Source organism: Castanea sativa, chromosome 2 (genome assembly GCF_040712315.1).
Source record: "Castanea sativa cultivar Marrone di Chiusa Pesio chromosome 2, ASM4071231v1".
Taxonomy (NCBI): Eukaryota; Viridiplantae; Streptophyta; class Magnoliopsida; order Fagales; family Fagaceae; genus Castanea; species Castanea sativa.
Genome location: NC_134014.1, coordinates 14,684,401 through 14,747,084, shown reverse-complemented (window position 1 = coordinate 14,747,084; position 62,684 = coordinate 14,684,401). Strand labels below are relative to the sequence as shown.

The 62,684-nt window shown below is 36.4% G+C and overlaps 4 protein-coding genes across 9 annotated transcripts; 3 read left to right on the top strand and 1 right to left on the bottom strand.

The window, feature by feature from the left end:
- Positions 1-4,459: 4,459 nt before the first annotated feature.
- On the bottom strand, positions 4,460-8,837 carry LOC142624136 (uncharacterized). Of its 2 annotated transcripts, none has more exons than XM_075797648.1 (6): positions 8,524-8,837; positions 6,677-7,058; positions 5,913-6,109; positions 5,678-5,819; positions 5,361-5,520; positions 4,460-4,913 (listed from the first exon to the last, which is right to left on the bottom strand). In XM_075797648.1, the coding sequence occupies exons 1-6, from the start codon at positions 8,592-8,594 to the stop codon at positions 4,891-4,893; spliced, it is 975 nt and encodes a 324-aa protein (XP_075653763.1). In that variant the 5' UTR covers positions 8,595-8,837; the 3' UTR covers positions 4,460-4,890. The 2 variants fall into 2 exon arrangements, with proteins under 2 accessions (XP_075653763.1, XP_075653765.1); XM_075797650.1 differs by having other exon boundaries at positions 5,429-5,520.
- Positions 8,838-11,704: 2,867 nt separating this feature from the next.
- LOC142623917 (DEAD-box ATP-dependent RNA helicase 40) lies at positions 11,705-18,821 on the top strand. The gene is made up of 8 exons (XM_075797398.1): positions 11,705-11,971; positions 12,555-13,848; positions 14,453-14,674; positions 15,001-15,069; positions 15,609-15,878; positions 15,987-16,337; positions 16,864-17,141; positions 17,312-18,821. Exons 2-8 carry the CDS (start codon positions 12,568-12,570, stop codon positions 18,360-18,362), a joined length of 3,522 nt encoding a protein of 1,173 aa, XP_075653513.1. The 5' UTR covers positions 11,705-11,971; positions 12,555-12,567; the 3' UTR covers positions 18,363-18,821.
- A 6,178-nt stretch (positions 18,822-24,999) lies between these two features.
- LOC142624750 (YTH domain-containing protein ECT2) lies at positions 25,000-31,016 on the top strand. Of its 3 annotated transcripts, none has more exons than XM_075798487.1 (8): positions 25,000-25,112; positions 26,699-26,761; positions 26,905-27,049; positions 27,137-27,210; positions 27,335-27,811; positions 28,208-28,753; positions 28,843-29,055; positions 30,079-31,016. In XM_075798487.1, the coding sequence occupies exons 2-8, from the start codon at positions 26,714-26,716 to the stop codon at positions 30,691-30,693; spliced, it is 2,118 nt and encodes a 705-aa protein (XP_075654602.1). In that variant the 5' UTR covers positions 25,000-25,112; positions 26,699-26,713; the 3' UTR covers positions 30,694-31,016. The 3 variants fall into 3 exon arrangements, with proteins under 3 accessions (XP_075654602.1, XP_075654601.1, XP_075654604.1); XM_075798486.1 differs by lacking the exon at positions 25,000-25,112 and adding an exon at positions 25,162-25,427; XM_075798489.1 differs by lacking the exons at positions 25,000-25,112; positions 26,699-26,761 and adding an exon at positions 25,286-25,427.
- A 7,950-nt stretch (positions 31,017-38,966) lies between these two features.
- On the top strand, positions 38,967-48,640 carry LOC142624681 (putative inactive DNA (cytosine-5)-methyltransferase DRM3). 3 transcript variants are annotated; one of them, XM_075798365.1, is made up of 12 exons: positions 38,968-39,104; positions 40,422-40,511; positions 40,593-40,691; positions 40,983-41,079; positions 41,353-41,399; positions 41,929-42,039; positions 42,333-42,432; positions 43,400-43,527; positions 44,431-44,533; positions 46,484-46,563; positions 47,086-47,153; positions 47,184-48,640. In XM_075798365.1, exons 2-12 carry the CDS (start codon positions 40,509-40,511, stop codon positions 48,556-48,558), a joined length of 2,211 nt encoding a protein of 736 aa, XP_075654480.1. In that variant the 5' UTR covers positions 38,968-39,104; positions 40,422-40,508; the 3' UTR covers positions 48,559-48,640. The 3 variants fall into 3 exon arrangements, with proteins under 3 accessions (XP_075654479.1, XP_075654480.1, XP_075654478.1); XM_075798364.1 differs by having other exon boundaries at positions 38,967-39,104; positions 40,394-40,511; positions 47,086-48,640; XM_075798363.1 differs by having other exon boundaries at positions 47,086-48,640.
- The last annotated feature ends 14,044 nt before the right edge of the window (positions 48,641-62,684 follow it).

Below are 62,684 nucleotides of genomic sequence, written 5' to 3'. Positions count from 1 at the left end.
TCTATATTGAATAAAGTATGGCTTACATTTTATGATAGTTGTTCTAAATTCTATTTCAGTCAAGTTACCTGAATTCTTCCATGCAAAACAATTGCAAGCATCTAATTTATTCTGCACGGCAGTTGGGCAGTTGTAACTCATGAAATTCATAGTAATTTTTACTATATTAGGGACCATAAAGGCATTTTAGCAAATCAATGCAGACATTTTTTTATATTAAGAAATTTTATTCATACAACACAATGAAGCAACAAATATTCCAAAACAAGCAGCACTAGCTGCAGACTTGCCTTATCAAGCAACAAACTGCTTCTATTTGAATACTTAGGCCCTGTTTGGTTTTTTTTTTTTCATCACTCATCACTCATCACTCAATTTTCTTCACTCATCACTCATCACTCATCACTCAAAATACCTCAATTTCTTTTAAAGGCATGTTTGGCACTTGTTTCTTCCTTCTAATAACTCAAAAACTTTACATTTTTTGTGGGGCCCACTGACTGAGCACCTTGTCTGCTAGTTTGCCTACCCGCATATACTTTCGCCCTATACCCAATTTCATCTCATTTATTCCCTTCAGCCCATATCTTCTCCCAAAACCCACACTGAACCCAGCCTTCCTCCATCGTCCTTGCCTGCGGCGCCAATCTCTACCTTCACCTAGCAGGCGTACCTCGTGCCCATCGTGACCCAGCTTGCAAGATCTCCTCCAACATGCAGCAATGGCGCCGATCAAAACTGCAAGAAAGGAGTAGCAACCTGGCACCGACTTGGGTATGAATATTTCTTCTTCTTTTTAAAAAAATTAGGCAAAAAACTTGATACTCCAACTTAGGTATGTCATGTATAGATCACATATTTGTTGTACTTCTTTATGTTGCTCCATTGTTTACAAAAATGAGAAATGGATAAAGTTATGAATTGGGTTTTTTTTTTTTTTTTCCAGATGTGGTGTTGGTAACAAATTTGAAGTATTTGGTTGCGATTTTAAAGTCGAGCTGAGTCTCATACTCGATGTAAGCTAGGTAGTCCTGCTTGGCTATGAATGGAGGAAAATGGAAATGGAGGAACATGGAAAAAATGAAAAATATCAAAATAAAACCCAGCATCTGAATTTGGGTCTCACCGGAAAGCGGAATTGGTGAACGGAGCTAACCTGCTGGAGCTCAGCGTTGGGCTGATCGGCATTTTCTGGAGCTGACCTGCTTTGCGGTACTGTGGGTTTGGGAGAAGGAAAGGGGAGAGTGAGATGGGTAGTTGGGAAAGATATGAGAAAATACTACCCGTTGGAGCATTTGTTGCTGCAGTGATAGAACAACACTCTGCTCCGTGGGACCCAATTGTGCTGTAAATTACGAAAAATGCCATTGAGTGAACAAACCCATAATTTGAAAACAAGCCTGGGCTGTTTCCGAAATTGATAACTCACATCTGCTAAAACTCAGTTTTGTTAACTGAGTTAACTGACCCAATTTCCAGCCAAACAATGTTTGTATATGTGGGGCCCACAATTTTTGGGTTATGAGTTAACAAAACTCAGTTTTGTTAACTGAGTTTGGCAAAATCCAAACAATGCCTTAGCACTTCAAACATAGTCACGTCTACTCCCTAAGAACCTAATATCTGAATAATGTTCTTTTTGTTTCCTACAATATTTCATCCACCAAAACCTTAATTTTATTAAAAAGTATAAAGAATATAAAAATTAAAAAGCTAACTCAATACTATTCTATGATTGCCCATATGAAGTTAATAAATTGAGTAAACATTTTTCTTTACAGATTGGTATAACTAATTTATATATATATATATATATATATATATATATATATATATATATATATATATATATTGCGATGCAATCATATCACACCTCAACTAGATGAATTTAAAATTATACTAGGAAGTGTTAAATGTTGTTTTATGAATAAGAATTAGAGGGGATAATAATTAACAAGACCTCAAAAAATTGATACCATCCTTGCAACATGTGTACACAGCTGAAATTTACATCTCAATAAGCACAATTAACCAAAATTACTTATATAATATGCGTGTAATGAAAGAAAAGCATCTATGCATTAACATAAGAGCCTTGAATGGTGACTGCAAAAGTTCTTTACTAATATTTCCATCTTATAAAGCACGTGAAAGTAGAAAATCCTTAACTTTCATTAAAAAGCCATTAGAAAACAACTATTTAGAGCTCTCAAAAGACTAGACCTTTACCTTTCTTAGCATACCATACCAATAAACTTCCCAATATCCATTTTCACCTCAAATCAAATGAATGCAACACCAAAACATACAAAGCCCCCACATACACAAACAATTTTAATTCATCAAAAACAAAATTAGAACATGAAAAAAATGAGTGCACCTAGATGAAAATTCTTGTAGAAATTGAACTCACATAGGAACACCCAAGTGGGCTTTATGAGCTAAAAACTGAAATCCTGAACACCCAAATGGAGATCCCAAACTTTGATTTCAGTGAGAAAGAAAGGAGACAACTGCACCTGATGTTCAACCACCTAGACGGACATACAACATGGGCTATTCCAAAAATCCTAATTCCTATGCAATCTATTTGGATCTTTATGAGACTGATTTTGGGTGGGAGAGACCCAAAAAGATTGAGGAGATTTCAATTGACACTACCATAGCCATTTCATTGACTGAGAGTAGAGATTGGAGGTGGTTTTTGCATTATTGGTTGATTTATAATAATAATAATAATAATAACTTGTATTGCATTTACAAGGTGTTGCCTTTGTTTAATTTGAAGTCCTTGTAGGTGAATTATATTGACTACTAGATGTTTTATATTATTTTTAGTTTTTATTTTTCCCTACCCTTCTTCTATTTTAGTTCAAGATGACATTTTTACTTCATATAAAACTGTAAGAGGTGGAAGTAATTAAATTTGAAACAAATGAAGCTCCTATGGGGATTCCCCTTGGTCTTGTTCCATTATGCCTGATTGGTACTAATCTCTCTTTAAAAGGTTTTCACATGTTTAGAAAGCTATGATCAAACAGTTATCAAATCTTGAAGCTGATATTCTCTAATACTTTATTGAATAACTATAGCTATGTAAATGAAATGCAATAAAAATTGACTAATTATCCAATTATTTTACTTTCATGAACAACATATTGAAGGGTGTCATTTGTTAATTTACAGCTTCTAACTATAGTTGTTCTTTAAAAAGAGGACCCCACGAAGACATATTCCAAACAAAGTTTCAAGAATATGAAAATTAAAAAGCTAACTCAATACTATACCCTCAGAAACTCTAATACCCAACTCAAAATCATTTCTTTCCAACATTTTTTCCATCAATCAAACACACCAATTAACAACAGCCAAACAAAAAAGGGTACAAACCAAATAAAATCCATTAGAAGAACGAATAAATTGGGTCCAACTATAAATGAACATAGAAATGAAAAAAACATACCTTAAGGAGGATTTTGACTGAGGGTCCTCGGGCCGCCGATGAGAGGAACGTCTCCACTAGAGTGAGTGAGCATCCCCGGTGTTTGGGTGTCTGAATGTGTGGGTGCCGGTGTCTGAAGGAGGAGACTGTTTGAAGGAAGAGATTGTTTGAGGGTGAGAGTGAGTGATTTGGGTAGGTTTCGGTGTCTGAAGAGGAGAGTGTTTGACAATTAGAGTGTTTGATTTGGCTGTCTGAGAGTGAGTGTGAGAGTGTGGGTGTCTTAGAGTGAGTGTGAGAGTGAGGAAGTGTTTAAAAGTTTGAGAGTGATGAGTGAGGTTTGAAAGCTTGATTTTAATTGGTCAAAAAATGAGTTTCTGTAACTCGAGTTTAAAAGCGAGTTTTATAACCTTGATTTCCACGTGGAAAACTTTGTCCACGTCATTGTATGAAAAATCCCTAACTCAAGTATTAGTAGCTAGAGTTCTGCATTGATCTCGAGTTTTAAAAACTCCAGATGCTAGTTTTCCAGATTGTTTTGAAACGGGACAACTAACGAAATTGTTAGCAATTGAAGCTTAATTGGCAAAAAAATTCATAATAGTTGAATAAGATAAACAAACGCTATAAATTGAAACTCTCTCTCAAAAAAAAAAAAATTCATATATATATATGGTCTAATATTTTGGCTTATAAAACATTTTCGTTTCCTAACCAAATTGAAATGGTCATTGGTACAATATTGACAACTTAGATCTCAACCATCAACACACCAACACATAGCAGCCGAAAGCTACAAACCTCCATCGAAATACAGATACTTGCAATACTAAACATGAAAGATTAAAAAAAAAATTGTTTTTTCACTTCATTTTTTCTTAGATTTTGAATTTATACTTTATAGTCTATTTTTCCATTTGAGGCTCCAAATGGCCCAATAAATTAGATACAACTTCCCATTTTGGATAAGTTTTTGTGAATGAAAGGTTAAATTCATATAATTATTTGGAATTATCAAGAAATATTAATATTTCATATATTATTTAGAATTACGAGAAATATTAATGTTTCGCAGTACAACCGGTCTTCCAAAATCCTGTCAAATACCTGGATCACAGGATGCCGTTGTTATGCAGTTTCTATGAATTGCAGTCCAACGACATCATGACAGGGAAGAATAAGCAATTGAAATTCAATGGCGTAAAACATTAACAAATTTCGGGAAAACATACCACCTTCTAATCAAAACTATAGAGAAGGGAAGTGAATTGAAAATCCTCTCTCTAAGAATGGCTAGATTCCAACTATTCCTACGTTGTGTCATCCAAAACTTTAGGGCTGTCTCCACATTCTCAGTCTCTGAAATTTGAACTTGCCAGAATCAATTTCCTTGCAGTTCAAATAACTTCAGTTTTGCACAAGCCAACTTTGCTCTCAAGCTCAATATCTCATTATTGCCTCACAGATAACCTCTCTGATAAAACAAGTGAGGAAGAAAACACAAATTAGTTGAAATCAAATGGAATTTCTAGTCATAGCTAGTACAACAACCAACCAGAATCAAGATAAGATACAATGCACGCATGCAAAATAACAATCACAGATTTTTTTCTTTTTTTATAAATTTCTATTCAAGGAAAAAAAAAAGGAACACGGAACATTGCAGCCATTTTTTTTTTCAAGTAATAAGAATATCCACAATGTTCTTTATATTTTAAAATTGGACACCAATTTCTGTTCTAGGCAATACCAAAATTCCAAAACAATATGGGGGGGAAAATGCTAGAATTGAGGGACATATTGTGTAGATAGCTGATGCAATTAAAAGCATGTGCACCAGATTTCCTAACAAAGCAAAAAGCTGCATATATACTTCAGATACAACCATTTTCAAAATGAGACAACTAAAGGGCCAACATACTTATAAGTTCATAGGTAACAATCATTGTTGTTCCATAGAGTGACATATTTAAGAATCGAGGTCCAAACCCTCTATAGAAGCCCTGCCATCCATCTTCCTTAAGGAGCGTCCTCACCGTCTTGAGTACTGTTGGTCTTCCAGCACCAAAATTATCCATGACCTTCAATGTAAGTGAGCCAAATTCGAAATAGTTTATATTAGAGTTATTCCATGTATGACATATCCAACAGGTTGCACCAAACATGATACATAAAAGGGTAAGTTCTTTATCCTTTGGAGCTGGAAATGGAATCAGAGGATCACACACATTACTTTACCTGCAGTCGTGTCTTCACAGTGTCAATGGGAGTAGTGATAACAGATGAACAAGCACCAGCAACCATTCCTGCTGTTGCCTGAACCGTCACCATCTCTATATGAGATGGTTTTTTGTCCATGTCATCTCTGTAGCCCAAGCTCCTAAAGTGATAAGAAATGTTAAAGAGGAGAACACATTGGTCCACATTTTAACTGTGAAGGAATAAGATAGATCACTGGAACATTAAGATGAACCTCCAAATGATGTGTTGGGCAGCTCCATAGGCACCCCACCAAAGTGCAGATGCTGGGGACTGCGTCAGGGCTGTCAATCCAAAGCCTCTATACATACCACGGAACCCTTCAGCCTTAATCACTTTACACACAACATCATATGGTCCATTGCAGACTGTAGTCCCAGGAAGCCCTTGTACCATTAGTCTCTGGCAGATCTGAGAATGCATCGCTTACAATTATAAGTCATTGTCATGGGTTCCTTTGGTGCTTAACTCTCAAAAAACCAAAATGCTTTATTTTTATAGGTAAATGGTATAAACATAAAAAACTATGCATAATACAAGACATTTACCCAAAATGTTTCATTCCAAACACTGGCCTCTAGCTACCAAGCTCACAAGAGACACATTGTTTTTATAATCCAATCTAAACTGAATAAGTTTTAATGCATTTGAGCCCAATAATAAAAGAAGAAAAAGTTCCACAAGTTTTGGACCTTTGGATCTAAGCAACAGTGCATAAAATAGTATAACACATAACATATTGGCACAAAATATTAGCAAATAGTTTATTTAGCTCACTTGTATGCACAATGGGATCAAAACAACTCAAAAAGTTTATGAGCTGTGACATTAGAATTGTAGCGACCATCAAGTAATAACAAAATATACATTATGGGCATGCCTAGCCATTTTTCTCCTTCCAAGTATCTTTCCCATATTTCTAGATTAAAAAAATGACACAAAAGGAGTGTATATAATGGAAAGAATAAGTTCACCTACCACCTCCAAAGGCACATAGTAGGCACAAGAAACCAAACTTGACATCATTCCTGCCACTCCATTTGCAATCCCAACACGCGATGATTCAGCTATATCTAAACCTTCAATATATTTTAACATCATATCTTTTGATATTTCAAGTGATGTCAAAGCCAGGACTCTACCAGGCAATGATCCAACAGCAGAAGTGCCAAAACCTCTATAGAGGCCAGGTATACCATCAGTCTTCAATATATGTTTAAATACTGAAATTCCTCGCATGCGAGAAAGACCAGAACCAGCTACTTGCATTCTAGTCTTTACAACTGCTGTAGGATGTAACAAGGCTGACTGAGCAGTAAAGAGGATAGCTCCAATGATATGAAACTTTGTCTTGTCCAACCTAAAGTGAGGCCAAAAAGATTATAAAAAAGAATTATTTCTAGACCAAATTTGAGCACATCAAATGACTTCCCACATATAAAAGACATGCAATGTAAAATCAGTATCAAGAAGAAACTCTAACTGAACTGCAAAAGAAATGGTGTTGGTGGCTGAGTTTTCGTTCAATTTTTCCTCTTTTTTTTGGGGGGGGTGGGGTCACAGACTAGTTGTACAATGGCAAATCACAACAATCGTAGAATTCAAAGTGGAGAGAAAAGTATTTAGTTACAAAGCACAAAATCAAGCATTCATCCTTCCCAACTGCATTCTTGAATTGTTTCACTAACCAAAATTGACAAACCATATATAGACCTAAAAATTACTCCATACAATTACTAATTTCACGAAGCTGCACACATCACAAAACTTCATGATCAAGGTGCCTCCTGATAAATTACCACTTATTCCAAAAAAAATGATCAAATAAGTGTCAGGCTGGTCCTCAGTCGATTACCACTTATTCACTTCATGAGGTCTGGTCCTCAGTTGATTATGCAACCATTGAGGTTACTTATTAAGTCACAATTCAATGTGACAGGCTGGCATAAGCAACTACTCTTGATTAGAGGCAAAAATATGACCCTTAAGCGTGGTTCACGGAAAGTACAAATCAAACTAAAAAAATTGCTTCTTAATATCTAACATAATAACACACATATGCCAAGAGCATTGTAGGTCAACTAATAAAAAATACATATTTTTTTTATCGGATTAAACAAAGGGATTCGCAAATAAAAGTGCTAATGCTAAAGTCAGTCCATAAATTGTTAAAGCTTCCATAAAAGCCAGACTAAGCAATAAAGTACCTCGTATTTTTCCCCTCCGCTTCAGGCTGTCTCGCGACACTTCCTAATGTTTCTAATGGAGACATCCAGAGTTCAACCCCCCCTCCCCTAGTCCCAACCACGAATTATTAAAAAGAAAAAACATCAATTTGGTCCGTGCAAATATGCAAATGAAGATGAAATAATGCCACAGCCAGCTAAAAGATCAAATGCAACCTTTTAGAACAAAAGCAAATGACTCGTCCACAGAAAGGTTATTATATATATATATATATATATATATATATATATAAACCCTCTAATCCAAATTACACATTCTAAATTTAGATGAATTGTTATTGTTATTGTTATTGTTATGTTCGTCCTCAAAAACAAAAAAATTTAATCATTTTTGTCAAGCTAGTCCACAATGAACGGAATGATCTTTTACATGAACACTAAAGTTTAAGGATTAAAATGACAAAAAAAAATTATGGACCAAAATGACAATTCAACGTGTAATTTCATACTGGACCGAACAGTGGCAAAATGGGAAGGAAAAGAAAAGGTGTAATTTCATAATTTGGATTTTAGGGGTGGAAAAAAACGAAAAAAATAAAAAGAGAAAGAAAAAGAGAGAAATGAAATGAAAAGAGAAACCTGTCCCAATTGATATCGGTGTCAGCAAGGGCCAAGCCAGGAGCAGTTGTAGCCTCGGCTTCCATGGCCATCCTACAGACTTTATGGCTTTTGTGCCACTGTTTGGGTTTTCTATTTTGTCTGCAATGACCTACACTGATATTTTGAGGATGTGTGTGTTTTTTTCAGAGACTTTGACAACAAGATTTTTTGAGAAAGTTCCAGTCGGTTTGGAATTTGCAGGGGACTGGGGAGACAGACGGGACGGGAGAGCAGGTGGCGGCTAGAGAGAGAGTACGTAATAGCGTTGAATTTTTAAAAAATTAAAAAGCGAGCGAGTGTAACGGATTACGGGACCTGTATGCTGTATCCCTATCTTTTTTATTATTACTAGGGCTTTTGCCCAAGCCCAATCAGTCAATACTGGGTTTCCCTCTCTTCCATGTGCTTCATTTGAGCCCAAATATAGTTGCCTTTTCCCACCATACACACGAACCACTTATATTTATTAATCTTTCTTTTTTGTAGAAAAAGTTGGAAATTTTTGAGAAACCCAAAAAAAAAAAATAATAATAATACACACTCAAGGGGAGGGAAAACAAATTAAATTTAAATAAAAAAAATTCAATTACATCAATGGTGTACCTGGAGAAGTACAATCAAGTTCGTTCGAGAACAAACTATTTAACTAAAATTGAAAACTTTTTGCTGAAAATACTGTAAAAAAAAATTTAAAAACTAACTGAATAGTATAATAGAGTCGATGAATAGTATCAAAAAGTACAATAAGACTCATGAATAGCATAAAAAATAAGCTAAAAATTCAAATAAGTTAAAGCTTATATCACATCTCGAACGAGTTCTCCATCTCTCAAATTACAATACTCAAATATATTTAGAAAAAAAAAACAAGGAATAAAATGAAAAGCAACACTTTAATCCAACAAATTATGCAATTAGGATAAATTTTTCACATCTTTCAAAACTTTTACATTCTATTATTGTCAAAGACACTACATAATACAATGTGACACAGGCCTCCAAAAAATTATATTTTGATGTCTACTAAGCAACAAATATATTAATAACTCTGTGGCATAACCCATTGGAGTCCAAACAGACAATCCACTAACCCCCCCTCCCCCACCCCCCCACTCTTCTTACACATACAACACCAATCCAAAACAATTGTACCTCACTTGTGGAGATTCTCTATAGATAAAAAGCAATCCAAAAAAAGTAGGCAACCCTAAGAGGGACCTATGAACATCACACCACTTTTCATTATTATTATTATTACGAGCAAGACTTAGGTACAGTACTTATGTGTTACTCCTTAAGTTTTCCTTTTAAGATTCTGCTATGTGAAATTTTTCTCATGGGATGAAAGTGTATTTTTTAGTTAAGTAGCCACATGTTTGAATCTTAAGAGAATAACTTAAGGAACAGCACCTAAAGTACTATACATAAATTTTGTCTTATTATTATTATTATTATTATTATTTGAGAATCAGCATTATGATTATTTTGTGTTCACATCGTTGTATTTATCAATCGATAACTAAATAATAATGATTGTTTTGAGGAAATAGTTTTCCAATTTATGCATTTGTGGCCATTAGTAAGAGCAATGTGACATGAAATTGCGAGGCACGATTAATTTTTTTAATGGCTATTTGATCTTATCTAACCTCTTTTTTTTTCCAATGCCAATACTTGGTATAAACAATATTTCATGTTCATATCACTTTATGTATCAACAAAAAAAAATTTAAAAAAAAACTAAGAATGATTTGGTGAAATGTGACATGAAATTGTGAGGCACGATTAATTTTTTTAACGGCCATTTGATCTTATCTAACTATATATTTTTTTTCCAATGGCAATACTTAGTATAAACAATATTTCATGTTCATATCACTTTATGTATCAACAAAATAAAAAACTAAGAATGATTTGATGAAATTAATATATTTGAAAGCTAAGAAGGATTTAATTAAAATCAATAGTTCATACCGCCAAATTCCACATATTGATAAATATAGGAATAGTTTGGGTGTGTAATTTTTGAATAATGATAAATGTTATCACACCATTTAAAAACAATGCATCATTGTTTTGCATAGGTAAAGAAGCTAACAAAAGTTAATATTGAATCAATAGGGCTCATTTAAATAATTGCACATCCTTGGTGTAATAATCACTCGACAATAGAAGTTATTGTGAAGTGGGGTTATTGGTCGGGGATTGAGTTTAAATTCCCAGAAATGAGCTTTACACACATATACATTTAAATTAAGTTAGAGTACGCACTTGAAACTTCAAATAAAAAAATGCTCAATAAATAAATTTAGGACAAAAAATGTATTTTTGAGAAAAAGAAAAACAATATATATATATATATATATATATATATATATAATGATAATAAAAAGGCTAAAATGCAAACGGTAATTTAACTAAGATTCATTTCAGTTCTCAAACTTTATTTTTATTCAATTGAGTTTTCAATGTTTTAAATTTATTTAATTTATGCGTTTCATCCAACTTCGTAAACAAATTGGCATTAAACAAATATTTTTCTCTCATAAAAATTTATAAAATTAATATAAATCTTGTAAGTGAAAATATTTTTCAGTAATTAATTTTAAAAAAGCACCCTCTATGAAAGGTGTTAGATGTTATTAATTTTGACATCTAGTTACAGTGGCCTGCTATCTCTAGCAGCCTATAGTAGCAAAATGTTAAAAAAAAAAAATTGTTTAATAAAACATTGTAATAACAATGGATGTAATTATTCATTTAAATGAATAAAGAATAAAGAAATAATAAAAAAAATATTTAAATGAAGTGGTAAAATAATAAATCATTTGATATTGGATGTATTGTAAAGTGAATTGTTAAAATAAATAAAATAATTTTTTAAGATGTTAAGGTACTGTTTGGTTAGGGTGTTTAAACAACAGTTTTGAGTGTTTAAATAATAATAACACTTCTAACACATGTTTTTATAAAACTCAAACACATATTTTTAAAATACTGAAAACGGAATAATAATGCTCTTCTAAGTAAAATGTCTAATTTACCAAACAGACTCTAATGCTCTTATAAGTAAAATGTCTATTTTACATTTTTGTCTTAAAATAAATAAATGAATAAATATCCCTCCCATATATAATGGAAGTATTGGACAGTTCACGGCGAAAGCCTAGACTGTCGTTCCAGGCGATATTTGCTTTGCTTTGCTCCTCCACCCAACCCTAACAGCAATCATCGAATCCAAATGCCTCCAAGCTTTCCCACAAAATTTTGTGCCTTTTTTCCCATTCTCAAATTCTAGTCCGACTCACACACAGGACTAGTACTATAACGTTTTCGATTTTAGGGTTCCACATTCGGCTCCGTAATTACCTGCAAGAAGAGAATCGAACGCTTTTGTACTTTTTTTTTTCATTTTTTTTGCTACTAGGTATGCAATTTCAATTAGTCTCTTTAATTTTTTGTTGGGTTTTGAGCAATGAAATGGTTTTGGCGTTTATACGATGAGCTATCGATTTTATCTATGTTTTTTTTTGTGCTTCGTGTTTTCTAGGGTTTAATTATTATATGAAAGTAGCTTTTTTTTAAAAAAAACTGTTTGTTTCGTTTAATCTGATTTGGTTCAATTACTTGGTGTGAACTTGTACGGTTTTTTTAGGGTTTATTGTTGTGGCGTTGTTTTGGCTTATGAGTATCTTAATTGTTAATTGGATTGGCTGAGCTGAAATTAGATTTTCTTCAGAAAATTGTAGAATGTTTGATATGTATAAAAATTTTCAGCTCAAATTTGTATTCTTAGAAATTAAGAAAAAAAAAATGTTGAGCTAGGTATATGTTGGATAATATTTGTTATTTTAGGTTCACCTGGGTTTTGCGCGAATGGGTTTGGGGTTGATGTTGAGTTGTAGAGTTTATTGACCCTCTTATCTTTTTTTATTGTAATTTGATGTTCTTGTAATTATTTTAGAGTTTTCAATGTTGATGTTTGATGCAAGGATTTTATTTGGTTGTAGATAAATATTTGAAATGGCGACTGCGGAGCCCGCTGCGTCTTCTCTTGGTCCACGGTATGCACCTGATGATCCCACCCTTCCAAAACCTTGGAAGGGTTTGATTGATGGAAGCACGGGTGTATTATACTACTGGAATCCTGAAACGAACATCACCCAATATGAAAAGCCAGCCTCTTTGGCGCCACCTATGCCAGTTGGCCAGCCTACTGTTGCTTCTACGCCTAAGTTGGCCGCGATACCAATGGCCCAGTCAATGCCAACAAATGGTATGATAGCTCAGCACGGGCAGCAGATAACACAAGCCCCACAACAGCAGGGGCAACACATGAGCCAGTTACCTCAACAGCACAGTCAATTAATGGCACAACAGCAGAGTTCAATGGCGGCACAGGTTTCTCACCCACAGGGATCTCAAATGGTGCAAGGGGCACAGCAACACAGTTCTCAAATGGGACAACACTTGCAACAGCAGGGGCAACCCACAGTGTCACAACCACATCACTACATGCAGCAAATGATGCAGTATCCAGCTCAGCATATCCCACAGCAGCAGCCAACCCAGCACATGCCTCAGCAGTCAACTCAGCAAGTGCTGCAACAGCCCGGGCAGCAAATGCCACAGCAAGCCATTCAGCAAATGCCCCAGCAGCTGGGGCAACAAACACCACAACATCAAGGTTCACAAATGGCACAACCACAAGCACATCAATTTACACATCCTCAGCTGCAATATATGGCATATCAGCAAAGCATGATTCCACAAGGGCAGCAAAGTTCACAGCAGCAGGCCCAGCATGATGCACAAGGGCAGCAATTTGCAAATCAACAGGAGTATAAGGCAGCATTCCCAAATAGGGAGGAAGTTGATTTTCAAAACCGAAACCAAATTGGATTTTCTCCATCCCAGTTCCAGCAACCTGGGACCTCATCTGTTCATAACCTGCCTGCTGGGAGCAATGCTGTTCAGATGCCTCAGATGGGTGTTCATTCAGGTCAAGCCCAACAATATGGTGGTTCTTTGGGGAACATGCAGCAACCCTCTACGGGTCAATTGCAGCAAACTAGGCCTGATTTGGTTCACCAGCAACATGGTCCTAGATTTCAAAATCAGTTGGGCCCAGCAATGATGCATAGTCAGCAGTCTAATGTGCCCCCTGTTGGATCAAAGATGGGGCATGAGGATAACTTACATGGTAGAACTGGAAATGAATACTACTTTAATGCTAACAAGGAAGGGCCGACTGGTCCCCAAGATCCCAAGCTTGCAGTAATACCTATGGCTAGAAACCCTCAGGTATTTGTTTGGCTAATGTTTTATCAAACTTGAAAGTCGTTTGCTCTCCATTAACTTACATTAATTGGACTTAACTTATGGTGGTTGGATTATAATTCATGGAATGGTGAAGCAAAAATCTTCTGTTTAAATTTTTAGATATTTAGGATTTGGAAATATGATTTAGGTTACAAAGGACCTGAAGTCATTAAATTTAAAGAGCACTAGGCCAACATGATTTGTCTTTATAATATGTCTTCAACTGTATTTGATATATACCTGTTCCAACAACCAAGCTAAACTAAGGAGGAATATTATTCAACTACCAGTTAGCCTAGGAAACGAGTCCACTATAGAAGCAAAGACTGGAATATTATGTGCGAAAAGGAACTTCTACTTGGGCAGTATTTCAATTATAAAATGATTTCATATTCTTTTGTCCTTTCCTTCTTTTTCTACTTCCTTTCTACTGAGTGATTGACTACATATATATATATATATATATATATATATATATATATATGGATTGATTGATTGATTTGATTTATATATTTCTGGAATACATACCAGTTTCTTTTGATCAAAATGTTTGGGACCATTGATGATGTCTGTTATTTTATTGTAGGAGATGAGGATCAGTGGTGCCCCATTTCAAAGTCCCAAGCCTGGTCATGCCAATGCAGTGAATGCTGTCACAGGACATGCCATGCATATGCATGGTCATGCAGCAGGTGGTCCTCCATTCTCAAGTAATGCTTTGATGAGGTCTCCTTTTGTGGGATCTACAGATGTTACTGGTCTCTCACCTGTTGAAGTTTACCGGCAACAGCATGAAGTTTCAGCAACGGTCTGTATTTTAGCTTGCTTTGCTTATTGTCGGTGTGTATGTGAACATGAGAATACCCATTCAAAGCTTTCCTTTGTAAATCAAATAAATATTTCCTGAGAAGATAAATGCTTTCTGAGAGTGACTAGTCAGTGTCTGATGCCCATTGATGTGCATTTGTGTAAGAATTTTGAAGGCTGATCATACCAAATACTAATACAAATCAGAATTTCAAATGATGTGGTTTAGATGCAGTGTTGCTTATATTTATTTCAAAATTTTCTTATTTTTTCTTTTCTAAAAAAATGAATTGTATTTGATCTCAATATATGTATTAAAATGGACAGGGGGACAATGTTCCAGCACCATTCATGACATTTGAAGAGACTGGATTCCCTCCAGAGATATTGAGAGAGGTAAGCTCTACCTGTTGCGAGATATAGGGTTTCGTTTATTGGGTATATAAAACAAACTACGGCATCCATTCCATTCCCCCTTTTGTTATTATGCTTTGTTACTTTTAAACTCATAAATTCTCACTTGTCGCAGGTGCGATATCTGCTCCGGAGGAGGAGCATATGTCGTACGCTGCACTGCTATTGGCACACTTACACATGCAACAACTATCCTGATTTTTGGAGGCTGCAAAATGGACAGTTGGAGCCATTCTTGGGCATCTTCTAGAAGGGTGGTTGGCCCTTCATCCAATTCACACCTAATGTGACTGGCATTTCATGCTTATTGGCTCCGCCCCTTATGTCTTTATTGCCCTCTTTTGTTGCTTCGAGTTGCTTCTGTAAGCAACCGTATACCCATGGGCTTTTTCTTATGTTAAATTATATTTCACTCTTTTGTGATATACTATTGAAATCGAACCCTAATTTTTTAAGTTTGTATGTGTCAGATTTGCTTAATTTTCTTGGAGCTGATTACCTGACTTATGTCATTATTTCAGATATATTCGGCTGGATTCTCATCTCCCACACCAATTCAGGCGCAGACATGGCCGATTGCCTTGCAAAGTAGGGACATAGTGGCAATTGCAAAAACAGGTTCTGGGAAAACATTGGGCTATTTGATCCCTGCCTTCATGCTTCTTAGGCATTGCCGTAATGATTCTCAGAATGGCCCAACAGTGTTAGTTTTGGCTCCAACCCGGGAACTTGCTACACAGATACAAGATGAAGTCATGAAATTTGGCCGATCATCCGGAATCTCCTGCACGGTGGGTTCTATGTGTTCATCTTTTATCCTTATTATGCAACTAAAATCAGTTTTATTTTTGTTTGTATTACACTTTTGGTTCATCACTTGACACAATTCTTTGATTCAGTGCTTATATGGTGGTGCTTCAAAGGGCCTACAGCTAAAAGAATTAGATCGAGGGGCAGATATTGTTGTGGCAACTCCTGGTCGGCTAAACGACATCCTTGAGAGTAAGAAGATTGACTTTAGACAAGTTTCACTTCTCGTGCTTGATGAGGCTGATCGAATGCTTGACATGGGTTTTGAACCTCAAATTCGTAAGATTGTGAATGAGATACCCCCACGCAGACAAACTCTTATGTACACAGCAACTTGGCCAAAAGAAGTAAGAAAAATAGCAGGTGACCTTCTTGTTAATCCTGTCCAGGTTAACATTGGCAGTGTTGATGAGCTTGCTGCGAACAAGGCTATCACACAGGTATCTTTGGACGTCACTCCTTTTGCTGTTGTCCTCCGAATGCAAAGGGGAAAATCATAGTTCTTTATCTTGATGTGGTAGATTTAATATGTCAGAGTTAATCTTTATAGTTAAATGCTGATCAATTGCAGAGTTCACATTTATGGATTCTCATCTAAACAGAGGATAGTAGTTTTTTTAGTTATGAAAATAGATTCAAACTGTTAATATTCACCGGATTCTAAATAATATAATAATGGTTACTATGTACGAAGATCTGATTGCTTTTAGTTAAGCTTGAATTCCTTCAGGGGAGTGGCAGATGATGTGACTCTTCAAATTTGTATATGCTATCTGTTAGTTATAACCTATGACACTTTACCATCAGATGTTTTGATGGTAGGGTGTAGTCTGGCCATCTTATTCATGATGTATTGGGTTTTATAACCACACATAGAAGCTAAATCCATTACATCATAAACTTTTCTCTGATCTAATCACATCCATGCCCTACACAAAATGATATTTTTTCCTCGTGAATATGCAGTATGTTGAGGTTGTTCCACAAATGGAGAAGCAGAGGCGCTTGGAGCAGATCCTTAGATCCCAAGAACGAGGTTCAAAGATCATTATTTTCTGCTCCACAAAGAGATTGTGTGACCAGCTAGCACGTAGTATTGGACGTAGCTTTGGGGCTGCTGCAATTCATGGAGACAAGTCTCAGGGTGAGAGAGACTATGTTTTAAATCAGTTCAGGAGTGGAAAGTCTCCAATATTAGTTGCCACGGATGTTGCTGCCCGTGGGCTTGACATCAAAGATATAAGGTTAGCTCTTTTTTTTGCATTTCTGTTCAAATTTATATGTGAGAAAGTGGCAGTTCTCACTTTTTCAGGACCTGGATTATAAACTTGTATGTGCCAGCTACTAAATGAGTTTAATACTTAGTCTATGTAGCATTGTATTGTACTAATATTCTTTTGAGTTTATGCTACAGGGTGGTAATCAACTACGATTTCCCTTCTGGGGTTGAGGACTATGTCCACCGAATTGGAAGAACTGGGAGGGCTGGTGCAACTGGAATGTCATACACCTTTTTCTCTGAGCAGGACTGGAAATATGCAGCTGATCTGATCAAAGTTTTGGAGGGGGCTAACCAGCTTGTGCCCCAAGAGGTGCGAGAGATTGCTTTACGTGGTGCACCAGGTTTTGTCAAGGATCGGGGTGGAATTAGCCATTTTGATTCTGGTAGTGGCGGTGGTGGTTATGGTCGTTATGATTCTGGTGGCCGTGGTGGCATGAGGGATGGTGGCTTTGGTGGCCGTGGTGGCAGAGATGGCAACTTTGGTGGGCGTGGAGGCATGAGGGCTGGTGGTTTTGGTGGACGAGGTGGCATGAGAGATGGTGCCATTAGTGGGCATGGTGGGAGAAGTGATTTTTTTCCTGGTCGTAGCAACAGGGGACGTGGGTTTGGTGGTCCTGGTGGTAGTAATGTTGGCTGGGGTAGGAATGAACGTGGCCCATATGATCGGTACAACAATATGGATGGGCGTGGACGGGGACGTGGGCGGGGAAGATTTGACAACAGAAGAGACGTTGATAGGAAGAGAGGCAGAAGTTATAGCCGTAGCCCTGAAAAAGTTAGAACATGGGGATATAGCAGAAGCAGCAGCCGCAGCCGCAGCCGTAGTCGAAGCCGAAGTAGGAGTAGGAGCTGGAGCAGGGGTCGTAGCTACAGCCGCAGCCCTCGCCGCAGCCGTAGTCGTAGCTACAGCCACAGCCCTCGCCGTAGTCGCAGCCGTAGCCACAGCCGCAGCTATGACAAACATGAGAGGCCATATGAAAGAAACTCCAATGAGAAAGACGTTACGATGCCTGCATTTGAGGCTGCACCTGAATCAGGGATGTCTCCTATGTCCCCAGGCACACGAGGGAATGCATCCCCTGGAGCCAATCTCATTGCACAGCTACCAGTGGTTGAGAGTACCGAAGCAGGGCATCCAGAGGATGGCGTAGACTTGTCCCATCAATCAGCTGCTGCACCTTAAGTCGTTCTTTGTGTTAGTGAGGGTGATTTCTGGTTGTGTTTATCAAGTGGCTCTTTTGACCTCTCACATTAGATAAGACTGGCTTCCTAATGAGATTTTGTTGACAGCAAGTTGAGGTTGGGTCATATGTGTTGGAATAGCTAATGTGTTATATGTGACCAGCTGGCCTGCTTCTACGCATGGGTTGATAATTGTTTTAGGATAATTGAGGGTGGTTTCCGGACATTCAGGTTCAGGGTAGCTCTTCAAACTCATTTTTGTGCTATTCTGATCTAGTGGTGGTTCAATTTGAGTGCTGGGAAGGGTATTTACTGTGATAAAAAAAGAAAAAGAAAAACAAAGAAGGTATTTCTAGGTGGAATTTGGATGGACAATATAGATATAGTTCCTTCCCTATATCTTTGCAATGTGCTCACATTTACTTGGCAATGTCATGAATTAATATATATTTTTTTTCAATTTGTACTTTATTCTCTCTCTCTCTCTCTCTCTTATTATAGGGGGTTTGAACTTTGAACTTGTGTTGGCTTCTATAAGCTATTTGCCTTTGCAATTTGATACTTTTATCACATGTCACCCTGTCCTAATTGTTTCCTGTGGCTAGTTTAGGTTTTGCCTGCCCTCGGTTTTGCGTGCATTTTAATTCCTTTTAAGGATCAAAGAACTAGTCTTTTTTCAACTCTCAAGTCTAGCCTGTCTAGGCAATTGAAGTGTGCCTCCCCTATCATGCTCCAGAGTCCCTATCAAGAAATGATAGTGACGAAGGTTATGATGAGTCTTTTACTGCATTCTTGTACGCAGTAATTGGTGCATAAAAAAATGACTAGTGTTTTAGGGTTCACTGATTATGTGTATTCTATAAGATACATGTTGCATTTTTTTTTCTATCACATAACCCATTATGTAGCAATTACTGCAAACCTTTCCCATAATATGAAATGTGGCTGACTTGATTTAAGTTAGAGTACTTGCATAAGTTGTGTAATAGAAAAATGACCACATTTTAGCTAACTAATTCAAAATTCTGGTCTTTCTAAATAAATAATATTAAAAAAATTAAAATTCAGGTAATGCAAAATTGTGTAAAAATATATAGTTATTAGTTGTTACAGTAATTGTATAAATTTATATTAGCACTTTTTTATTTTAAATTTAGTCTTATTTATTCACTGACATTATTAATTTTAAATTTAGTTTTATTATTATTTCTTACATATACTGAGGAGGAAGAAAGAGAGTAGATAAAGGTTTTATGTGGAAAAAGAGAAACAACTAAAAGCAATCAATAAAAATTGACATTTTAATAAAATGTAATGTAAAATATAAAATCTGATGTGAGATGTTTTGAAAAGTGAATAGAGAGAGAGAGAGAGAGAGAGAGGTTCTTATCCAAAATACCTCTCACAAAATATGGAAAATTTACTCACATTTTCAAGTAAATAGCAAATACTAACGTGATTGTGTGTGTCTATATACATGTGTGTAATTTGAGTTTTATACCATTTCATTTTTGTCCAAGAGGCCGGCCCCCTAAGGAAAGATTTTTGGCTTCAATCCTGCTTCAGGGACTTAATTAATCAACAAATCAGTTTTGTTTTTAATAAAGACCAATAATTGGAGTGTAAGGAAAAGATACTCTGGTGCAAAGTGTGCATACAAGTAAAGCAATGGGAACATAATTCTTTCCCTCTTTTTCAGTAAGGATCATCTGCCTTTTTTTCTAATTCGCTTGATTCCACACTTTTCCCTCAATGTTATAAACAGTCCAACCTTTTAACATAATTATTCTTTTTTGTTTTCTCCTTTTTCTTGTATAACTCACAATTAAAATAGCCTTAATGATAACCAGACCTGCTAATAATTCCTTTACGCTGATGCATGGGTGGCGAGCCAGTGAGCCACTGCCCACTAATAAGTCAACCCCAGGCTGAATTTGATGTCCCATCACTCAGGCAGTAAGACTGAAGTGTCGGTATAGGAGAAACTTATTTAATTTTTTTTTGTTGAACTTGTAATTTGAAAAAAAAAAGAAGGAAAAACGTAATGTTTTAAAAAACTGTAAAAATAAAAGCTAAAAACTAAAATTGATGGCAAAGAAACCTTAAACAACAAATCTCAAAACTTTTGGAAAATTTGAATTGAATTTGTATTTGGGTTTGAATTTTAAATATTTTTATCTTAAATTAATTGATTTTAGATATCATTTTAAATTTAAGAAAAATTATTGGTATATCTATTAAATCCAAATTATGGATATTTTTAAAACTATCCAAACATAATATTTGAATTTTAATCACTTAAATATAAATTTACATGTCCAAATCCTACTATCTAAATGCACCAAGAAAAAGTAATTTTAAAATCAGTCTTTTCTTCTTCTTTTTTTTGAATCAATTACACTGTCTACTATATTATTTTTTTACAACTATCTTATATAATAGACTATCACTTTCACCTAAACCAATTATTTTTTCCCCTCTATTTATTAAAGTTGCTATGTAAAAGGATGTTATCCGTACTTTTTAATCTATGAAATAAAGCTGTCATGTTCTCAATGTATGGAATGAAGCTGGGGAAAGTATTAGTGATTTGTCTTTTGTTACCGACGGACAATTTCTCTCAATTTTATTTTATCCCTCACTTGCACCATCATGAGAGAAAATGATGGGTTGATTAACATTATTCTTTGTTGGGCATAGAAGGAAACTCAACGAAGAGAAAAGAAGGGTAAAATCTTCTATTCTATGCATGTCTATTACTGTGCACTCAATGTACATTTATTGCTCTAAAAAAAAATGTACATCTCTTCTTCTTTTTTCTTTTTTCCATTAAATCTTTTATTAACAAGAGTACTAGAGAATAGGGTACAAAATGAGTTTCCTCCAAAATTACATCCAAAAGAATCAGAGGGGTAGAGGTTAGGCCAAAATAGCAAAATATGAGATTGAGAGAGACAAACGAGTTAGTACATGGGGGGCCAATAAAAGATGTTTCTAGACCCAGTAATGGTCTTCTCGTGTGATTCTCTGTTTCTTTCGTTGCAATAAAAGATGTTTATTAAAAAATAAAAGAAAAAAAGAAGTAACCTTATTGGCGCCTTTAGGGACCCCAATTAAATGATGGTGGATGTGCAAGTCTTACATTGTTGTTCATTTCTATTGGGATTCACTTTTCTCCAAGGGAAAACAACAATGGGTGAGGTGACTGGTAAGGCTATGTATATAGTTACAATTTCCTTAAATGCAAACACCAAGTTGTGATTCAAAAAATAGTGGTAACAACCCTGCTTAAAAGCTTTGAGTTTGGCTTGGAAAGGGAGGTTACTGCAACATCATAATTAATCTTTAGGCCTCCTCTTCTTGCTAGTCTTATCAGTCTTTTTAAGATGAGAGATGAATGGTTATTTTTACTTTGAGACATAATTTCTCAAATAAGCTCTCTAATTATTCTTTCCAAAACAACTGGTAATCTGGGAGATCTACAAAGAATTTGATTACTTGTTGTTGGGTGCTTACTTGGAGATTCACACGGTATATATTAAAAAAAAAAAAAATGATAAATAATTGGGAATGGAGAATTTAAACTTTAGATGTTTTGTCAAAACTTAAAATCACTAAAAAATACTAATTGAGCTAAAGGACTTTCGTCCTATATAATTTTTTAATTATTCTTAATCATTTTATTCATTTGTATAAATCCTCAAATAAGAGAATATATAAAATAGTTCTTAAAAGTTTATTAAAACCCAATCCATTCATTTATTTACAGTTTCTCTCCCCGAGTGTTAGTAGTCACAAGGTTAAAACAGTCCATCTATTTTTCGTATGTGGAAACTTGTTCATTGAATTGATTAGTCTTGACAATGGAGAGAAAATTGAAAATTTAGGGTTTGTTTGGTATATGTGTTTAAATACATGTTTTCAGTTTTAAAACAACATTACACGTATTTTTATACATTTTTTTAGCCACGTATTTTAAAAAAAAAACAAATAACATAATTAGAACATCTTTGCCATTGGACTTGGAGCCAACCTTAGCTCCAAGATTGAAGAAAAATTATATAAGCATTGCTACAATGACAACTACCAGCCATAAATTCAAATGACAACCATTCAATGATAATCTCCCAAAACAAAGTCACTAAAAGAGCATTAACGTCAGACTCTATGAATCCACTTTTCAGTAAAAATATAACTAAACACATCCAAATTACTCTTGCATCTGACTCAATAGTTTGTCCTCAAAAGTAAACCATGAACAATGCCTTAAATCTCAATACACTTATTCAGCACTGTTCATCAACACATCAATTTTTTAAGCTAAATTCCAATCTATCTCTCTCTCTCTCAAGAGCAATCGATTTAGTTGCTCTGTTGTCTATGCTGGTTTGTTGACATTCCATATCGTCAACGTTTAGTTTGTCAATTAGGTTGATATGTCAGTCTCTCATTGGATACACAAACCGCTGCAACAATTGCTAGTGGTGGTTTGTTGATTTGGTTTCTCTCTCTCCCTCTAGCCATTGGCAACTCTATCTATCTATCTCTCTCCCACGATGATGATCAACGATGGTTTGTCGCGCAGCAAAGCCAAGAGCACTTTGGCCAAAAATGGGAAAAAGGACGAAGGAGATTGGAGAGAAAAAAATAATAAAAATAAAGTGAAGAAATAAATATTAGGTATGATGTAAGTGTAAGTTTGCTAAAGTAGTAAAAATAAGTTTTTAGACCAAATTTGACTAAAAGTGCATATAGCTTGAGGTGAATGCTTTAAACCTAATGGTGTTGTAATTACCTATAAAGATAAGTTATAAGGGTCAACTTTCAATCTACTTTTTTGATGAGCCTAATCTAATTTAACACAACATGATGTTTCGAGTTGATTTTTCGTAGATCGATGGGATGAATTTTTTCCCCCTCCTATTTTACTCAGGTTGGTAAGATTTTAAACTTAAGTAATTTGACCCAACTCACACTATTAATTGTTTCAAAAAAGTATTTATTTTAAAATTTTGTTTTAGATTTTTAAGCTATTTTAAATTTGTTATTTAAATTATTTTATTATTTTGAGAATTAAATTGTAACAAAATTTCAATTCAAAACTAATTCTTTTGGACCCTATTCAAGAAACATCAATTTTTTAATATATTTTATTAATATAATATCCATTTTAAAATTATTTTTTGCTATTTTGTCATACTTTATTTATTGTTTCTTAATTTCTTTTACTTTCTTCTCTATTTCCCTCTCTATGCGCTACCCTTTTTTTTTTTTTAAATCTTTAATAAAGTCAAACATTCTTGGAAAATAAAATAAATTTAGAATGGTCTGATAGAACAACAAACCAAAGTAAATCATTGCCTTGTTAACAAACAACTGTTCCAAAATGACCTAAAGCCATTGTCTCATTCTTAATCAAATCGATCGAAACCAAGCAAGAAGCAACGGAGCATCACCTAATAAAACCACCCCAAATATTGCCGCTACCCAAAACCTTAATTCGAAAACCCACAATTGTAAAGAATGAGGCATATGACGCACTAAAAGTTAGAAGCATGGACCCACCTACTGTATCGCTGCCCACCACCACAACCTAAAGTTACTAAACCTAACAACAAACTTGAGCCCCTCACCTCACAACAACAAAACCTTTCCAAACCCTAACCTTGGAAAAGCCATTCAAAAAAACATTAACACACTGGAAAACTCTAAATACAACAAAATTGTATGCGGTTGATTGATTCACCCATGCCAATATTTCCCTTGAAAAAGAAAAACCCTCACACAATTCTAGCATTAACTTTGGCATATGAAGAAAATTGATATTCCTTGAAATGTTAGTAGGTAGGGAAAATTCTTAAGTACTTTTGGAGCCTAAATAAATGGTGTTCCATTCTCTTACATTTATAATGGATCTCACCATAAATTTAATGAGTAGACCCTATTATGAATGTGAGAGGAAATATCACAATTTTTGTGCTCTGAGAATACCTAAGTATTACTCAGTAAGTAGAGGCCCCCCCAATTTGGGAAGAAGTGGTTGCCATTGTCTATACTTGCTTTAGCTTCGACCACTTAGAACCTCTCTTCCAAGTTTGCTATCTAGTGCCACCATAAAATTGAAAATTTCTATGAGTGCTACCATTCCAAAAAGCAACCTCATGGATGCTTTTCACAACATAACTCTTTATGATTTGGCTTGCCCCCTCTCTTTTCTTCGTGGATAGAGAGAGAAGAAATTGAGAAAGAAGAAAAAAGAAGGAAAGAGGATGATACATAGTTAATGAAAAAAAGTTTGGATGGCTTAAATTGAGTCAAAATTAGGTAATTCTAAAAATAAAAAGTACATCATTTTGAGTTGAGACAAAATCAAATTGCTAGATACCGTTATGGAAAAATATAAAATATAAAATATTAGGGGGGGGGGGGGGGGGGGGGTTAAAAATCAAAATTATAAAGAAGGATAATTTCCTTAGCCCTCAAGGCTTCAAAATTTAATATTCTGTTCAAATCCTTTGAATGTGAATAAAGAAAACACCGCACCCACGCAAAACCCAGGCCCAGTTTTAATAGTCTATCGTGTTTCCCAATTCCCTCCACCCACTAGTACACACACACACACACACACACACACACACACACACACTCACACTCACATACATCACTTCCGATTTCCGAACCTACCCTCTCTCATTCTCAGGGGCACTTCCGTCACACAATCAAAACTCCCCCCCAAAACGCTTCGTATCAGGTTTGCGAATCTCTCTCTCTCTCTCCGTTTTCTTACACACACACACACTCTCTCACCAAAAACCGCCTTTCTTTTCAAGTCTTTCCCCTCTCTCTCTCTCTCTCTCTCTCTGTGTGTGTGTGTGTGTGTGTGGATGGTTAGGGTTTCTTAGCCCCATCCTTTACCATGAACATGTTGCAGAGAAACCCTTCTTGTTTCTCTAATTTATCAAATTCCTCTCTCTCACACCTCTCTAGGTCAACCATGTCCTGATTCAGCTCCTTTTTCGGTTTCCTTCGTCTCTCTCTATATATTTTTGTGGCTCTTTCTTTTCTGGTAATACTGTTACTCCTCGCTTTCCTTTTTGTTGTTCTTTGAGTATCATTGTTTGGTTTTTGTTAACTTCGAGTATTATAGGGATCTTGTTTTGTAGATTCGTGAGGTTTTTGTTGTTTGTGTGAATTTTTGTTGTATTGCTCTAGCTAATTTTGATTTTAATATTTTAAAGTCAAATTCTGCGTGGCTGAGTTGTTTATATTTTCTATTCTACTCTTGTAGTTTAGTTTAGTTTAGTTTAGCTTAAACCCTATATAAAATAATCCATTTCTCTCTCTCTCTCTCTATATATATATATATATTTGTATGTTTGTGTGTATGTGTATATTTTACTACTTTTTCTTTTTGTGTTTTGGTATTGCTAGTTTGATGATATGGGAGCTAATTTAAGACTTGTATTACAGTTTTGGGATTTATTCAAGTTGAGGGAACCAAAAAAAGGTTAAGACCAAAAATAACATTAATAGATGTAGTGAAAAATGACATGTCAATTAAGAAGGTAGAGAGAGTACGGCGTTGATTATGATAGAATGACGAAAAATAATCTGTGGCCAACCCCTATAGCCTCAATGTTAGGCTTGTATTATTATTGTTTTCGGGATTCACCAGAGTGAGATGGTTCAAGTTGACGGAACGAAACAAGGTAGAGAGACTTAAAATAATGTGTAGAAGTAGTAAAGAAAAGGACATGATAATTAAAAAGGTGACAGTGTGTGAATTTGGATAGGATAGAATGACGGAAAAAACATGTGGGTGAGGATCTATAGCTGACTCCAAAGTTAGGGTTGGTTGGTTGGTTGGTTGTTGTTGTATTATTGTTTTGGGGATTCATAAATAGTTTTTCCGAGAATAGCGTCTTTAGTAGTAGTGGTAGTATTGGACAATATTCTTTGTATGATGGGCGTATATAAGCTTATAAGTTGATCTTTACGGTGTGAGTAAGTTTTTTCATGTGCTATTGAGGGGCCACAAATCTAAATTATTTCTCTGAAGAATTATTTCACAGATCTATTTGGTGGTATGGTGCCCTGTTCTAGCTTTTCCCCTAATTTGGGGTTGAGCTTCTTTTGGTGACTTGCTGCTTGGACAGTATGTTATTCGTTGTTAAAGTAGAACTCAAAGTGGCCCCATTAATGTTTCAAATAAAATGTTGTCTGTGGTTCACTGCTGTGAATCTGGCCAGTGTAGTTTTGTCTTAAGGCGTGTTTTGTACAGCAGTACCATGTCAAACTGTAGTGTGTGCTTACAATCGTTTTATTCCACTTGTATAGGGTGGCAGTCCTGGAATGGAAATGTATAATGTTTCTGAAAATGGAAACACAGAGACTTATCTGGTACTTTTTTAGTCATTGCTTGACTTTAATTGAACCATTGTTCAAATGGTCATGTGAAACTTGGTTTTTGCATCTTTTTTCTAAATTATATTTATTTTTCTTCCACTGAGTTGTCAATAACATCTCCATCTATTGAATTTTAGATTCAAGGTACCGAAGCAAGCCCGCATTTGACAAGTCCACTTCTCGAACAAATTGAAACTATGTACAACGAAGCGGCACCTGAGTTTGTCATTGATCAGAGCATGTATTATCCTACTGCCACCAACTATGGGTATTATTGTACAGGTAAACTTAAATGCTCTACTTTTCAAAAGACTTGTATTGTGTTTGGTAGTGTCTTACTTGTGCATCTTGTTCCTTAAATGTACTCAGGATTTGAATCACCCGGTGAATGGGAGGACCACCATAGGATTTTTGGTGTAGATGGTCCAGATATCCAGTACGCGGTGGGTGAAAACTCTCCTCTCTCCCTCTATCTCACACACACACACACACACACCAACCATGTGTAGTTCCTTTATGTAACTTGTCATTTGTGGCTATTCTGAGCTTTAAATTTCTCTGCTTCAGGGTGTGCATAATGAAAGTCCCCCTTATGTATATTATACGCCTGGCTATGGATATGCACAGTCTCCATACAACCCATACAATCCTTACATACCTGGTGCTATGATAGGAGACGAAAGTCAGATTATTGGGGCACCACAATATTACCTTATTCCCTCTTATCAGAACCCTGTTTCTCCACCTGCTTATGTTCCCCTTGTCGTTCAACCAGATGCCGTCCCTAGTAGTTCAGTCGACTCCTCGTATGATACTGGTGTATCGATGAATAGATTCGACGGAAGGGGTTTAAAACATAACTTCAGTTCAGATACTGGAGCCTTTCCAAGGAACTCCCTGAAATCCGTTTCAAATCAGACAAATTCCCTGTCCAGAGTTTCAGAAGGACCAAGAGCTACTGTTGGACCAAGCAAGCAATCTGTGATGCATGGGAGTGTTTCTGCTGGTAGTTTTGCCCCTCCAGCTTCATCACATGTTCTTCAGGTATGATTCTTCTTCCTTTAGTCCAGGTATAAATATTTCCAACCCTACAACACCCCTTCTTCCCCCAACAAAAGCAACCTTTGTGGCGGCTGGGTGTGGGTTGGGGTTGCAGGTGTTGTCACCCGCATGGTGTTGATCAATTCCATAAAGATATGCACCCAAAATTTGGAATGTACTATTTGGTAGTTGCCATTTTTAGGGGAGATTTAGATCAATAATAAACATTAAATATGATGAAAGTATCTTGAGAATTTGTCTAATTGCCAAGTTAAAATGATCTATTGAAGTTGTGAAACTGTTGGCACTCCTATTATTGGGGCTTTTTGTAGGATTTTTTTATATTTATTTTAATATTAATATTTATTATAGTTTTTGATTTGTTATTTGTGTTGACAGGGTAGAAGTGCCTCTGGCTCAATTCCAGCTGTAGATAACATTTCCAATGGAAAGGTTCTATCTCATCATAGTCAACTGAAAGTGACACTTCCAGCTGGTAATGGTTTATCAGACTTTGGATCAAGTGCCTACAGACAGGGTGCAGGGGCTAAGATTCGGCCCAAGATCCACGTTGGTAGAGCACTGAATGATGTAACTGGTGGCCCAGATGCATTGGTTGAGCAGAATCGGGGCCCTAGAACCAACAGATCAAAAAATCAACTGGCTGTTAAAGCCTACACAAGCAAGGCAGGAGATGGTAATGCACATGGAAACATTGTTATCTATACTGATCAGTATAACAAGGAGGAATTTCCAGTTGATTATGCGGATGCAAAGTTCTTTGTAATAAAATCATACAGTGAGGATGATGTACATAAGAGCATTAAGTATAATGTTTGGTCATCTACACCCCATGGAAACAAGAAGTTGGATGCGGCTTATGAAGATGCGCAGAGAATGGCTGCAGGGAAGACTAGAGGCTGCCCTATCTTCCTCTTCTTCTCTGTGAGTTTTATTATTCTCCAAGGTGGCTATTTATTAGCTATATTTTCTTGTTTTGTTGGGTCATACTCATATTAGATTGTTTTGTACAGGTTAATGCAAGTGGTCAATTCTGTGGTGTTGCAGAGATGGTTGGCTCGGTTGACTTCACTAAGGATATGGATTTTTGGCAGCAAGATAAATGGAGTGGGAGCTTCTCTGTCAAGTGGCACATCATCAAAGATGTCCCAAACACCAGTTTTAGACACATTATCTTAGAAAATAATGAGAACAAGCCAGTGACTAATAGCAGAGATACACAAGAGGTATGTCCATCTATTGGTTTTGCTGTGTTGCACTTTTTTTTATATGAAATATTCTGAATGCCGTTATAACTTTCTTTTTTCTTTTTGAGTAGGACATCATGAATTCCATGACCTCACTTGTTCAAGTACTTTGTTCTTGTTTGCACTGTTGGCTTAATTTTAGTTGGTTTGCACTATGTATAAGATATTAAGATAAGATGAACCTTTCATAGACTAACATGGTTTATAAATGATTTGAGTGATAGATGAACATGTCATTATTGCTTTGAATGTTGTAGAAAATTCTCATTATATAAGTTTACCCAACTTTCTGAACAATATTTAAACATCGACTCTATTGGGCGTTGGGTATTCCTTTTTTACTGTTTTACTGTATTAGGCTATTCCTTTTTCTACCATTCTACTGTATCAGGAACAATACATGTAATAAGTTAGGTGAAATTTATGATTTAAGAGTACTTTTCCAATCTTCTTCACAATTTTTGTCAAGCCTCTTTAATTATGGACAATTTGAGTAAAATCATGCCAAACAATATTCTATTATAGTTTCTGCAATGGCCTTTGGCTATACTCCAATAGAGAATCTGATGCAGCAACAGCGCTATGAGGTTGCAAGTATAAGAAAAAGAGGAATAGCATAATCCTAGGCTTCACCACCTAAGGTTGCCTGGCATCACCATTGAGCTGTGATAGAGTTAACTGGAGGACACAGTCCTAGATATAATGGAGTACATTCCTCTATTCTCTGTCAAGCTTCTTTATTTATCCAGATATAATGGAGGAAACAGTCCTAGATAGAGCTAACTGGAACAATGTGATTGGTGTAGTAACCCTGGTAGTTAGGACATGGCTTGGTTGAGTTGCAATATACAACTTTTCCTGATTTGAATTACCCTGAATTTGGAGGGTTATTTAAAATTGGATTTTTGCAATTATTTCTAGCTTCTCTTTTTACTCCCTGCAAATTAACATTTATTACACCCTTGCCAAGTTTTTTGTTAAATGATTATTCTTCATCTGCAGATCATGTATAAGAAAGGCCTTGAGATGTTGAAAATCTTCAAAAATCACACATTGAAGACCTCATTACTTGATGATTTCATTTACTATGAAAATCGTCAGAAAATCATGAAGGAAGAGAAATCCAGGTTACTTATCAAGAGCATAGAAAGTCCATATTTTGTACCTTCATTGGATCCCCCTCTTAGGCTTAATCGTGTTTTTGAGTTACTTCCAACTGAAGATGATGAAACTATCAAGCCTAACGATGGCCCGAATAACTCAATAAAGACTGGAGTCGCTGCTCCTGAGCAGGTTTCTAATTCTGATGTCCTCAACACAAAATATTTGGATGGAAATGCCAAGCACATGACAGTTGGGGCAAAAGATGACGTAGTATCTACTTTAAAGATTGGTTCACTCACCATAAACCCAAAAAAGGCTGAGCCTAAGCCCTTGCCCTCTTCTGCAATTGCTAATAATGAATCTGTTGACATTGTCACAGTAGGCTCAGTTCCCATCAAAGTTAATGGATTTGCCGAATCTGGTATTCTAACAGTTGGTACTATTCCGCTTGATCCCAAAGCACTTAAGCTTGACAAGGGGGGTGCTTCTGTTAACATTGGATCCCAACGTTAATGATGCAGAGGTTTTTCATGGTATCATTATTTTGGGAGTTATTTTTTGTTGGAGGATCTACTATTGTGCAGGCAGGATTAATTGTCGGCATGAGTATATTGTACTCAGTCGTGGTTATATGCATTGGTAAATTGAATGCTCGTTTCTGATCATCTTGATTGTTTTTCAAGCCCTTCTCAACATTTGCTGCAGTGGTTTTGATCCACACTTATACTGATGTCTTTGGTTTTTTGTGGGGGTCTACTTGTTGATCTGCTCTGATCAAGTCGAAACACAGTGTAACCTTTTCTTTTGCATTTCATCAATATATTCAAGATTAAAAAGAATTTTCTTTGTTGGTCAGTGACCCCATTTCTGCTGGATTGTCATACTCGTTAAGACCATCTGCACCTCTCTTTGCTTGTTCTGTACATCTAGTGAATTGTTTTCCATTTTTCAATAGCATTTGACCTGCACCATGTGGTCTATTGGTGGGAATCTTCGGCTGGCTCAGCCTTGAGTCAGAGAAGAGACTAGCCTATGGTTCATTTAATTGAGCTATGTCGGCCCTGTGCTCCAGCTTTATCATTCAATAAGTCTAGGGACCAATTGTTTAGTAACTTTAATCACAATTGATGACGTTTGATTGATGAATTAGTAAAACAATGTGAATTTTAGTAATGAGGTTAAAGTGACTTATTCCTATTTTCATTGGTTTGCATGCTTGGTTTCATTTTTTTGGTAATGTGTTGTAAAGTACTTGAGTAAGTTTAAGGATACAACTGCACAACTGATACCACAACTTGGACACGTGGGATTGTGAATGGTGGAGAAAAAGTAGTGAGCTCATGTGAAAGTGATGGTTTATCAATCATAGCTGCACATTTCATCAAATTATACCACAATGGAGAATTGAATGCTCCATTTGTTTTAATGTAATATGTTTTCACATTAGAAAACATTTTTAGGTTTTTGGTGTAACAAAATTTTCATTTTAAGTATAAACCATCAAACAGGTATCTCCCTAGTCCCAACCAGCTCTAGCCACAGGACCAGCGGCCCAACTCATTAAACTGGTAGTCCCGGCCATTAACGCAATGACCTGGCCCATTGGATTGGTGGCCCAACCACTATATCGACAGCTTGGGCCACTGGACTGGTGACTCTGGTCAGCGGACTGGTGGCCTAACTGGGAAGGAGAGATACCGTATGTTTTTGTAAAATATTTTAATAAGGTTTTTTTTTTTTAATATTTTACAAAATTTAACAAAATATTTTACGGCTAACAGAAAGTATTTTTGAGTTTAACCAAATCTTAGAATGAAATAAACACAGTAAAAAATGTAATATAAGTAAAAAATGTAAAATGTTACAGTAAAATAATCGGAGTGCGAATAACTACGAGTCCGTTTGGAAATCGTTTATTTGGCTGAAAATTAAGAGAAAAAAGAAAATTATTGTTCATATTAATGTAATATGTTTTCACATTAGAAAACATTTTTAGGTGTTTGGTGTAACAAAATTTTCTTTTTAAGTATAAACCACCAAACAGGTATCTCCTTAGTCCCAGCCAGCTCTAGCCACAGGACCAACGGCCCAACCCATTGAACTGGTAGTCCCGGCCATCAACGCAATGACCTGGCCCATTGGATTGGTGGCCCCAACCACTATATCGACAGCTTGGGCCACTGGACTGGTGACTCTGGTCAGTGGACTGGTGGCCTAACTGGAAAGGATAAATACTGTATGTTTTCGTAAAATATTTTAATAAGTGTTTTTTTTTATAAATATTTTACAAAATTTAACAAAAGATTTTACGGCTAACAGAAAGTATTTTTAAGTTTAACCAAATCTTAGAATGAAATAAACACAGTAAAAACTGTAAAATAAGTAAAAAACGTAAAATGTTACAGTAAAACAATGGGAGTGCAAATAACTATAAGTCTGTTTGGATATTGTTTATCTGGCTGAAAATTTAGAACAATAACAAATTATTGTTCATATTAATGAAATATGTTTTCACATTTGAAAACATTTTTAGGTGTTTGGTGTAACAAAATTTTCTTTTTAAGTATAAACCATCAAACAGGTATCTCCCTAGTCCCAGCCAGCTCTAGCCACAGGACCTGCAGCCCAACCCATTGAACTGGTAGTCCCGGCCATTAAAGCAATGACCTGGCCCATTGGATTGGTGGCCCCAACCACTATATCGACAGCTTGGGCCACTGGACTGGTGGCCTAACTAGGAAGGAGAAATACCGTATGTTTTCGTAAAATATTTTAATAAGTGTTTTTTTTATAAATATTTTACAAAATTTGACAAAAAATTTTACGGCTAACAGAAAGTATTTTTAAGTTTAACCAAATCTTAGAATGAAATAGACACAGTAAAAAATGTAAAATAAGTAAAAAACGTAAAATGTTACAATAAAACAATCGGAGTGCAAATAACTATGAGCCCGTTTGGATATCGTTTATTTGGCTGCAAATTAAGAACAATAAAAAAAAAAAAAAAATTATTGTTCATCGTAATGTAATATTTTTTCACATTTGAAAACATTTTTAGGTGTTTGGTGTAACAAAATTTTCTGTTTAAGTATAAACCATCAAACAGGTATCTCCCTCGTCCCAGCCAGCTCTAGCCATAGGACCAGTGGCCCATCCCATTGAACTTATAGTCCCGGCCATTAACGCAATGACCTGGCCCACTGGATTGGTGGCCCCAACCACTACATCGACAGCTTGGGCCACTGGACTGGTGACTCTGGTCAGCGGACTGGTAGCCTAACAGGGAAGGAGAGATACCGTATGTTTTTGTAAAATATTTTAATAAGTTTTTTTTTTTAATATTTTAAAAAATTTAACAAAATATTTTAAGGCTAACAGAAAGTATTTTTAAGTTTAACCAAATCTTAGAATGAAATAAACACAGTAAAAAATGTAAAATAAGTAAAAAACGTAAAATGTTACAGTAAAACAATGGGAGTGCAAATAACTATAAGTCCGTTTGGATATTGTTTATTTGGCTGAAAATTTAGAACAATAACAAATTATTGTTCATATGAATGAAATATGTTTTCACATTTGAAACCATTTTTAGGTGTTTGGTGTAACAAAATTTTCTTTTTAAGTATAAACCATCAAACAGGTATCTCCCTACTCCCAGCCAGCTCTAGCCACAGGACCTGTGACCCAACCCATTGAACTGGTAGTCCCGGCCATTAAAGCAATGACCTGGCGCATTGGATTGGTGGCCCCAACCACTATATCGACAGCTTGGGCCACTGGACTGGTGACTCCGGTTAGTGGGCTGGTGGCCTAACTGGGAAGGAGAAATACTTTATGTTTTCATAAAATATTTTAATAAGTGTTTTTTTTTAATATTTTACAAAATTTAACAAAAGATTTTACGGCTAACAGAAAGTATTTTTAAGTTTAACCAAATCTTAGAATGAAATAAACACAGTAAAAAATGTAAAATAAGTAAAAAACGTAAAATGTAACAGTAAAACAATCGGAGTGCAAATAACTAGGAGTCCATTTGGATATCGTTTATTTGGCTGAAAATTAAGAAAAAAAAAATTTATTGTTCATATTAATGTAATATGTTTTCACATTTGAAAACATTTTTAGGTGTTTGGTTTAACAAAATTTTCTTTTTAAGTATAAACCACCAAACAGGTATCTCCCTAGTCCCAGCCAGCTCTAGCCACAGGACCAGCAGCCCAACCCATTGAACTGATAGTCCCGGCCATTAACGCAATGACCTGGCCCATTGGATTGGTGGCCCCATCCACTATATCGACAGCTTGGGCCACTGGACTGGTGACTCTGGTCAACAGACTGGTGGCCTAACTGGGAAGGAGAGATACCGTATGTTTTTGTAAAATATTTTAATTAGTGTTTTATTTTTTTAATATTTTACAAAATTTAACAAAAGATTTTACGGCTAACAGAAAGTATTTTTAAGTTTAACCAAATCGTAGAATGAAATAAACACAGTAAAAAATGTAAAATAAGTAAAAAACGTAAAATGTTACAGTAAAACAATCGGAGTGCAAATAACTATGAGTCCGTTTGGATATCGTTTATTTGGCTGAAAATTAAGAACAATAAAAAATTATTGTACATATTAATGTACACATGTTTTCACATTTCAAAACATTTTTAGGTGTTTGGTGTAACAAAATTTTCTTTTTAAGTATAAAGCATCAAACAGGTATCTCCCTAGTCCCAGCCAGCTCTTGCCACAGGACCAGCGGCCCAACCCATTAAACTGGTACTGGTAGTCCCGGCCATTAAAGCAATGACCTGGCCCATTGGATTGGTGGCCCCAGCCACTATATCGACAGCTTGGGCCACTGGATTGGTGACTCTAGTCTGTGGACTGGTGGCCTAACTGGGAAGGAGAGATACCGTATGTTTTTGTAAAATATTTTAATAAGTGTTTTTTTATAATATTTTACAAAATTTAACAAAAGATTTTACGGCTAACAAAAAGTATTTTTAAGTTTAACCAAATCTTAGAATGAAATAAACACAGTAACAAATGTAAAATAAGTAAAAAACGTAAAATATTACAGTAAAATAATCGTAGTGCAAATAACTATGAGTCTGTTTGGATATTATTTATTTGGCTGAAAATTAAGGACAATAAAAAAAAATAAAAAATTATTGTTCATATTAATGTAATATGTTTTCACATTTGAAAACATTTTTAGGTGTTTGGTGTAACAAAATTTTCTTTTTAAGTATAAACCATCAAACAGGTATCTCCCTAGTCCCAGCCAGCTCTAGCCGCAGGACCTGCGGCCCAACCCATTGAACTGGTAGTCCCGGCCATTAAAGCAATGACCTGGCCCATTGGATTGGTGGCCCCAACCACTATGTTGACAGCTTTGGCGACTGGACTGGTGATTCTGGTTAGTGGACTGGTGGCCTAACTGGGAAGGAGAGATACTGTATGTTTTTGTAAAATATTTTAATAGGTATTTTTTTTAATATTTTACGAAATTTAACAAAAGGTTTTACTGCTAACGGAAAGTATTTTTAAGTTTAACAAAATCTTAGAATGAAATAAACACAGTGAAAAATGTAAAATATGTAAAAAACGTAAAATGTTACAGTAAAATAGTCGGAGTGCAAATAACTATGAGCCCGTTTGGATATCGTTTATTTGGCTGAAAATTAAGTACAATAAAAAAAAAAAATTATTGTTCATATTAATGTAATATGTTTTCACATTTGAAAACATTTTTAGGTGTTTGGTGTAAAAAAATTTTCTTTTAAGTATAAACCATGAAACATGTATCTCTCTAGTCCTAGCCAGCTCTAGCCACAGGACCAGCGGCCCAACCCATTGAACTGGTAGTCCCGGCCTTTAAAGCAATGACCTGGCGCATTGGATTGGTGGCCCCAACCACTATGTCGATAGCTTGGGCCACTGGACTGGTGACTCTGGTCAGTGGATTGGTGGCCTAACTGGGAAGGGGAGATACCGTATGTTTTTGTAAAATATTTTAATAAGTGTTTTTTTTTAATATTTTACAAAATTTAAGAAAATATTTTACGGCTAACAGAAAGTATTTTTAAGTTTAACCAAATCTTAGAATGAAATAAACACAGTAAAAAATGTAAAACAAGTAAAAAACGTAAAATGTTACAGTAAAATTGTCGGAGTGCAAATAACTATGAGCCCGTTTAGATATCGTTTATTTGGCTGAAAATTAAGAACAATAAAAAAAATAAAAAATTATTGTTCATATTATGATTACTGTTTATTAGTATAAATGCATTGTTCTAGTTCCATGAGCAGGACAATAGGCGTTGGTTTAAAAAAAAAAAAAAAAAACCCAGACGCAGGAGAGATGCGCAAACCAAACGCTCACTACGTTGTGGAAACTCTCAAAAATAAAAATAAAAGTTGTGGAAACTGGAAATTACTTGGGAAAAGAGGAGGTTGTACCAACTTCGAAGAGCTCTGTACAGTGTACATCCGTCAGTACAAAACAAAAATATGACTTTATTATTGCGGATTGGCTCCAAAACCCAATGATATTTAAACGGGAAGCCGTTTTGTTGTCCCAAGATATAGGGGGAAAAAAAAAAAAACACCTGAGAGTGGTGTATTATATATACTATTATTGCCCAAGCAAGTACAACTAAACGGAATTCAGCACCAAAAAAGAAAAAAAAGAAAAAAGTAGGAACAATTAAACATCGCCCAACAACATAAAAAGTACTAAAAATAACGGTCAAACAAGTACAACAAGTCAATAACTCGATTCAGCTATAAAAAAAAAAAGGTACAATAACTCAAGTGTTTGTTTGGTTTCACTTATTATTTAAAATTTATTTAGCTTATTTAACTAGGAACAATTTTATATAACTCCATTCTAATTTATGTGTAATTATATTTTTATCCAGTTTATTTTTAAATTAAAATAAAACAATAAAATTATCCCAAATACACCCCTGTCATTCATGAACATGAACTACTTGTTTGCAATGAGCACCTACTCATGACATATGTAGTTCATGCTTTAGAGCAATACAGCCTGACTCTACCTTTCTTTAGCAGGACAAGTGGAATGTAGGAGTTACAATTCTCTTGATTGAAAGATGTTTTAAAAAATAGTAGACAGAGAGAATAAAAAGCTATATTCCCTTAAATTTGTTCTTTATTCTATTTTTATAATTCGATAATTGGAGAAAAAGAATTTAAATTTTAGATTTTTATATTAGAAAGATAAAAAAATGTCAATTGAGTCATAAATTCTTGACTACATTTATTTTCTTCACCATCCTCTTAAAATGAGAAGAATTAAAAAAGGGATTGGCCAATTTAGATACTATTGTTTAGGTATTGTAATTTAGGTTTTTTAATTAATTTTTTAAATATAGTTTCTTAATTAAATTTAATAATGTGATTTATTGATTAATGTAACATAATCATATGACTTAATAGTCAATGCATTTTTTTATGTGTATATATAATTAAAAAATGTTAATATCGTGTGATTGAATTTAATTGAAAACATAAGGTATAATACATAAGACATGGTACAAAAATTTTACTCAAATGAATATAAAACAATCTATATTTCAAAAATAAATAAATAAAATGTGAGAGATATAATACTATTTTTTCAAATTCTATTATGATTAAAAGAAATCTCTCAAATTCACTAGAGGAAAAACTGGGCAATTAATTTTTTACTCAATATTTTTATAATATATTTATTCAATATAACTTGAGTTGCGTTTAGTGTATCAGTACATCAGAACTCACAGACATGACTTGTGTTTTAAAAAAAAAAAAAAACACATTGCATCTGTAATTATTACTTTGTTTATTTTGTTGTAAAATGTTTTTAGGTGTTTGATTTGATACGACATATAAAATATTTAAAACACAAACCACCAAACTCGGCTACTAGAGCTGGCAGTCTGGCAGCCTGTGTTAGTGGAGTGGTACGGTTGTTGACGTTGGTATCCGGCGACCTGACCAATGACCCAACCACTGTATGGAGTGATAGCCATTGTGTGTTTCTATAAAAAAAAATTTACCAAGTTTTTTAATTAAAATGTTTTACAATATCTTACAAAAGATTTTACGGTTAACGAAAAAAACAATTTTTAGGTTTGAATTGATTGATCAAAATTTACTGTAAAACAACAAAACATGTGTTCATGTTTGTGTCACATCCAATACAACACTAAACACCATAGTTTTAAAATTGGATTAGATTGGCCGGTTGAAATAGTTACTAATTTGGTCAGGTAAAAACCATTAAAACAGGAAAAAATTGGCCAAAATTGGTAAAAAAAAATTGGTTCATTAATCATACCAGTTTTTTAAATTATGCTAAACGCGACACATCACATAAATGACACATATATAAAAATGACAACGTGTCAAAGTCCAATACATGAAAGCACTAAACACGAGATAACACATACGTGTCTAGATTTAGAAATGACAACGAGTGAGATTCGTATCTCATCTAATACATTGGCATCCACGCTTCTCCCGTTTAAATATATTGTTCTCGTACAAATTGGCCAACACAATAATATATGTTAGAATTTGCTGCTGGAAATTCAAAGTTGAAAATCTCTGGGGCCCGTGAGAGTAGTGTCATTTCTAAGTAGTAACTAGTAAGTACTGAGTAGTAACACAGTCAGGAATCGATTCCATTGGATTCTGTGAAAACTTTAACAGACCTACGCGCCAGTGATCGCGTAGCTCTCGCTGTACCCAACACTCTCTCCTTCTTACTTTGCTTCTTGTTGCGTTAGTGAAAGCATCAGAACTGAAATGAACTGAACCGAATTACTCAGCTCTTGACTTATCTGACTACTGTGGGAGCGTGTGTTTTCCACGCGCTGCCTCTCTGCCTCTTCAATTGCTTCGCTCTCTCGCCGATCAGGTACGCCGCGGACCACCGCACTCACATGCACTCTCACCCCGCTCTTTCAATTTTGTTTCGGTTTTCATTTCGTGCATGCATGGTATCAACCAATTAGGGTTCGCGTTCGCTTCCGTTTTCCTTCAATTGAATTCGGAATTTTCTTCCTTTTGTTTTCAATTTTGTTTGGTTCCTGAGAAAACGAAAGGGAAGGGGAAAAAATAGAAGGAAACAAGTTTTTCTTTTGGTGAAGAATAAAGTGTAGTTAATTCTCTTCTTGAGAGTAGTTTGTACTTGCCCATAAAAATGATCGAAATGTTTCTTAGCTATGAATTACGCACAGAACTTAATTTTGGGGCAAATTGATTTTTTTTTTTTTTGGAATATGAACACGAACCTCTCTGTTGAAAACACTAGGAGATGTCAGTTCAGCTGCAAGCTCTTTGCAAATTTTTGATAATTTAGGGCCTGTTTGGTAGCATTGTTCTAGTAACAATTGTTTGAGTGTTGTGAAAATATGTGTGGTGTCGTTTTTATTATTTAAACAACACAATCAAACAACCCTTATTCTTTACAATTCTTTATGCTTCTTTTCTGGTCATTATGACATGAAGTAGTTTTTTTCAGTAAAATATCATTACTTAAAAAAAAAAAAGCGGGGGGGGGGGGGGGGGGGGGGGGTCAAATTGCACTTTGCTCCCTTAACTATGGTGAAGTTGTAATGTCCTCTAAACTTCCCCATTAACTATAGGTAATAAGCATTTTGTGCCTGCTTCAGTATTTTCATTAAATTTAATGGAAAATTCAAGTTTCTGTCAGACTTTTTTTTTTTTCCTTCTGACTTTCTTGTTAAATTTGATGAAAATCATAACAACATGGGATAAAGTGTTTATTAGCTATGGTTAAGGGGATATTGTTCACTTTTGAAGATTAAGGAGAACATTACAATTGCACCATAATTAAGGGGAAAATAGTGCAATTAAGGTGAAACTTAGGTACAGATCCTTAGCTGTAGTAGATTAAGTTTCCCAAATAATTTCAAACACATAACTGCATTGAATTCAATTGTCATTGGAAAAGATAACGTAATTTGTGTTTTATTGGTTAATGTAGTCATGTGTTTGAATTTAACTGAGAAACCTAATATACTGCACCTAAGTTTTGCCCTTAACTTATATAACCAAAATTAGTGAACTACTTCACATTCATAAGCAAAAATTACATGATAAGCTAAAAGATATGGAAATTGCTGCTTTCAGAGTAATTGAAATTTTATATCTACATTGATTTTGGTTTTGTTTTGTTTGCAGGCTGATTTGGTTGCTTATTATTTTGCAGACATTTTGTTAGAGGCTTAATTGGTGCAATTTGTGGTGGATTGCTAACAATTCTTTTCAAGAATTGTTGCATTTGTTTTATCTCGACATGGTATGTGTCTAAGTTTTAGTGATAATCTTTGTCCTTAGGGATAGTAGAATGCATTTGTATATTCACATATGAATTCTATAGGATTCGTCGAATTCAAATGCTGAGAAAGCAATAGTACCAAAGGAAGAGATCTTGGACTTTGAGTTACCACCTGAACCCTTGTACTCAAGGCATGTTGGGGTATGGCCATTTCTTTTTAAATTGTTGATGAATTTCTACACCTTTTATTTGATTCAATGGTAGCAAAATTGTTTGAGATTTGTTTTTGTTGTATCTCCAATTATTTTTTAATAACTCCAAATATCCTTTTCTTGAGCAAGTTTTTTCAGTCTTCTGAACTGAATTAATTTTCACATCCTTGCCTTTTTAACCTCTTAAAACCCAAATATAGTAACTTTGGGAGTTGGACTTAGAGACTTAGCGCATGAGTAATTTGCTCCTTAACATTCCTTATTTTTTTTACTATTCCAGGACAATGTTGCAAGTTCATCTGGAAGCAGTATAAAGTCATTCTTTATTGGAATGGGATTCTTACCCTCTCTTGTTGACAAAGTGATCGAGGAAAAGGGTATGCCATGTGTAAATTTAAACTTTGTTATGTTTTGTCTTATTTGGAAGTGGGTAGGTGTTGGTAGGGTGAAAAATAGCAATGTAATATACTAGGATAGGAGTAAAGCTACACTAATGCACATCAAAATTTGGGCCCCCATGGCTTCACTAGCATCCTTAGGACTCCTTCCATGTATAATTTTTTACCATATGTTTTAAGTTTACAAAATTGTAATGATATACCAATTTCTTGACCAAGATTTATTCACGAGTTTTTTTCTCTAATATTTAGGTGAAGAGAATGCTGATTTGTTATTGGAAACTCTCATTGCATATTCTGTAAGTAAACAAATAATTTCTTTACCATCTCATTGTTCTTTCAGAGGAGAATATTATAATTTTTTTGATCTTTTTTGTTTGAGTTTTAAGCGCACAATACTTTCTAGTTTTTATGTGTATACTTAAAGCTTTGAAATTGGTATGAACAGCTCTATTGCTGTTTCATGTTTTGACAGAACCTGTTTCACCTTTATGGATAAAATAATGAATATTTTAATAAGTCCATTTTGGTAAGCTGACATGTCTAGTTCACAAAGTAGTAGATACTGAACATCTTTTTCTAGGATGGGGAGAAAATCTTTGTGAATTTCAGTAATTTGGTGATCGACCAAGTGTGTGTTAGTGTCGTTGTGGCCCAACCAAATAGTAATCAAGCAATTTGATTACTTCAGTTTACTATGATAAATCTTACAAGTCTAGAAGCCAATTTAATTACTCTTTACTTTGCACTCATCTGTTGAGCTATTGTTCTGATATTTCCTACAGAAGTTTTAATGGGCAATAGATGACCTTTTTTGGAATGAAACAGGATCTTCAAAAATCAAATTCTGAGTCATCAGATTCTCTAGATAGCTTGTTTGATGACAAGGAACCTTGTAGTCCAGAAATTGCAACTCCAACAGTTGTTCAACCGAAAGAGGTAACCTACTCGTTGCCATAGTGCTATCATCTGGTTCATGTGATAATTTTTTTCCTTCGTTATGTAATCCTGAAGGACTCAAATTAGGAGGTACTGCAAAATTTTTAATGTGATTTATTTTAACAAGTCAATTGAACTATCTTGGAAACCTAGATTGCTAACCCGGGAAATACCGTGGTTGGCTTTGGATTATAATTGTTCCTTTTTGGTGTGGGGAGGGAGGAAGAGGTCATTGCTTTTTTCTGTTCCTTTTTTGCTGCATGTTATTTGGCATAATCTTCAATCTCTGGCAGGAGCCTGATGTACATAATGGAATTGGTGATGACAAAAGGGCATCCTTACTGATGATGAATTTCTCTGTAAATGAAGTTGCATTTGCAATTGATAAGCTTGGTAGGTATAAATTTGTGAAATCTTCATTTTTAAAATCTCACTCTCAATCTCTTGGTTGGGGTGTTGGGGGATTGTTTAAGTTACTGTTACAGTAGGGGGGTAGAAATACACATTTGAGTGCATGTTAATGACGTTACAATGAGATTTGTATTTTGAAGTTGCTTTTGATATCCGAACAGTAAATTTGGAGCCAGCATATTGTATTGTGCCTGTCGATGGATGCATTTTGGGTTTTTTATTTTTTTTTATTTTATAATTTTAATATTTATTATTATTAATTTTTTATAAATGTTGCAAACTTCGGAAATACATTTGTGTGATTGGTTTACAATTGAGACTTCTTTTCTGCATAGATGAGCCTAAAATTTTTTACTTCTTGTGGCCTATAATTATTTTGGAATGTACTAGTGTTAAACCACAAAGAGATCTTGCTATAGAAGTGGGAGGTATGATAAATTACATATGGTTTAGTGTGTGTGTGGCTTGCCTTATTTGGCTGGGTGCTACTTTTTAAGCCTCTCCTTTTTCTAGGTACAAGTTATTTTTACTCAGCTTGTGTTTTAAGCCAAATAAGCCAATGAATTTAACAGGCTCTGGTTTTGGGTTATAAATACTGACACTTTCAGGGAGCCAGGAGATATGTTTGAGACAAGGTGAAGCACTGTAGAGATAGGGAAATCATTTGTCTGCTTGTCTCTTTGCAGCTTGATTGTGAAGAAAACTGTTAAACTACTAGTATAAATAGATTTGACTCAACTTTGGGACATGTCATATCAGATTTGTGTTTGTTTTCAACACTTATCTGGTCGGTACACAGTTTCTTTAAGAAGTATTGGCACTTTGCAGTACTTAGGCTATGAGGCTTCATCTTGGCTTTAATTTTGCTCTTCTTCTAATATAGAAGAACTTTATTCTTACACGGTAACTGAATTAATCAGTTTGTTCATCTCATTATGTTATGTCTCAGGTGAAGATGCTCAAATAACTGAATTAGTGGACTTCATAACTGCTGCCCAAATAGCTGAAGAGCTTGAAAAGGACACAGATGATACAACTCAGGGGGATGAAGTTAGAAATTCAAGTGATAGCCCAATGGTAATGGCATTCTTTGTGGTGCACTCTGTCTGTGGTTTGAACCCCACCTCTCTCTCCTCCACTATCTACCTATATAAAAAATTAAAAATTAAAAAAAAAGTTACACACACACAACCAGTGGGTTTTGAAACCACAACCTCATCGTCCACCCACTCTTGTGAGGGGAGAAAGTACCATTTGAGCTAAAGCTCTTTGGCAAGAAGTTAACCATTAGATGACAATTTCCAAAGATGGGTTAAGCAAGAAATTTGTTAACCTCAACTCAGGTCTGTTATTTCACTAGATATCCGTTGAATTTTTTTTCTCTGGTTTTGATTGGGATGCTGCAAGTACAATCCCATATTAGAGTGGTCAATGTTTGCTTGAAATTTTCTTTATGTGATCTTCTAAAAAGTTATACAATAGGAAAGTAATAATAGCATGGAACATGCATATGTAACATTCCCTATAATTTATCACTAGTATACTGCCTTTCTTTTTGACATGTTCACAGGGGTCACAAAGACCATTTTTCTCTCACATCTTACTATGATACCATGTTGTTATGGTTGAAATGCAGCTTAATGAAGAAGTATTTTCACAAACTGGAAAAAGGAAATAAGTTTATTTACTTCTGTGCTTGGCACACCTTTAACAGGGCTGTTACATAAGCATAGTTTTTATGACATTTTTTGAGAAATGAAATGACCAATTATGAATGAGAGACTTGCGTGGTGTTTGAAACTACCCTGAGAGTAAGATGAATGAGTCTCTTGAAGATCTTTGTGCTAAGTTTGGCACAATTTGTTTTCTTCTTTTTTGGCATATGAAATTACCTGTCATGTTATTCTTGGAGATTTATCACCCATTGTCTATGTTATATGATTCAAGCAATTTCTAACAATCTAACCTTTTGATTCTCAGCATACTAATAATGAAACCCTGTTTGGGACTATGGAGAAAACACTGCGTTTGCTTGAAATGGGTTTCTCTGAGAGTGAAGTTTCATCTGCAATTGAGAAGTACGGTAAGTAATTATATAATTTTGAATATTATCTAAACAATGCTCAACCCTATAATAAACCAAGTTGAACAGGATAGCTTATTGTTTTTTCGGCAGTAGGGGGTCAGGGTCGTAATTTTGTGGAACTACTCTTTGGACTTTCATGCTCATTTAAATATCTTTACTGAAATCACATGTGTCTCACTCAGCCTATCCAATTAGAATTGAACTGCATGCAAGTACAGGATGAGCTACTGTATCTGATGAGATTTGTCTGATAACTCATAAAAACTCTTTGCCCTTCCAGAAGTTTTGTACGAATGTCTTCTAGGCTTACAATACTTTTCATGTTGAATTAATTTTAGGGCTTTTGGGTGTTCAATTTCAGGGAAAACTCTTTCCTTGAATGTCTTCTTTATATGAGATATTGTTGGGCTTCTAATGGTAGATGGATGTTGATGAATTTGTTCACAATTAATTTTCCGTACAGAGAATGATGGTTGGTTTGTTTTATTCTGGTCTGTTTTTACATGTATACCTTATTATTCTTGTCCATGCTCTCATCTTCCCACAGTTCTGTTTTTCTTAATTGGTTACTGGGCTTGAAAAGTGACAAGATGTTGCTTTGTCTTTTGTCTAATACTGTATCTAGGATTACTAATGCTGTGTACCATTCCCAGCTGTTATTGATTGTTATATGAACCAGTGAAATTAATACATAGAATCGGTGTTTTCCAGTGTTTTTGTGCTACATTTCAGTCTCGTCTGTTAGAAGTATCTTTGTAAAATCAGTTTAATGCTTATTATTTTTTGTTTTTTAATTCCATTTTTCATTGACAATTATGTGTTCCTACCGTAGTTGTTAGTATCAAACAATACGCAATGTGATACGTATCGGATCTAATGAAAAAAGTACCATATCATACATACGTCTCGACCATGCTCATGAATCATATGTACATAGATGTGTATCATATGTATTTTACACTTCAGTGTTTAACTATATAAAGAAAAGTACATGTTAGACGATACATAGACATTTAGGTTTAAATTGTTTTTTTTTGGTTAAAGTTTGTTCTTTAACTTGAATCCAACAAGTCAGAGTTTTTTTTACAAAATTATTGGGCTACTTGATTGAGCCAAATTTAATAACATGTCCATGAGTTTTCTCACCTCCTTCTCTCTCTTTTTTACAAAATTTGGATCGCGACACTTGACACTTCACTTTCACTTTTCCAAATTTCTTTTTTATTGTGAATAAACTACTAAATGACAATATAATAATTATTATTATTTTTTTTATAATTCCTAGAAACTAGAATGCGAAGAAGAAGCATGCAGAAAAATAATAAAAAGTTATTGAGATAGGAGAATAAAAAGAGACGGTAAATGTTGGAGATGATGAAGATGTCAAGAAAAAATGACTTTGCAATACTATGAAAATAATGATAACTTTGACTATGGGGATGAAGTTGATTAGGCAAGATGATGATTATGATGAGAAAGAAATTATTATTTTGGCATATATCTCATATATTATTACTTTTTAGTTTGACCAATTTGAATGTTGTTATAAATATATTTTAGTGTAGTCCATTTAGATAGCTTTGTTAAATATTGTTACATAAGTGATGATTAAATTAGACATTATTTCAAAATGTTCCCAATTTATAATAAATATACCTTTTATATATGTTATTTATAATTCTTTTAAATTTTTTTATAAAGAGTCTGCGAATCTTACACACTACCCGATACCAAAAAAAAAAAAAAAGGAAAGAAACAAAGAAAAGAAATGTATCGATTCACAATACAATTCGCATTTTGACAAGTATGGGACTTTCCACAAATCCACACAATATCCAAGCTTTTGACTGGTGCTGATTTAGTTATTTTAAATAATAAAAAAATGCTAGGGACTACATGTTTAGCTTGTTTCCAACCCTGACTTGTTGCTTATGTGCTGCATTTCAGGTTCAGAGATTCCAGTTTCAGAACTTGCTGACTCCATTTTTGCAGATCAAATTTCTAAGAGCTGTGTTGGAGGATCTGAGGTTTTAGTTCATTCTCACAATGAAGTTGTTAATCTTTTCATTTTAAACCTGTCAGAAAAGTTATTACTTTTTAAAAGTTTTATGAATTTAGCTTCCTATAACTTTTTCCTGATATTGGTAGTTCTCCAGCAATAGTTCCTATTATGTGGCTTAATATTGTTTATAAACATTTTGGTTATTCATTCAAATTGGCAGCTCTATTTTGAACACCATTTTGCCCACCTTGATGTTAATGTCATAGATGGCACTCCTGGTTATATAAGGTCTATGACATGGATAACCTCACAGATTAGGGTTTCCTTCTCAGTGGTTACATACCTTGTCTCCTGTGTTTTAAGCTCTCAGTTCAGTTATTCTTACTCGCATTCTAATTTTTGGTCATACCTGAAAGTTCTGTACAGCTTGTGATGTATGTTATACGTTTGATTTTTTTGTGTGCATGCTATGAAATTATGGTCATGTATGGTATTCTCATCTATTAGTTGGTTTACCGTTTACTAACTATAAAACTTTTTGGTGCAGTATTCCTCATATGCTTTTGGAACTGTAAAAGTGAAGACAGAGGATTTTAGTTTCGATGCTGTTTCTCACTTGAGAAATATGAATGGTTCTGTGTCTCATTCGAGAAATATCAACAGTGCTGTATCTCATTCGAGAAATATCAACGGTGCTGCTGTAGCTCATTCGAGAAATATCAGCAGTAGTGCTGTATCTCATTCGAGAAATATCAATGGTGCTGCTGTATCTCATTCGAGAAATATCAACGTTGAGCAAACCTTTAAAGGAAAAAGGCCAAAACAAGAGTCTTTTGATGACTGTCATGATTCTGTTTCTCAGTCTAGGAATATTAATTTTGGGGGAAATAATAAGGGGAAAAGACCGAAACAGGAGAATATTGATGACTCAAGTTCTTTTGTGGACTCTACGTGGATTGAAGAAAAAGTAGACCCAAAAGTCACCAAATATGGAAGGCCGAATCTATTCAGAGAAAATCTGTCCAAGAGCCTTGATCGAATGGTAGCTAAACCTCCATATTTCTGTTATGCAAATGTTGTGAATATATCTCATGACTCTTGGGCAAAAATTTCACAGTTCTTATATGCCCTTGAGCCTGAATTTGTTAATACCCAGTTTTTTTCAGCCTTGAGTAGAAAAGAAGGCTATGTACACAATCTTCCTACTGAAAATAGGTTTCACCTCCTTCCAAAGCCTCCAATGACCATCGAAGACGCTATACCACATACTAAGCAATGGTGGCCATCATGGGATACAAGGAAGCAGTTAAACTGCATCAGTTCTGGAACCAGTGGAACATCTCTGCTCTGTGATAGGCTTGGAAGGATGTTAACTGATTCTCGAGGACTGCTCTCATCTGAACAGCAGAGAGATATCCTTCATCATTGCCGGACATTAAATCTTGTGTGGGTTGGCCAGTATAAATTGGCTCCTATGGAACCTGAAAATATAGAGCGTATTCTAGGCTATCCATTAAATCACACTCAAGCTGCTGATAATAGTTTAATAGATAGGCTTCAATCACTCAAATACTGCCTCCAGACAGACACGTTGGGCTATCATCTCTCTGTGTTGAAGTCAATGTACCCAGGAGGGTTAACAGTGTTGTCATTATATAGTGGAATTGGTGGGGCAGAAATCACTTTAAACCAGCTTGGCATTCCTTTGAAAGGTGTTGTGTCTGTAGAAACTTCTGAAACAAAGAGGATGATTCTCAGAAGGTGGTGGCAGAGTAGTGGACAAACTGGGGAGTTGGTGCAGATTGAAGACATTCAGAAGCTAACAAGTAACAAGATTGAGAATCTCATTAAAAAATTCGGCGGTTTTGACTTCGTCATTTGTCAGAACCCATGCATTCACTTCCCAAGTTCTAAAATGGCTGTAGAAGATGACTCTCTCATAGGTTTTGACTTCTCACTGTTTTATGAGTTTGTTCGTGTTTTGCAACGTGTAAGAAGTATGGTGGAAAGAAACAGGTGAGTAGCTCACAATTTTTTTCCCTACTCTGCTTGTTCTGGTACATCGAATTAACTAATGATTAGCAGAATTGTTCTTTGCTTGAGCTTGAGAATCTTTCCATTTATCTCTGCTAGATGAATAATGCGTATTCCATCCTGTAAGCAGGAGGAATTCAAAGTAACGGAAGTAAACATAAATCATCAGTTTCATATCGAAGTATAAAAAAAATATTTGTCCTATTTACTGAAGATAGATAGTTCATTTAATCTTAACATAAAGCGATTTCAAACAAACGTGATTGGTGGAGGCAGAGCTTTTCTGTGCTTGGAAAAAAAAAAATCATATATTGGAGACTCGAGTCAGATGTTTGAAGTCCAAATGTTCAAAAGCCAATAGTAATAGCCATTGATACAACCGAAAAAACTCACGTTTGAAAAGTTGTACATAAACTAGTAAGTTAACTAAGGAAAAAAGAAAAGAAAAGAAAAGAAAAGCTAAACCAAATACATACACCCAGTATGTCATGGGAGTTCACCTTTGTATCAATAGCAAGCGTGTAGCAATGTAAAATGAGTGCATGCCAAAACCGAGTTTGAGATTCTTAGGACATGCATCACCAACTCGTGCTATCATCTAGATCACAAGTGCCAGCAGCTAAACAGCTTTAAATTCTAAAGAATTGTTTTCCCTTGTGTTATCATATTTCTTTTCTTCACAACCAATTGAAGAAATAGCCATTTAAAAAAAAAAGATGTCCGAGCTTAAACAATGCACGACAAACTAATTGCTTTTTAAAAAAAAAAATTTATTTTTTATTTATGATTATTGATTAGTTAACTGAATCTAGACATTTAATATTAATTGGCCCTCACAGAGTTTTTGCCAAGTGTCATAGCTTGTAGTCTCCGCAAAACAGACTGGACAGGCACATGTGGTAATCATCTCAAAATACCCCCCCCCCCCCCCCCCGGCGGACGAAAAACCAAGAATGTTCAACCTGATTGTATTTGGTTTGATTTGGCTGTTAATAAAACTTGCATGTAACTCTCCATGCAGATGCATAGATAAGATGTATAGAATAATATTTATATATATATAATTTAAATATTATTAATAGTCATTTTTATATATTTTTTAATTCTTTAAAAAGTCTTGTAAGAATATTATTAAGTAGAAAATATAAATTGTCCAATTTTATGTTCATTAATTCTAAACTATTTAGTTTTTGTATGCAATAATTCACTTGGGTGGATATTTATGATGTGATCCTACATTTGACTCTAAAATTAAGAAATAAAATTCTCTTTAAAAATAAATAATTTAGAATACATGGCGCAAAATTGGACTTTAATTGTAGAATCTAATTAGATTTTCTCTAAAATTTGTTTATTAATATATAAATGTAGCCCTGTGCATATGCACGGGTATAAGTAAAAATAATACAATTATGCAGTTTTGAATTATACATGGTATTAGCTTACACTTTTTTTACACTATACATTTTTAAATTATGTAATGATTTTTCATTATATATATATATATATATATATATATATATATATATATATGATTTAGTATTTTATATATTTTGGACTTTTCGATTTTTGCACCCAAAAAATTCACTTGCCACAAAAATTAAAAATTTAGATGGACACATGGCAGAAAATTGAACTTCAATTGAAATATAATTTAGAATCTAATTGGATTTAGACTCTTTGATTTTTACACTTATCTAGCTTGTAACCCCATGTATATGCATGGATACATTTAAAGATATACAATAAGATGCATAATATATTCTTATATATATAATTTAAATATTATTGATAGTCATTTTTATATTTTGTTAACTCTTTATAAAATTTTGTAAGGATATTATTAGGGATAAAATGTAAATTGTTTTTTTTATAGAAAATTATTGTGAATCACTTTTTTTTTTTTTACAATTTATTTATTCTAAACTCTTTGGTTTTTGTACTTAATAACTCACTTGGATGAATATTTATAGTGTAGTCTCACATTTTATTCTAAAATTAAGAAATAAAACTCTTTAAGAATAAATAATTTAGGACAGATGATACAAAATTGGAACTATAATTTGAAATTCTAATTTAAGTTTATTTCAATCTCACCTATAATTATATAATATAGATAATTCACTTGGCAAAAAATTAAAAATTAAATAGGACACGTGGTGCAAAATTTGAAAATCCATTTAAAATTTAATTAGATTCAATTTAACCTTTGGCTACTAAAAATATATAGATATCAAATTCTCTTAAAAAAATATTTGGTCACACACTTCAAGGTCTACAACCCCAGATTACAGAACCATCAAAGAAGGACCTACCGCTACAGCACAGTACTGCATGATATGGATTATAGATAAAATGGGCGACATATGGTTTCTGTCTTTTGCCCTAAAGTTTTTGCGACTCTTTAGTTAAGCTTAAGGGGTGAGAATTTGTTTTGTGCGAGACAAAATCATTAAATTTGCACCCCCAAAAAAAGAAGATAGAAGGCTTACAGAAAGTGCCAAAATAGGGAAAAAGGAGTTTGTGGGTGACTACTGAGGGAAGAAAGAAGAGAAACAAGGGTTGGGAGGGTTTGTTGAGTTTGTGAGTCATGGTGTAGCGGGTCCTTGGTGGCTTGGTGCTTTCGTGTATTGGCAAGCTTTGTGTGAAAAAGGTTTTTGAAAGGATCAACAAGCTTCCACAGCTGTTCATTATGCAATCTTGATAGTATTGTTCATTATCTTATTTATCTTGTATTCGGTATATACAACGAAGTACTTCTCATGATTTTCACCACAAAAAAAAAAAAGTACTTCTCATGATATATAGATTTCATAATTGTGTGAGGTATATATGTTAGGAGAGAAATTGATTATGCATAGGTTAGATGAACGAGATATCTTTTTGATAATGAGTTTCTGTTGGGGTTGATTATTTCACTTTTATCTTCGATATTGGAATTATGGAAAAATTATTACACACAGTGTTATATACACTTTTGTTTGGGCAATGGCCTCCCACAATTATATGAACTAATTAATGTTAGAATATTCTAATCAGTTATCCTATTTTATAGCAATTCTTTTTGACTCGTGACCTTTCTTGTAATGATGAAGAAAACTATTTTTTTTTTCTTGAGAATCTTGTAATGATGAAGAATGATTGTGATAATGGACCAAATTTAAGGATAGAGTAAAGATTAAGTTTGCTTTAGGGCCCTCCAGACTGTATATCATTCACACATGCCCTTTTGGAAAAACTTCTTTACGTGGAAATTTGAAGCTATACTAGGCAAAAGTACGACTTTTATTATATAGAATAAATTAAACAATAGATATAGAAGTAGAACAAAATCAAAGTTCGAAGTTAAAATTTCCCTTTTCCACAACGTAAAATTAGAAATTTCACTATCTATTGTACATAAGGAAAAATTGAAGCATAAAATCTTTTTTTTTTTTTTGTTGCTTTTTTTGAGATAAAATTCTACTCTAGTATTTTTTAAGTGTATATATATGTAAAATTTTCTTCTAAAAATTTAAAGCCTAACCTTTGCCCCTAACTTCACAAGAATTTATATTAGACAAAAGGGTAAAAAATTTAACAATATGCCAGTACAAAGATCAATTTTAAATAGAATACTACTCCATACAAAAAATGTTTTCTCAAAAATTCTTTGTTTTCTAAAATATTTTTCAAATTTTGACACTTTTTCTTGTATTTAATTGTAATCTTGAAAATAAGCTTGGAATCCAAAAAAAAAAAGGGTTCAATTTATACATAAGATTCAATTTGTTTCCATGTAAAATGTTTTTAGCTTAAAACATTTGCTTTTTTGGTTTTTGGTTGAGTTCCTAAGAGTGCTAAGGAATCCATTTTTTGTTTGGCATGATGTAAAAAAAAAAAAAATATTCCTCTTTTATAGAAACTTGAAAATTTCAAGAACCCAAATTCAAATTCTCAAGTTTCCATTAGAAAACCAAATACAAATTTCTTAACAACCATGAATCACAAAAACACAACAAATTACTTGTGAAATTTAAAAGAAGAACCGAAGTTTCTAGATCTAAGACCATCACGGCAAAGCTCCTCAAGGCGGGAAAGGGTGTAGTCCAGATCTCAAGGTGGCGATGGGTGCGGTAAAGCTCCATATAGAGCAATAGACCCCCAGTTGCTGTTTTACATCCAAAACCTCAAAAATGTTGCTCCATCCGAGTATGGGTTCTTAACAAATTTTAGAATCTGTGACCAGTTGGTTCTTATATATAGAACCAACTATTCACTTGGATGTAAAAAAAAAAAAATTATTTTAATTGAGAAAGGTGAAGAGAGCAAAAAGAAATGAAAGAGAAGAGAGAGAACATGATTTTTTTTATATAATTTGATGTTGTAGTTTATATTATTTTAATGAGTTGTAATGATGCACAAAAATCGTCAATGATCGTCCACACACGTGCCAATGGGTGTACCGGAAGAACAAAAGAGAATGACCAATCAAAGGACATTGGTAGGTTACAAGCCAAGGACCCTCCGAAGGTTAAGTTAGTGATAGGAGAATCTCCAAGAACTCAAGATTGCAAGAGTTAAGGAGAATTCACGTACCTCAAGAAACGTAAGGTTTATGGTTTATATAGCGGTAGAGAGCTGACCCAAATCCCTTAATACCAGGGATTTTCCTTGTAGAGAAAAGGATCCCAAGATACTTGGGATCACCTTCCCATATATAGGAGATTTGATTGCGCGGTAGGATCTTTGGTCATGATATGCAAGTAATTTCAATGTAAGGACGTGTGGATGGGCCCTACACAGTTGTAGGGAAACCCTAGGGGAGGGTTAGTCCAGTCCAGGAATCGTCTGGACCAACAACCCTCCAGAGGGTCGTCCTCGTTGGGGTTGACTGTTCCTCTGGGACTGATCATCCCTTGTAGGGGTTGACCGTCCCTTTTGAGAGGCGATTCTCTCTTTTGGGTTTTAGTTGTTCCTTTCTAGGGTAGGTCCAAAATTTTCCTCATCAGTTGCCCTCCACTCCATGAGTCGTCGGGATGGTTGACGGGTCGCGGAGTTGTCCTAAATGCTTGTGCGTTATAAATAGGGTAATTATGTCTTTTTGACAGGGCTTGTGACACGTGTCATCCTTGGACTCGTGGAATCAAGTGTCGCGACTCTTCATTTTCTGTGCCATGTCATCCTATAAATAGCCTAATGCCGTTATTGTCCTTATTTGTTGAAAGTTCTTGCATTTCAATCCAAAGCTCAATTGTTGGTTTCGAGCTTCATCGGTTTCCTAGCTTCGTCGGCATCCTTGCTTTGCCAGTTTTTCTGTTCGTTTATTTCCTAGGTATGTTCCGTCGGTACATTTATTATGATTATATCTATTCTTTACTTTCTCCATTCCTTTCCTTTTTGTTGGTTTGTACACGTAGGAAGAGGAATAGAATCTTAGCTTTCATTCATCGCTTTTAGGTGAGGGATGTCTGGAGATAGTGAAGCAATGAGTGAGCGTACCTCGTCAATCCGCATGGGTTCGGACAACGACTTGTCTAGTCCTAGGCTCGAGTATTCTTCTGACAACTTGTCAGTATCCGATAGGAGTTCGTCCTCATAATCCTTATCAAAGGAGGCTAGCCCGTTGGGGCGACAACCATGGGAGGTCATTCTACTTGACGATTGGTCCATCCATGACTTCCCCATAGATATGAGTGATGAGGTCTTTAGCAGGGTAAGACCCCGTTTTCAGATCCTTGACAATGTGCCTATTAGGAAGGGTGATTTAGGAGAGAAGTGTTATGACGGGAAGTCATCTGACGTAGGCTTTTACCAAACTACTTTTATAGCAGGGCTTCGTTTGCCTCTCTCCACCCTACATCGTCGGTTAGCCTCTTACCTGGGTGTGTTTGTTAGTCAAATAGCCCCGAATGCTTGGAGAATCTTCATCGGGGCTGAGGTGCTATGGGGTCAACTTAGTGGGGGCAATCGTTCCCTCACTTTGGAGGAGTTTTTCTATTGTTACAAACCCTTCCTCGATCCAAGGGTTTTTAGAACTTTGTGTGTCGTTAGGCTGTCCTAAGGTTGATATTTGACATGCCCAATTTTAACCGTCAGTGGAAGGCCAACATTTTCTTTGTGCAAGGAGTTAATTGGGTTTGTCGTTTCGACGAGTGGGATAGATAAGGTCTTTTTACGACCATTCTTAGGGGTAGCTACTTAAGTCTGGTGAGTCATCGGTCTCCTTTTGAGTCATCGGTCTATGTAGATCGTCGGTAGACTTATTGTTGAACTAACCCATTTTTTGTTTTATTTCAGCTAAAGCTTGCTCGGCGATGCTCCCTGAGCAAGAGGCATTTTTGGAGACAGTTTTGAGATTCCCTTTGAGGAGAGGTCTTGGAAGAAGCTTGTTAATTTGGACACGCTTCACACCTATCGTGGTGGACCCATCCTTTCTAAGGAAGCCCGACAATTGGACCATTTCTCGACAGTTCATAAGTTTTTTACAATTTTTTCTTTTGCTCGTTGTGCTTATCTTGATTTAGTCCTGGACTTGTGCATTTTCTAACCCACCCGTTGGTTTCAGAGATGGAGTCAGTGAAGAACAAGCAAGCAGCAAAAAATAGGTAGGAGGAGATCAAGAAGGCTGCTACCTTGAGAGCTCAAGGTGGTGGATCATTGGCCCAACCCCCTCATGCCTCCAAGAAGAGGAAGCACACTCCTGATGCTCCGTCGTCGGGCAACGGGGCTAGTGGTTCGGCCATTCGTCCGGAGGCAAGTGAGGTAGCTATTGATGCTTCTTGTCATGGAGTCGGGAAGGGTCTCATAACCTCCCAAGGCCGCGTTGTTCCTCCCCCTCTTCCTTTGCTGGTGAAGAATAGGGAGTATACTGTGGACACCGCCCACTCCATCGTCTAGGATGCTGACCTGGACGAGTGTTTGGAACATGAGACCGACCCTTTCGATGACTCCGGTCTCCATGACATGATGAGGGTAAGTCTATTTCATTCGTCCCTTTGTTGTTGAATTGTCCCTTTGCTTTGATCGTCCCTTTTTGACACTTAATCATCCCTTCTTACCTAAGGCTTGGTAAGAATAAGAGCTTTACAAGTCCGTTATGCGTCTAGGGAGGCGTTGATCAAATACTTAAAGGAGAGCATAGGGTTCGAAGCAAATGCCTTGAAGAAATTCAAAGAATCTTCTCAAAACCTTGGCCAGGAGTTGATTGACCTAAAGGCCAAGTTGAGCGGGGTGACCCATCAAACCGACAATCTCGTGAAGGAGAATACCTTGTTGAAGTCTGAAGTGGCTGCACTCCATGGGCACATAGAAAAAGTGAAGGTGGTGGCCATTGAAGAGTATCAGGGATCCCAACCCTATTTCAATGAAATGGGGGGTTACTATGCAGATGGGGTTGGGGACTTCCATAAACAGGCCACTCTTATGTTCCAAACTTGGACTTCTCCCAAATCCAGATTAACCTGACTACCCCGATGACTCCTGCTGCTAAGCCAAATCTTAACAACGTGGAGACCGATGAAGAGATGGTGGTGACCGACGGGGCCAGGTGCGGTGGCCAACGATCCCGTGAACCCTCCAGTGTAGGCTGACAGCCCTCTTGCTGGTCCTTGAAAATTTTTTATCTGTACTCCTTTCTTTTTTTTTGTCAACTTTTTGTTTGTAACTTAAAATTAGGGCCCCTTGTTTTGGGCATTAACTTCATCTTTGCCCCTAGTTTGGGGCTGACACTTTAAAGTTTTATAACATATTTTGCATAAGTGTTGATGTTTGTCGGTTTACTTTGATTTATTGTATTGTCGGTTTGCTCTTAGCTTATTGTTGAATCGTCAGTTTAGCCTTTTTTGAGTTTTCGCAAGGACCAAGTATGCTCATGCCCACCCTCAATCGTCTGTTCAATCTTTAGGTAGGACTTAGGATTTGATTTTGTGTGCGAGGGCATCTCTAATAGTCTATCCATCCCTTAGGTAGGACTTAGGATTTGATCAGGTGCGCGAGGGCATCGTTGATCATCTGTCCATCCCTTAGGTAGGACTTATGATTTGATTGGGTGCGCGAGGGCATCCTTAATCGTCTGTCTATCCCTTAGGTAGGACTTAGGATTTGATGAGGTGCGCGAGGGCATCCTTGATCGTCTGTTCGCCCTCCAAATAGGGTTTTGATTTTTATAAGCCTTTCCTCATTTGTAGATAATCATAATTCCCTTTAAAAATAACTAAATAAAAATGTTGATAACTTGCTATCTGATCAGCCAAAAAATTGGTCTATCAACTATAAGCAATAACATAAGTTGCTGCTGGAAGTCGCTGCTGGTGCACTACTGATAGTATCTCCTGAGGTGGTTAGTGTTCCAAGGGTGGTGCAACCTTTATCTGTCAAGTGTCTCCAAGTAGTATGTGCCCCTTCTATTGCAATCGACGATTCTGTATGGACCTTCCCAGTTAGGTCCTAACTTCCCTTACGCGGGATCTTTGGTGGCTATGGCCACTTTCCTTAGGATAAGGTCCCCGATGCTGAAGTGTTAAGGCTTTACCTTGATGTTATAGTGCTTGACCATGAGGTCTTGGTATCGAGTCATTCGTTGCTCAGCAGCCACTCTTACCTCGTCCAGCAAATCCAAGTGCAGACGAATCCCTTCTTCATTCTTCCCTTCGACATGGTGGGCGATCTTGTAGCTTGCCATTCCTACTTCTGTAGGGATGACAGCCTTACTCCCGAATGCTAGACAGAACGGTGTTTCTCCTGTGGGTGTCCGAACGGTTGTTCTATATGCCTATAAGACGCTTGGTAGCTTGTCCGGCCATATCCTCTTTACCTCCTCTAGTTGAGTCTTGATTAGTTTGAGCAAAGATCGATTTATAACCCCAACTTGCCCATTGGCTTGTGGGTGAGCGGGTGAAGAGTAGTGGTTTTTGATCCCCAATTGATTGCAAAAGTCTCTGAACGCATCGTTATCTAACTGTTTGCCATTGTCAGAGACGAGAACTTTAGGGATCCCAAATCGGTAGATGATGCTCTTTCAGATGAAGCTACGAACATTCTTCTCTATGATGGTTGCCAGTGGTTCTGCTTCTACCCATTTGGTGAAGTAGTTGATCCCCACAACTAGGAACTTGAGTTGTCGCATTGTCGTTGGAAAGGGTCCCATGATGTCCAGTCCCTATTGAGCGAAAGACCATGGGGCGTTCATCAGGGTGAGTGGTTCAGATTGTTGCTTCATGACATTGCTGAAGCGTTGACACTTGTCACATGACTTCGCGTAGGATTGGGCATCTTTGTACATTGTAGGCCAATAATACCTTGCTTGTATAAGTTTATGGACCAATGACTGCTCTCTTGAGTGGTTTCTGCACACCCCTTCATGGACTTCCTTCATGACATAGTCTGCTTCGTCGGGGATTAAACACCTTAAGTATGGTCGGGAGAAACCTTTCTTGTATAGCACATCCGCTATCAGCACGAAGTGTGCTGCCCGAACTCTCAATCGTCGGGATTCATCGCGGTCTTTGGGAAGTGTTCCGTTCTTAAGGTAAGAGACGATCGAAGTTGTTTAGTCAATGCCCTTTGGAATCATCTATATCTCCAACTCTTCAATGGCAGGGAACGGCAGAACGAAGGATAGGATTAGTCAGTCAACCGTAATTTGTTCCGCAGATGCAGCTTTGGCCAATCGATCGGCGTATTCATTTTTTCTCTTGGAACTTGCAAGAATTTCACCGTAAAGGTTTGATTTGTCCATCTTTTAATAAGGTCGAGATACTTTTTCATTCATTCACCCTTGACTTCGTAATCCCCGATGATATGCTCAATAACAACCTGGGAGTCACTCTGAAGGACGACTAATGAGGCACCAGCTACTTTGACCAACTCAAGCCCTATGAGGATGGCCTCGTATTCGGCCTTATTATTGGTTATCGGGAATTAGAGTTGGATGGCGGATTCGATGATATCCCCTTTAGGAAATTAAAGGACCACTCTGATCCTTCCAGCCCGTTTGTTGGACGATTCGTCCGTTTGAACCTTCCAAGGGGTTGCCCCCTAGTCGTTGGTTTTGCCTGTTGTGAATTCTGTAATGAAGTCAGCTAAGGCTTGGGCCTTAATCACAGTCCTCGAGCGGTACTGTATGTCAAATTTGCTCAGCTCTATCGCCCATAAGACTAATCGTCCATCGGCCTCTGGATTATCCATTGCCTTCTAGAGAGGCTTGTCCGTTTGAACCACTATGGTATGAGCTTGGAAGTACGGCCTGAGCTTGCGGGCTGGTTTGATCAAAGAAAATGCTAGCTTCTCCGTAGGTGGGTATCTTGCCTCCGCCCCCTGAGTGCTCGGCTTGTGAGTACACTGGCAATTGTATGTGATCTTCTTCTCGGATCAGGGCCGAACTGATGGTCGTGGGAGACAAAGCCAAATATAAGAAGAGATCTTCGTTGGGTTTCAATGGACTTAAGAGTGGTGGAGAGGCCAAGTATACCTTCAACTCTTCAAATGCTCTCTGACATTCGTCGGTCCATTCAAAAGCTTTCCTCAAGGTCCTGAAGAATGGTAGGCATTTGTCCATTGCCCCTGAGACGAATCTGTTGAGTGTTGCGACTCTTCCGTTTAGGCTTTGTACCTCCTTGACGTTCCTCGAGGGGGCTCATTTGTAGGATTGCTTGGATCTTATCGGGATTGGCCTCGATACCCCATTGGGATACCATAAAGCCAAGGAACTTTTCTAACGATACCCCGAATGCACATTTGCTGGGGATGATCTTCATTTTGTAGAGGCAAAGAGTCCAAAATGTTTCCCCAAGATCACTTAGGTGGTGATCCTCTTCTTATCTTTTCACCAGCATGTCGTCTACGTATATCTCAAAGTTCCGTCTGATCTGCGAGGCAAACATCTTGTTCACAAGCCTTTGGTATGTTGCTCTTGCATTCTTTAATCCGAAGGGCATGACCTTGTATCAAAAAAGGCCTTGGCTAGTGACGAACGAAGTCTTCTCTTGGTCTAATTCCTCAAGCTTGATCTGGTTGTATCCGTAGAAAGCATCCATGAAGCTTAACAACTGATGTCCAGTTGTCAAATCCATGAGGAGATCGATCTGTGGAAAGGGGTAGCTATCCTTCGAGCAGGTTTTATTTAGGTTAGTGAAGTCCATACACATTCTCCACTTCCTAGTTTCTTTCTTGACCATAACCATGTTGGCTAACCATTCGGGGTAGTATACTTCTCTGATGAAGCCTAAATCTAACAGTTTATGGATCTCTTTGGCTATGGCATTGTCCCTTTCTTGGGCGAAGACCTGTTTCCTTTGGCGGACTAGTGAAAAGGATGGGGAAACATTGAGTTGATGGACCATGATGCTTGGGTCGATCTGGGGCATATCTTCATGTTTCCAAGTGAAGATGTCCAAGTTTTTTCGTAGGAAAAGGATCAGCTCATTTCTAATCGAAGGGTCGACTTGTGTGCCGATGTGAGTAACCCGATCTGGGAGTCTTTCGTCCAGGGAGATAGTCTCCAATGCTTCTGTCGGCTTTACATTCACCCGTCGCTCTTCAATGTTCATGGTGGTTACTTGTTTATCCATCTCCAGTATGGCCACATAGCATTCATGGGTTGACACCTGATCTCCTCAGGCCTCTTCTATCCCATACTTCGTCGGGAATTTCAATAGAAGGTGATATGTGAAGGTGGCTGCCCTCCATGCGTTGAGCGTTGGTCGCCCTATGATGGCATTGTAGGCTGACGAGCAATCTACTACCAGGAAAGTGACATCCTTTATGATCTATTGAGGATAGGTGCCGATGGTGACCGGCAATGTGACAGATCTGATTGGTACGACCTTCGTTCCACCGAAACCCGCTAGCGGGGCGTCTGTTGGTGTGAGTCGTTCCTTACTAATCCTCATCTGTTGGAAGGCTAAATAGTAAAGGATGTTAGTTGAAATTCTGTTGTCCACTAGGACTCATAGAGTATTGAAGGCCGCAATGGTCAGATTGTTCACTAAGGCATCGTTATGTGGATGATAGACTCGTCAGGCATCCTCCTCAGTGAAGTTGATCAATGGATCGTCCAGCTGAGAAAGCTTAGGCGGATGACCGGTAAGTTGGACATTTTGCACCGTCCGTCGGTACGTCTTCCTTGAGGATTCGATCGTTGTGCCTCCCTTGATGATCACTTTTATTTCTCCAAGCCCTGGGTCACTCATCAACCCGTCGGTTTGGCTCTTAGTCCCTTGGTGGGTTTTCTTTTTCCTTTTCTCTCCCTACAAATCATTGTAATTTCCCCTGCCTAATGAGGGATTCTATTTGCTGCTTTAGGTTATAGCAATCTGAGGTGTAGTCGTGCCCATGGTCGCGGTCGAAGCGGCAGTACTTATTCCTTGGTCTTTTATTTGGGTCGCCCTTTTGCTTACCAGGCCACGCCAAAGAAAGGTCTTCCCTGATCTGCATCGGGACCTGATCGAGTGGGGTGTTGAGTGGAGTGAAGTTGGTCATTCACCCTAGTGGGGGCCTCGACCTTCGTTCGTCCCTTCTATCGCTTGTTCTGGCTATCTTCCTTCCCCTTTCTGGACGAAGATCGTCATGCTTCTCTCGCTTCTTCGATCCGCCCCCTCTGGCAACCACGGCATCCTTAGTGTTCATATACTTCGTGGCTCGATATAACATGTCAGCCATGGTCTTTGGGTCGTTCTTGTACACTGAGAATAGGAACTTTTCGGGTTGGAGTCCATTGGTAAAGGTCGTGACTAAGACCTTGTGGCCAGCTTCATCGATCATTAGTGCCTCCTTGTTGAACCGAGTGACATACGACCTTAAGCTCTCGTCGTCCCGCTGTTTGATGTTTAGAAGGCTTGCCGAGGACCTCTTGTATCACTGACCTCCAATGAAGTGTGTGACAAAAAACCCGCTCAACTCCTTGAAGGTTGAAACGGTATTGGGAGCTATCTTACTGAATCATACTCAGGCTAGTCCTTTGAGTGTGGTGGGGAAGGCTTTGCACATGATCTTGTCATGAACCCCTTGTAGATGCATAATGGTCTTGAACCCCTCGATCCATCGTAGGCTTCCACTTATGGCATTCTGAAGTTGGCTGGGAGGGGAAAAGATGTTACCGACACAGTGAAAGGAGAGTCGGTACAATGGACCAGGTCGTCCAAGCTGGTGGACACCTGACCCTTTAGGGAATTCATCATCATATCCATTTTCTCTTTCATTGTCTGCATCTCTTACTCCATTCGCAACGCACCGGCTTCCAGCTTGGAGGGACGACTGGTATCCTGCTGGTCTTGTCTACTGATGGCATTGCTTTCCTCCTGGTCGTCCTTCTCTTGATGGTCATTCGTCGGGGGATGATCGTTTTCGCGTTCGTCCCTGTTCTGCCCGTTGTTTTGATCATTCGGCACTTAATCGTTCTGCTGCTCCAGCTGTTGTTCCAATTCGTGGTTTTGTTGAGTAAGCTGTTCGACAGTTGTGACCAGGGTTTGCACCTGCCTTTCCAATGCATTGGGCGGGTTCCCGGTCTCTTAGTTAGTGGTGGCCATTGATCGCGTCTAGAGTATACAACTCTTTGTCTTTGAAACGGCAATGCAGCTTATCCCTAGTTCCCACAAACGGCGCCAACTGATGATGCATAAAAATCGCCAGTGAGTTGATCGTCCACATATGTGCCAATTGATGTATCTGAAGAACAAAATAGAAGAATCAATCAAAGGGCATCGATAGGGTACCAGCTAAAGACCCTTCGAAAGTTAAGTTAGTGATAGAAGAATCTCCAAGAACTCAAGAGTGCAAAAGCTAAGGAGAATTCACGTACCTCAAGAAGGGTAAGGTTTATGGTTTATATAGTGATAGAGAGCTGACCCGAATCCCTTGATACGGGGGAATTTCCTTGTAGAGAGAGGATCCCAAGATACTTGGAATCACCTTCCCATATATAGGAGATTTGATTGCATGGTAGGATCTTTGGTCGTGATATGCAAGTAATTTCTATGTAAGGACGTGTGGATGGGCCCCACACAGTTGCGAGGAAACCCTAGGGGAGGGTTCGTCTAGTCCAGGAATCGTTTGGACTGACGACCCTCTAGAAGGTCGTCCCTAGTTGGGGCTGACCGTCCCTTTGGGACGGGTCGTCCCTCTAGGACTGATTGT

Bases quoted from the DNA above. Each gene is read 5' to 3' on its own strand.
- LOC142624136 (XM_075797648.1), bottom strand. From the start codon at position 8,594: ATGGCCATGGAAGCCGAGGCTACAACTGCTCCTGGCTTGGCCCTTGCT. The intron at 7,059-8,523 runs GTTTCTCTTTTC...GCCTCACTTTAG, and splicing joins ACCGATATCAATTGGGACAG to GTTGGACAAGACAAAGTTTC. The intron at 5,521-5,677 runs GTAAAGTAATGT...CTTACATTGAAG, and splicing joins CTGTGAAGACACGACTGCAG to GTCATGGATAATTTTGGTGC.
- LOC142623917 (XM_075797398.1), top strand. From the start codon at position 12,568: ATGGCGACTGCGGAGCCCGCTGCGTCTTCTCTTGGTCCACGGTATGCA. The intron at 13,849-14,452 runs GTATTTGTTTGG...ATTTTATTGTAG, and splicing joins CTATGGCTAGAAACCCTCAG to GAGATGAGGATCAGTGGTGC. The intron at 15,879-15,986 runs GTGGGTTCTATG...TCTTTGATTCAG, and splicing joins CATCCGGAATCTCCTGCACG to TGCTTATATGGTGGTGCTTC.
- LOC142624750 (XM_075798487.1), top strand. From the start codon at position 26,714: ATGGAAATGTATAATGTTTCTGAAAATGGAAACACAGAGACTTATCTG. The intron at 27,050-27,136 runs GTAAACTTAAAT...AAATGTACTCAG, and splicing joins CTATGGGTATTATTGTACAG to GATTTGAATCACCCGGTGAA. The intron at 27,812-28,207 runs GTATGATTCTTC...TTGTGTTGACAG, and splicing joins CTTCATCACATGTTCTTCAG to GGTAGAAGTGCCTCTGGCTC.
- LOC142624681 (XM_075798364.1), top strand. The intron at 40,692-40,982 runs GTATGGCCATTT...TTACTATTCCAG, and splicing joins TGTACTCAAGGCATGTTGGG to GACAATGTTGCAAGTTCATC. The intron at 42,040-42,332 runs GTAACCTACTCG...AATCTCTGGCAG, and splicing joins CAGTTGTTCAACCGAAAGAG to GAGCCTGATGTACATAATGG.